Source organism: Phalacrocorax carbo, chromosome 1, assembly GCF_963921805.1.
Source record: "Phalacrocorax carbo chromosome 1, bPhaCar2.1, whole genome shotgun sequence".
NCBI lineage: Eukaryota > Metazoa > Chordata > Aves > Suliformes > Phalacrocoracidae > Phalacrocorax > Phalacrocorax carbo.
Window position 1 is genome coordinate 149,968,806 of NC_087513.1, and position 72,089 is coordinate 150,040,894.

At 40.1% G+C, this 72,089-nt stretch overlaps 1 protein-coding gene across 1 annotated transcript; it reads left to right on the top strand.

Moving 5' to 3' along the window:
• The first annotated feature begins 17,727 nt into the window (after positions 1-17,727).
• Positions 17,728-45,870, top strand: SLC5A7 (solute carrier family 5 member 7). The gene is made up of 9 exons (XM_064439614.1): positions 17,728-17,945; positions 19,006-19,228; positions 25,908-26,021; positions 28,922-29,077; positions 33,792-33,940; positions 36,948-37,091; positions 38,958-39,111; positions 40,285-40,502; positions 41,225-45,870. The coding sequence occupies exons 2-9, from the start codon at positions 19,051-19,053 to the stop codon at positions 41,846-41,848; spliced, it is 1,737 nt and encodes a 578-aa protein (XP_064295684.1). The 5' UTR covers positions 17,728-17,945; positions 19,006-19,050; the 3' UTR covers positions 41,849-45,870.
• Positions 45,871-72,089: the final 26,219 nt, after the last annotated feature.

Genomic DNA, 72,089 nt, shown 5'->3' on the forward strand with positions numbered 1-72,089 from the left:
ATGAGGCTACTCCTACTTCTTTTGACATCTGTAATACTTTCAAGGCTTAGAAAGTGTTTCTAGAATAACAATATCTAGCTACTAAATATAAATGAGTAGCTTTCTTTGAAATGTATGTATGTGCTACTAATAAACACCATTCTCAAGCATTTAGTAGAAAGTGCAGTAAAAAATATATATGGTATTTTATGGCTGCTAACAAATAGTTTAATTGGAAAAGAGCTTTAAATTTGTCTAGTTTCAAGATAGTGTTCTTATGATTAACACCTCTATTGGGCTATCTTGAAACAAATTCTAGGTTCCACTGAAAACAATGGCAAAATTGACACTGAACTCAGTAGAGAAGATATATCAATCTTTAATTTTTAGCTGTCTATACTTAGAAAAAAAAGAAAGAAAGGGAGAGAAAAAAGGAATTAAAAGTATAAACAAACTGCAAGTCATATAGATATTCAGTACAGCTGCCAAAGGACAAGACCCATTCTGACAAATATTAAGACAAGATTACAGACTCTGAACGTTGAAGTAATCCACCTGATATACTCAGCTCAGATAGTCAGCCTACTGAAAAAACTGCATTTTGCTTCAGCTACAAAATTTTGAGGAGGATAAGAACTCATCGAAGAGAGAAAAGCAGAGAATGACCAAAGGCCATACAACTTTACCTATAAGGAAAACAAGCATAAATTAAAATAATTATAAAAGAAGAATGAGATGACCAGATCACAGTATTTAAAAAGTAGTAAGAACCTCCTCTTCACTGGTAGGCAGCAATGCGCTTAAATAACAAAAATTAAGATATGGTTAGACATTAGAGAACAGATTCTAACAGTAGAGTCAATCCCTGGAATAGGTTGCATGGAGGCAATGTCAAATCATCGGCAGATCTTTGGGCAGACATTTTCCAGCGGAGATCTAGGTATAATTAATCCTACCTTGCAGAAAGGCATGGAAATTTTTTTTTAATTTTGGTCACATTTTCCTATGATTCTATGTTCTTAATTTGAAACATAATCTTAACATTTGATAGCTTCAGTGGGTCTTCAGTTTGTACTAAAATGGTTTCCTGAATTGAGAAAACCTTGAAAGGCTAAATTAATTTTTAAACCTATGGATGCCAGGCATTCATTATCGAAGAGCATTAGTGAAGATTTCTTAATCAATATAGTTTTCAGGTGGCACTAAAGGAATTAGGTGATCAGATGCTACTAAATTTGACCAGATCTGTGTATTGAACATCCTCTGAACAAAACGGATCTAAGAGGTACTTAAACACATCTGAAGATTTTTTTTTTTAAGATAAATTCCCACCAATCCAGAAGCTAAAGGCTAAACCAGAATGGAAAACAGACAAAATGGTCTTCTTGTAAACATACCTTTACAAATAAGAATACACTATAATCTTTATATGCTTGCTTCTACTGCTGGCTGCTTGTTCCTGATAACTTCAGGTGATGCAGGAAAATTTGCATTTCCCAGGCTGTGTTCGCATCTTGAACAGAGATAGGGCTTCATCTCCAAACTTTATTTTGATATCTTGGCCATCACTAAACTGTGTACAAAGAACCCAAACTTCAGGTAATGCATATCAACAAAGTACCACAAATCCTATGGAAGCATGGTAATTCAGAGCAGTGGAACTAAAACTGTAGTTGAACCGGGAAAAAGGGCTCTGCTAAGACTTACAAATCTTGCATAGAGGAATAGGATTACTATATTTGTTTAGTATTTTAGTGGTTTATAGGCAGAGATAATAGTCCTCCTATAGCAAACTTATTTGATAAGAGTAATCTCTTGATTAACATCTCCCCTAAAGATTTGCTTGCATCTCAGATTTTGAGAATGGCATGTACGTAACCATTCGTGTTACTGCCACAGCCTCCGTTCGCTCATTTGATTGCCTTGTTATTGTTTTTCTGTCTTCTCGTCTATACATGTGAAATCATCTTGCCCCTTTCTCCTTTCTGCCTGTTTTCTCAGCTCATTTAACAATGAGCCATGCTTTCCATGTAGCCCTTTCAAATGAGATGGAAAAGAGGAAAAGTATGGTGGAGGGACAGAAAACAGAAAAGTCAGCATCAGATCCATATGAAGTAATTTCCTTGCTGACAGTGATTTTGCTCAGTTCTTCCAAAAATCATTGTTTCTATGGGGTCATATTTCAGTGATTCATTACTACAGTTTAGCTTTATTTCAATCTGGAAATTCTGATATTGTATTTCTCTTAAAAAAAAAACACACAAAAAAAAAAACTAACAAAAAACCCTGTATTTTTATTGTACTTACCATTAATATGCAGTGAAAATTACAAAAGTGATGAAAACATTCAACTCCCATTTCTTTAACCTTTTTTTAAATACTATTTACAGTAATATTGCCACCTTATTCCTGAATAACCATAACTGTGTGCAATACAATGCAGTGAGCGCCTTCTTGAACTCTGCTACTGGGTCTGCTGGACTGTAGCCCAGACCACACGCCTGCTCAGGGGACACTCATAGTTTGGCATTACCTCCACATACCTCAAGGTTGGGGTGCCAGGGCCAGTAGTTGCTGATTACCCCTCCTACTGAGCAAGAAAATGGGTAAGGGATTGGCACGTACCTCACACCAACTATCCAGGCATGTTATTTCTGCTCTTTGTCCAGCCCAATAGCATACGGGAGCAAAGCCAGAGACAAAGTGGAAGGTTGCCTGTCTGAGGAGGGATTCCTTCCTCTCACTGTGCCCCTCAATGGCACCTGTGCGTCTGCCCTGACCCAAGGCAGCTTGCATGCTCACAGTCTGACGTGCCTGAGACATAACTGAGTTCCACAGGCTTAAACAAATGATAAGTATTCAGCACGCTAAGTGATAACATGTTAGTCTGTACATTATCTATGACACTAAACTGTAAATGATAACTGAACAGTGCATTGTGCTGTGGGTAGTATTTAGGGAAAGCATCAATAAACAGCTGAATTTTTTTTTAAATACATGTCACCTACATGGCGCATGGGTATAAGGCAGTGTAATACCATTTATTTCATCAAATTAGCTTCCAGTGTTGCAGGCCCTGGTACATAAAATAAGAATATTTCTGTGGTCTGTGACTCTTCCCTCTGTGCGAGTGAACTAGGAATAATAGAGTGAGCAGCAAAGTAAGAGGGGGAATGGCCCATCAGCATAGGCTGGCTGTTGAAGAGTGGGATGCAGTCTAGACATAAAATAAGATTGTCACAAACAATTTCCCCTGAAGCAATGTAGAAGCAGGGAACCACAATGTGGCCATTGCTTTTTCCTGATATGCTGTTATTACAGCACAGCTATGCCCTACTCTGTAATGAGAGGAAATAATATTGTTAGGAGGAGAATCACATAAAGAGGAGGAGAGGAGAGGAGAGGAGAGGAGAGGAGAGGAGAGGAGAGGAGAGGAGAGGAGAGGAGAGGAGAGGAGAGGAGAGGAGAGGAGAGGAGAGGAGAGGAGAGGAGAGGAGAGGAGAGGAGAGGAGAGGAGAGGAGAGGAGAGGAGAGGAGAGGAGAGGAGGGGAGAGGAGGGGAGGGGAGGGGAGGGGAGGGGAGGGGAGGGGAGGGGAGGGGATGAAACCTGCTCCATGATGTCCCCAGGTGGGTTTAAATTCTGTGGCAAGAATTGCAGAAGTGGTCTGGGTAACAGACCTGAAATGCCACAGGAAATTCCTTATGATACAGAAGTGATACTTTTCCAGTATTAAACATTAGATTTATGGACAGATCAAGTTAAACAGTAGGGTTTTTCCTTTTTAAAAAAAAATCAATATTTCTTGTACTTTGGGACATCATCAGATTTCCAGGTCTAAGTGTACCATAGATATTAGTAAAACGCCCAGCACTCTGGCACTATAAACAAGTGTTCCTGACTTTGGCAAATACGGCAAAACCTACTTAAGGCAACATATGATTCAATCCTTTCTACACCAAGAAATTTGCTTGTATTGGGTTTACACAGCAAGGTTTTGATAGCGGGTGGGCAATCATTACTTGATGGCATCAGAAAAGCTGATTGATGGCATCACTGAAATTGCCCTTGTGCTAGAGGAAAAGTGGAAAGTTATGGCAATTGCATGACCTCCTTTCTGGCATATAAGGAGTTTAGTCAACAGCTTTGACCTGTGGGATAAGCACCTCACCTTAGTCTACTGGGATAATTTTTAGTTCACTAATTTGAATGGAGAGTGGCAGAGAGAAGGGTGAAAAAGGGCGCATATCATATAACTTCTGGCAGTGAATGGCAGTGCATATAGAAAGAGCTTAATCATGTAAAATTTCCCAGAAAAGTGAGGGAGACAGAGAGATCTCAGTGGACACTCCAGTCCGTCTCGAGAGGAAATAATCTGTCTTCCTTAGTTGTATACATGGCCTAGGGAAAACTCAACTATTGGCTCAGGTAGTTCTATCAGACGCCTAAAATTGGGTAGCATATTTTCAGCCTTCACCTCCAGTCTTTATCATTCGTCCATTTCAATGGATGAGTTTAGAACATCCTTCCTATTCCCTGAGGCAGAACTGTTGCTTCATGCTGTCTGCAGACTCCGATACTGCATTAATTTTTTCTGCATTTGATTTTCATTAGACTAATAGGAAGAAGAGGTTTCATTCAAAGTATACCCTGAATCCAAAACAGGGAGTTTTAAACACTTTTCCTTTAATCACCTCTATCCTATAATGTAAATTTATCTGCCTTTTCACTCTATTTTTCTGTATCAATAATAAATACCAAAAAAAAGGTATTTGAATTGAGACATATTTTTCAGCTTCCAGTGTCTCTTGAGTCATTTCACTTGTTTTGGTTGAAGTTTTTAGTGGGAGAGAAGTTGAAAAATCAAATAAACTAGTGAAGTATAACCAGCATCCAAGATGGTGGGGGGAATGTGAAGCTAAATTAGTTATTGTCTCATATATAATACTCTTGTCAGAGGCTGATATTTGAAGTATAAAACGCATATAGAGGAAGTTTAATGTGCAGCCATTTGTGGACTTTTGTCATTGCTTGTGTTTCAGTATGACTGGAAGTATCTGAACAAGTCAGATGCTATCTGTCACTCGATGGCACATCCTCCAGTTGAGTGTGGGGTTGTGTGGGGTTTCCCAACAGCCTCCCCACCCCTTGAAACTTAATCCTCCCAAAGACATTGGCTATTCTGGATGCTTGCCCAGTTACTTGCATACTGCTTAGTGTCAGTGTTCAAGGAGTCTGTCTGGATAAAAACAGGCATCTGCAGTGGATGTATCTACTTCTGAAGCAGTTACCTCAGTGTCCATTTTTAACCAGTAGAAGGAATCAGAGTGCAGTTTGTCTTGTCCTTAACAGATGCCTTTAAAGATTCAGGTGACCTGCACCCTTTACTTCTGTTGAACACACACTTCACCGACCATACAGTCTGGACTTACTGGCTCACATGAAGATATCTATGATGTTTGGGTCTGAAGTTAGGTAGGAAGGCTTCTTTTTTCATTAAGATTGTCACAGATGAACCACAGACACTATCTACTGCCACCATAGTACCTGGTTTTGATACAGGTTTTCAATTCACCTAATGGAAAATGTAATTATTTCCCAAGTCATTCTTGGATCAGAATAATGAGAAATTAATGACATTGACAGGATTTTGTTGGGTGGGTTGGTTGGTTGGGTTTTTTTTTTAATAAATGCAGTGTCACATACCACATATGCTTCGATGTTTCTGTTGTGTGGGAATCTAGCCCACCTCCCAGTGAGACCGTCCAGTGTTGTTCTTCTCCATGGCAAGGGAGGAAGAGAACAAAATAGTCTGTTAATTTGACTAATATTGTTGTCTGATGTCGCTCAGAAAACTTCGCAGTTCAGTCACCTAGTAGCTATCCAGTCTGTAATAATTTAATGGTTGTTACTTAACAAGTGGGGGTGGGGGTGGGGATGGTGTCATAACTAGTATTACTTGCTCAGACAACTATTTTCAGAGATGGCTTGCTATCATATATCTAGAGTAACTGTTTTCTAAAAAATAAAGGAAAATACAGCGCTTACTTCAAAGTGTTAACAGTGTCCAAGTAGCTTATTTATCCAGTAAAGCATGATTTACTCCATTTTTCATTGCAGTGTATATTCTGAGGTCTTAGAACACGTGAGACCTTCATACGCAGTAATCATTCTCTCTTCACTCCCAACACACGGGTTATTTGGGTGACTGAAGCTGATCTATGATGCCAGCGATAGGCTGTTTATCGAACATGTATAAATTCATACAAGATTTGTTCAAGGCGGTCAGTCCTTCGGGAGGCTTGTGAGCGCCGCCCGGCACCGCCGTTTCTGTCCATGGTGCTGATCTCCCGCAAGCCCGCCTCGAACCGCTGCCCCAGGGAGCAACTAACCGGGGGAGGTGGGGAAGTGAAAATTGTACTTTTACCGGGAAGTCAGTGACATTATGAGGTTTTAAAATGTCTAAATTAATTTTAAAATAACTTATATTCGTTAGATTTTAAATATAGCAATTAATTTAGTTGCATAAATATTAACATAATTCCTCGTGTCAATTTATGTCTTGAAATTACAGCACAAACCCCACCTACAAATTACACAAAGAAGTTAACAAAATCAACAAAATTCATAACCAAATACAAATATACACCTTGCAGTTTTCTTCCCTACACTGTTATTTTTGATTACCCTAAGCAGAGAGGGAGAGATTGCCTTTTAAGTACCTATATGCAAATGCACTTTAAACCAGTGTATAACCATAAAGCACATATAATGAAGCACTAAGTCAGAGTCAGGAGGCAAGTGGGAAGGGACACTGGGTTTCAGAAGAACCTCTTATTTGCTGAGACAAGTTTAATGAGTTTTGGTTGTAAAAAACTTCCTTTTCTACTGTTTAAGCGTTACTTCAGGTTTCCTCTTTCCCAATAAAGCACACAAGGTCTTTTTCTTGTTCTCATTATGTCTAAGAGCTGCAGGATGGATAGCCTGTATACCACGGAGCATGTAATAAATAATGAATCACTTTGAAGCATTGCTTTCATGAAAAGTCACATACAAATATGATGTTTACTTGTAATTTGTTTAAGTTATAAAAACACTAGCTGAAAGGGTGACTTCACAATAAATCTGCTAGAGTACTGGGTAATGGAGCCTAGCTTCTTTTCTTTTCTTATTTTTTAATTTTTCACCTCAGTTAATTTACGAGCCCTTTCAAATATCATGCTCCAAAGCACATTTTTAGCAAATTCCCCAACTGAAATGCACCTGTGGAATTGTCACTAGGTTCACTTCATTTTTTAATAAAATTTTTCCCAGCTTCGAGTTCAGTGAACACCAAATCATAGAAAAATACTGGCTTTTCTGCTATTTGCATTTGACTCCCAGGTGTGTCAAAGCACTCATACCTTAAGGATTAGTTCTCAAACGTGAAGTCAGTTATTTCTATTTTTTAATAAATAAAGCAATAGAAATAATTATGCTAATTAAAAATTGACTTATCAGAACTGCCACAGAAGGTTGTTCTGACAGTGTCGGTTCCACCACTGCTTTAGTAACAATTACATATTTTAAACTAGATATGTAAGCTTCTTACAGATCCGCAAACAAATTTAGCAATGCTATGCAAGCTTCCTTCTTTCTTGTTCTGCTTATGACCAAGGTCTGCAGGAATCATAGATTTCTTTAAAGGTTACTTGTTCCTTTCCTTGAGTACATCAAAATTAGCAACTGACAGCAATCATGACTATGAAGTGTGTTTTTTGACACACAGAGAACCCAGAATGCCTTGCAAACAGCACCAAGAGCCCAAGAAGATAAGTAGCTCTAGGCACAAAGTTTTCTGGCCAACATAGGCCATTCCAGTCTCAAAGTCTTCTCCCCAAATCCTTGCTGTGATCAGATGCTCTTTTAGCAAGTATCTCTGTCTCACAGCTTGGGGTATTTTTTGTCATTTACACTCTGCTTTGCTGACCAAGACTCCTGTAATGAATCTATGGCATTTTGGGACTCAGTTTTATTTCCCTAATTCAACATTCTTTTATGTTCTGATCCAAATTTTACTGGAGTCAGTTACAGTATTTCTGCCAGGCACTGGAGCAGTCCCCTTAAATTGGGATTATGCACTTACTGATACATAGGAGCTACACTGAGACATTATCCAGAATTTTATCAATACGGATTTGTGTGTCAAATGCTTTCTGACTGCATTTAAAGTATTAACACATAGATCAGAGAAACACAGAAATAAACAGTGCTTTTTGGATGACAGCATTCTCACAACAAAGAGGAGCTCAGACATTTTTGTCCAGGGTTAAGAACTTTTTGCTGAAATTATTTTTAGCTTTGACTTATCAATTTAAAGATACATGCAGATACTGAGGTTCCGATTTAAAGAAGTTTGTAAACCCAGTAGTGGAACCACTGAAATCTACAGGATTAGTCTGATTAACAGTTAGCTGTCCATAGGAAGACCTGAATTGCTGAAAGCAGAACCCAGTTAATAAATAGTGGCAAAGGACATCAAAACACATAAATAATATTCTTCTTAAATAGATTTCATCATGGATACAATAAGGAAGATATTTGTATGTAACCAGGACTGACTGAAACAAATGACAAATTGATAAGCAAAAGAAAGAACCGTGTCTTGTGTCAAATACATCTGTGTACAAAGTCCTACACAATGCCTCGGCAGTGTCTAAATTTTACTGAAGCCCTTAAACTGAGATAACTATTTTCATATTGAACCTTTGAAAAAGGCAAGTTTATCTTGTTAATCCAGTTGTCTTCCCATTCTGTTCCAAAGCCTTTGAAATTACAGTATGATTTCAAAAGGAAGAGTTTTTACTTGAAGTTAGAGGTGCGTTTTTAGTTGCATCCATTTCAACCAACTTGTTCTAAAACAAGTAGAAATACTCCAGTCAACTTCAACCAAGAGTTGTGGTACTCTCTCAGACAACATTTATGAAGGCGCATTAGTAAACGAATGAAATGCAAACCAATGTACTTCTCTTGAGAAGCTTGAGGTCACTCAGCAGTCATAAAATAATAACTTGTGGCTAAAAAGCAGTGTCCTGGTGAAGCTACACAGTATTTCAGGCCAGAAGTATTGAGTTTGCGACCCTTGTCATTAAATGCCCAAGTATTTGACAAGTATTGACAATTCTACATAAATTCAGGACATTTTTAATGAGATTTAACTACTGTAGAGCTTGTAGTTACACAGCATCTCTATAAACTCCTATGTATTCTGTCTGAGATTATTGCTACCCAAAAGTCTCCACATTCATTTCCTTCACATTCCTCCAAGGATATCCTACTGTGATATTCTTTTCCCAAACTAATTAAGAACCCTGTTTACAAATTCCTGGTAGAATAAGATTTGCTTATAAAATCATCTCTTATCAGTTGAAGTTGATGAGAAAAATTACTTCAAAAGGGATAAAATCAGAATAATTTTATGTTTTGTTTTCATTTTGGCTGCAAATACTGTTTTAAATTCTCTGTCTCAACAGCAGTGAAATGATACATTTTCCATTTTTGTTTAGACAGATGATTTAATTTGAAAAGACCAAATTACATTTCTCATACATCACTTATAAATTAGATCACAGAATGCAGAAAATAGCTCTGAATTGTGCCCTGATGGCCGTATGCAGCTCGTTGGCCACTGAGACGCTGACACTTTGTTTTTTTAGTGTAAGTGGCTTTTTACAGTAAGGGTTACCTTTTTGGTTCTCCTCTGTTTGCCCATGCACTTTGTCTTATGTGTGCTTTTTAAGAGATCAGTAAGTCAGTACATACTTCAATCTTCCTGAAGCAATGGAGCGGTGGAGCAAGTGCACAGGTAAGGATGTTTGAAGAGATACTGTGTAACTTTAAAGACAGAATAAATTTCAAACCTCTGCAGAAGACAGGTCTCATGTTTACTGTGTTAGACTCAGTAGTGTGAACAGGCATGGAGATATCATGGTTTAATGGGTTACCACTGTCAATGACTGACCGCCTACATATGCCTCACTTTAATTGTGAAACAAAACATGCTAGCTTAAATCACATTTTATGTGACTTTCACAACAAGCTAAGCAGGTATAGACTTTAATTAGATTTCTGTAACTATTATACAGGAGATCCATAAATTGTTCTGGCAAGGGTTTCATTAAAAACTAATTTAAAGCTGATACATGTTTTTTCTCTCTCAATATTTTGAAATTGGCTGACACTAGTTTCAACTTTTTCATTATTACAGACCATGCACATAGCAACAGATGAAATCATTGCCCAGATAGGGTCATCTGACTTAGGCTGTGTAGATATTTCAGCTACACTACTCAAAAGCTACTGTTTTTTTTTAAAAAAAAAAAGGGGAGGGGCGTGAGTTGATTTATCTAATCCGAAAATCCTCACAGAATCCAATCAATATTTTCAGTTTTTCTCTCAAGAAATCATTGATTCTTTAGCCAAAATGTATGGACATGAGTCAAAAGAAAATTAGTCCAAACAGCACCAGTTTTTGATGTACTAGTCTAGCCAGTGGCATAGAGACAATGATTTTATACTGTTTAGGATAAGTTATGGGTAGTAATGCCTTCCCATGGTTAAATGTCAGTGGGATTTTTCTTCCGATTTTTTGGCGGTTCCTACTTGGTCAAAATTATGTGCTGAAAGTGATCAGAGGGTTTATTTAGACATGTCTAGTTTAAGAACATGAGCACCATGCCTACTAATAATAGTAGCATTTGAAGTAAAGTTTATACAGTATCTTTGGATCATAGTTAACAAAATATAATAGCTGTGTGGTTTCATTTAATGTTTAACATCTCCATTATATTTTTTTAATTCAGTTTTCCTTCTGATCTCTTAGTAGAAGGTGATATCCATGGATCTATAAAAGGCATATTCATGTGAAGTTCATAATGAGAAAGAACCAGTCAACAGAGACTTTACCAAAACTTTTCACAGATTTCCTCTAATTACTTAAGTCCTATCGGAACAAAGATTGAAGCTACATGAAGCTGGGTTGTTGTTCTTTTCAGTGAAGGTACAGAAGCGCTGTCTTCTAAATTCTCCTAAAACTGCTTTTGTAAAGATCCCCATGCTATCACCAAAAAAAAAAAAAAAAAAAAAATCCTTCCTGAAATGAAATGCAAAAGCTTAATGTTCTTAAAATCCTTTCTCAATTCCTACTTCTTTCTTCCAAGGCAGCAACAGAAAATTGGATAGTAAGTAATGGACATTTTGAATTCAGAGAGATTAACGTAAAGCCCTCATGACTGGCACTGTAGGACGAAGTAGCTTTTTTTTCTTGCATTGCTTGCAGTTCAAAGCCAACTTCGGGACTACAAGGCATCTGCAGTACGGGTTAAGAATATTCATATAGTCAGTCATAGCTCCAAAAGCGTTTCAGAAGCTGCTTTCCCTCCTTTGCTCCCTCTTTGCTCCAGGCTCTCTCTTCGCTGTGATATGGCATTTGATTGTCATCAAGGTTTGCAAACAGATCTGTGGCCCACTTCTGCATCAGTTCACACATGACTCTGTGACTTTATTCACCGGGGTAGAGCCCTTGCATCCCCCATTTACCATGCCCCTTTTTTCAGTTTCTGTTGGTTTTGGATTTCTGTTTCCCATGTGGATGTGAGGTACTAATGTATTTTCAAGATCATAATGCCCACACAGGCATGCTCCTCGCCTTCTTGGGTATGTGGTTGGTCACTGACACACTGTAAGTCATCACACAATGCAAATTATAAACGGCAGAGATGCTAACCTAGCTGAGGGTGTTCCTATGCCAACTGTCCACCAGTTCAACAGCCTTTTGCTGTAAGCTTGATAAACGGTGGGTCTCCATTCAGACACATTTATTGCTCAGGGATAGATTTCCCCAGAAATCCAATAAGCATTTCAGTCTGCTTGATCTTGTCTAGTTCAAGGCACGCCAAAGAGAGGTGGATCCTTGGTTTATCTATTTATCTATCCATCCCCTTTGCTGGTCCTAACTTGCCGTCTTTTTCAAAAATCAAAAGGAGAAAGACAAACATTATTTCCAAGTAGCTTGCCAAATAGCTATTTTGTGTTATGTCCTATATTAAGAATCACTAATTTGCATTATAAATTATTTTGTTACAGTTATTTTATTTTGCTTAACCCTCATGTTGTTCAGTGATGCTGCTCAGCAATGCAGAAAAGCCTAAAGGAAAAAATGTCACTTCTGCATCAGGGTCTTCACTTTACAATACATTTATATAGCACTTATTGCAACGGAGCTTTGATGTGACTGGCTTCTGGGAATGACTAGCAATATCAATATTAAATAATGATAATATGCTACTTCCTCGCTTGTTTCATTTTAGTCATATGCTCAGTACAGTTCAAGTATCACAGTTCACCATAAGGCAGCATATGTCTTGATCTGATTCACTCTTATTTACACTCAAGTACAACAGGAATAATGCAACACAGCTGGTGTAGGAGAATGGAAAAAACCAAACACGTTCTATTTTTTCTTTCAATCCTTTAATTTCAAACTTTTTATGACAGCTTTCTTACAACAGGTGTTGAAAAGCTAGCTCAGTTCAGGTTGCCTGAAATTTCTCACAATAAAAGCCTTACTTTTAATTGCATACAACTTTGCCAGGCATGAGGCTACCAGCTGAAATTTTTCACACCAGATGTCTGACTTAGATTGAATATTGATTTTCTTTTCTTCAGCATTTCAGCAAAAACAATATTAGTTTCTTCTGAGATTTGTGCAAACATTGAATAAAGCAGGAACACAAATTCTTTGGAGCTACACTTTAAGTATTTAAATCTGTACAAAAATGTTACCCATTTTCTAAGTGTGTTCTACACATAAAATTATCTGTATTTGTGAAGCACCAGTTTTGTTTTCATTGCAAACTTTGAATGAAGCGTAGTGTGCAAGGCCACGTGGTTAATGAGGAAGATAAATAGAAATAGCGAAGATTTACTCTTATTGAAAGAGACAGGCATCTCAGGGAACAAGTAGTACGTGATCATGCAGTTAAAGACTATCATAAAAAGTACACAGACAAGAGGACTGTATTAAGATCTCACACATGGTTTTAACTCTGCTTTTCTTATGTTTTCAAGTACTAAACTTTACAGTCTTATCATTCTTTACTGGGTTTTTTTTAAACTACAGACTGACAGAAACAATGCCACACAGTATTAAACAAAATGTCATGTGTAGCATTCGCCACAGTAGGAGAAAAGAGCTGTTTCCCTGACATTTTATCTGGTTTACTATCAAAAGTGTCACACCAGTGATCTACACTGTCTGGAATCCTGAGAGCTCAAAACCGCAGCTGTATGTGTATCTTCTCGCAAGGTAACCAGGGACTGTTAATGCCTTTCAAATATATCTTCCAAAATGGTTCTTGTCCAGGTGGTTTTTCTGAGCTGTTGAGCAAATGGATGCATAATTTCTTTGGGGACTCCATGGTTAATATAGAAACTGCAGAGGGAACCTAAGATGGATACTGCCCCAAAAACCACAAACCGATCAAGAGGCCCTTTTTTAGAATAATTCTACCATAAACATTTCTGTAGCATCTGTCTCAGGAAAGCCTTTATTACAGGCCTTAAACTAAGCTGTAGTAAAAGCTTTCTTACTAAGGGAAAGCTCATCAAAACCCTGTTGTTTGTTTTTTTTTTAAAGGAACTAGTGGTTTTTTAAGTAACTCTGTAATCCAATCTTATAAAATGCATAATTACACCATGCAAATTTTATACATAGAAGTCTATCAGAAAACAGAATTTTACCTCAAAAGTTATATTTGGCCAGATAGATATTAATTCCTTAGTGGTTTTATATCATGACTTAAACCTGTGGCTTCTCAAATATTGTGAGTTACAGTCCTTAACACAGATGTTCACTGGGGTTAGACTTCAGTTTCTGTCCCTCGCATTTCCTGTTGTTCAGACTCATCTGAAAGACCAACTAGCAGGGAGCATTAAGGAAAAGAAACTGGGTGGCAGTTTAGCCTGACTGGCTCTAAAGAAATGTTTTTGTTTTGATTAGATCCATGAGTTGCATCCTGGGCCACCTTTTCCTAAGCAAAGTCTCAGTGACAGACATAGGTTTAAAATGCAGAGTCTTTACTGTTACCAAGAGAGAATCCAAATAACTGCCTGTAGGCTTAAGAAATCTTTGGAAATATTGTAACATCTTTGCTTAAAAAATGACAGATGTTGTACATGAAAGCTGATTTCCATTGTTTCCACAAAACATTCCTCAATAGCTGTGTAAAGAAGTGAAGGAGGAAAGAGTAGCAAATACAGCTGGATAGCAAGAACTGGCTTGAAAAGTAAAAGCTCAAGTTATGACATCTAATTTGGGATGAGAAACTGTGTTCTGAAACAATCTGAGTAGAGACCTGTACCTTTAGCCTTCTGCTCCTTGATTGGCATCCTGCCTCTGCACAAACTCTCCACAAGAATATTCAAAGAACGTGACTGTCACTGAAGTAAACATTCATATTTGAAAAATTGCCACAAAAAAAAAAAAGTAAAAGGAGGACTTGAGGCCAGTTTCTATTAGTGGAGTAAATCTCAAGTGCATTCAGTAGCTTAGTTTGAATTCTTCCAGGTTTAGACTGTGGCTAATTAACGTGAAACGTGGCCCTTCATCAGTGTTTCATAAAGCCTGTATTTAGAATTTAGAGCTGGACAGCCCAGTGCAGGATGAGCCCTTGGAAGCTCGGAGCAGGCAGGCGTGAGGATTCAGGGTTATTTACCAAGGTACCAGCATTTATCAGATTACTCTTTAGTGCTTCATACCAATTCAGCTAACAACCTAAAGTGAAAGAGCCGTAAGGGATCTTCTGTCAACCCACCCTACCTGTCAACTTTGGACTGCCCCACTATGGGGTTATCAAGTCTACTACTGTCACTGTTCAGAGCAAGACTTCTACAAGGGTCACAGGCAGCCCATGGTGATGGGCAGCCATGAACCACCACCACCAAGGACAGAACATCTTGAACGTGAGTCAAGGTGAGTAATTGCAGGCTTCTGTGCCATCTTTCTTAAATATGAAAACTAAGTTTTAAAATCTCTTTTTTGAACAGCGTGTTTTATAGTGATGTTCTTAAAAAAATAAAAAAAAAAAAAAAGAAAAGAAAATTATGTTCAAACAAAGAATAATTGGTTTAGAAGCCACAAACTGAAAATGGACTGCTTCTTTCTTGGAAAAGATGTCCTGTACTAAGTGTTTCAATAGAAGTAATTCTCTTTGGAAATGTGGTCAGGCCTAGTATGGAATCCACCTTGCAGTTGCAGTTAGTATCTCTGGCACCATAGCACATCTTTTCCCAAGAGCCATAATTACTGGTACTCATTTGTGCACACCCTCAGATATCATGAGAAAAGAGCTTTGTGTATGGCTGTGGTTGATGGATGCTGTTGGGGTGCAGCTGGCAGAATGCACACAGGGATCCAGTGTAGCAGCTTTCTCTTGGGTCCTTTCCCAAGAGAAAGCACCTGAAAATTACCTGAAATAGTTAATAGTGCATGAGCAAAAAAAGGATAATAAATTATTAAATCAACTAACATTTACACCTCATTAAAATTATCGTCTCAGTCTTTCCCAGCTACATCCAGGTGAAGGCAGCTTCAAACCCAAAGCTGTATCAGCTCAAGGAACCTATAGCTTAAATTAACATCTTGTGAGAGAATGTATGACTTAAATAACCTGTGGTTAAGTAACTACAGGAGTAGTTACACGTTAAGGTAAAACTTGGCCAATGTAATTGATTCATTGGGTGGAAGGTTGCAAGCCATTCCTGAGTATTGGAGACAAAACTTGTCAAAAGACTCTACATAAATAAAAAAAAATAGATGCTCAGGGTTCATTTTAATTACTTCATTAAAATATCATTAATTTAGAATTAATTAATTTCTAGAAATGAAAATAATCATTTCCCCACTCCAGTGCAATAAACAGGTGTTAATTAGGCCCATTAAGGACAACAGGAATTTCTTATAGTCTTCAGTGAAGACCGAAGTTGGGATTTAATCTAAGAAAGAATTTTTTTCCCTGTTGGTTAGCATTTTTTTTAGTTTGCCTAAGACAGACTTTGGTCAACACTTTTTTCCCAGAATTTTCCATACTTTGTGTTGTCATGACTTCTTTCTCTGCATTAGGCTGGAGAAAAACAGACTAAAATGTAAGTAAAACTTTCTGGGAATTTAATATGACATCCATTTTAGCTTCCAAGCATTTTCTATCACATTTTAATTGCTGGAACGTCTTTATTCATTCCTAATTGAGGCATCCTCAGCATTGTTTCCAAGGTCTCTGACTTCTATTTATTATTTATATTGTGTTTATTTATGACAGGATTTCTGTTTAGAGGGTGCCTTGATGCTCCCCTGTGTCTAAAATGTGTCTCCGTTGCCTTTTACTGGGAGGGGCTTTTTACTGCAGACTCCCAAAGCAAACATTGCATCACTAGCGTCGTTCAGCAACCCATGAGACTGGCTGACGAAAATAGTAACATCTATAACCTTTAATTTTTTGGCCACCTTTATTTGGACGTCTTCAACCGAGCCCAGGGACTGGAAAGCAGTATTATGCACACAATTTATGAGTATGCAATCATAATTTGTTGCATATAATGTACATAATAAATGGCTGGGCCTAACGTGCTGCTTGGCGTGACACACTCAGCAGTCCGTGAGCAGGCAGCTGAAGCCGCTCTGCTGGCCAGGCAGTTGGCAAACAGGTAGGAAGGTGCCAGCCCTTGGGTCATTCCTTGCAGTGGGCTGAACTTTGCTGATTTGCTGCCTTCATCCTCTCCGGTTTTACATCTTCCCACATTGCATTTTCCTCTTAAGTCTGGGATGATTTTGTATTTTCTGCTTTAAATTAGTTCTATTACCAATCTCAGTTCTGCACTCCTGTGGGCTTTTTATTTTTACTTTTCCATCCTGCACAATGGCCAATGGCCCACGTTACCTGCCTCTCAGGAGCTGACAATAACTGCTACAGCTCAGCACGATCTTCCTTTTGTAAAAACTGGGGCAAGGGCAGGTGTTGGTCATCTTTTCACATGTACCCTTATTCTCAACACTTGGAGGCTCGTTGACAAGCATCATTTGGAGACAGAGAGCAAAAGTCCTTTCACGGGAAAGCTGATACTACCATAGCCCTGTGGGTGAGGTTTATAAGTGGCATGGCAAAAAGGGATACCCCCAAGAATTAGCTGCCCTGCAGCTGGGAAACAGGGCTGCATGTTCAACCAGGTTTGGAAGGGAGCTGTGGGGAAAGATGGTCCTGACCAGCCCCACGCAGCCGTGCCTTGGCTTGCTGTTTGCCCAGTGTTAGGCCCAAGGGTAGCACAGGAAGGGTGCCAGGGAGGGCGACGAGAGCACAGAGCCCACCTTCCCTCTCCCTACCTCAGCTCTCTCCCCTCCCTCCAGCCCTCCTTTCAGCACGTCTCTTTTGATCAGCTCTTTCTTCATTTCCTTTCTCTTTCCCGTTGGTATGGCATGAACCTGTTCCTTCCCTTCTCCCCCTCGTTCCCTTTTGTTTTCTCACCCCAGTTTTACTTCCCAACCCCGTTTCCCTGCCATGACACGACAATCACTCCCCCTTGAGTCATCCTTACTTCCCCCCAACGTCCCCTAGCACTCTGACGTCTTTCCCCCTTCCTCCCCCCAGCTCTGACGGACACGGTCCTCTCACCCCACTCAACCCTCCTCCTTTATAAAGGGATTTTCCTCTTTTTAATCCACGAGCCCCCCGTCGCAGCCTCAGCACTCGCGCACCGCCGGCACCGCGGGGGAAGAGAGGATCCTGCCTTTGAGCCTTCGCCCCCCTCCGCCCACCCCCGCAAAAGCGGGAAAACCCCCGCCGGGGGCAAAGCCCCCCTCGGCTCAGCCCCGCCACCGCCCCGCGGGATGGGCGGCCGTGCCCCGCGGGCTGCGGGGCAGCGCGGCGGCGGAGCGCAGGTGGGGCGCCGGGCGGGGAGCCCCGCCGTGGGACCGGGACTGGGGCGGGGGTGCGCGGCCGCGCAGGGCGGCGCGGAGCCTCCGCGGAGCGCGGCCGTGCCGAGCCCCCCCCCCCCCCCCGCCCCCGCGGCGGAGCGCGGTAGGTCGGGCGGGCTCCGCGCAAGGATCCGCGCAGGGCTCCGCGCAAGGATCCGCGCAAGGATCCGCGCAGGGCTCCGCGCAAGGATCCGCGCAGGGGCTCCGCGCAAGGATCCGCGCAGGGCTCCGCGGAGCCGTCGGGAGCGCGGACGGGTCGTGCCGGCTCGGCCATCGCGGAGCGGCGGGGCGAGAGCTGGGAAGGGGCTCCGGGAACGGCTGGGTACGGGGCAGCCGCGGCTTATGTCGCCCGGGAGTTTCCCCACCACCACCGCCGCCCCGTAGTTCCTATACCTTAACTATTTCTACCCTTCTACAGCTTTTAAGCTTTCCGTTTGCTTCTCAGATGGCGAACGAGAATAGACTGAGACTTTAATGCTGGGCAATTAAATGATACAGAAAAGAAAGCGCAGATTTTTAAATACAGGGGAAAAGACGCCGCATTCCAACACAAAGACTCAAAAGATGTGTTTTGTTGTTGTAGCTAGTACTTATCAACAGTTCTTCTGTAACTTTAAATAGTTTTGTGGCTTGTCTTCTAACTAAATAGGGACTTTCATAATAGCCCACATGGCAAAGATCTTCTGTCTTATTCCATGCACCAAACTGTTTCTTGACTGAAGAGTTCCCAGACACTGGGGATGCTAAGATAACTCGGCGCTCAGTAACTGATTTCTAAGGATTGCGTAGCTTTCAGCCACAACATTTGTTTTCTATTGCAATCGCAGGTTGCAGTTGTTGGTTGTTGCTCCACAGGCATTTCAACTGGCGTGTAAACTTAAATTGAATGACATCTCAAATACTCATTTCATAAATTCACCAGAATAGTCTCTTTAATAACCATCTGAGTTTTCTTTGTACACTGATTCTAAAAAGCATCTTACCAGGTTTGTTAAAAGCAGATGTATTATTGCATTCTCTCCAGAGGTCTTAAGGAAATAGCGATCAAAGAAACAGTCGGGACTTCAGCATGGCTTTCCATGTGGAGGGGCTGGTGGCCATAGTTGTATTCTACCTGGCTATCCTGGCAGTTGGGATATGGGCTGCTTGGAAAACCAAGAACACCAGCAGCGAAGGAGACCGCAGCGAAGCTATTATAGTTGGTGGAAGAGACATTGGCTTGCTAGTTGGTGGATTTACAATGACCGGTACGTAAAAAAAAATCACCTTTTATTTTTTTTCCTAATCAGCATATAATTTGTCAGTTTTCTGGCTGAATAATGAAGTGTGATCTGCATGTTGAATAAAACAATTGCTGCTAACATTGTTTATTGAACAGCCAAATGTAGCATCTGTATAAAACCAAATATTTTAATATCATACATGAAGAATATCTTCTATTTCTTATTCATTGCTTTTATATTCATCTGTAGATCAGACATGTTTGGGACAGAAGTATAGAATTTATAGAGATTAATAAGAATTCTACTTTTAAAATAACAGTTGTTGTTGTTAAAGCCATCCAAATTGGTGAGTTATATTTTGTTTAATCTGAGTAAAGCAAAGTTTATATGCATAAAAGATACAGGGTGGGGTGTGCAGCATCAAAGCATCAGTTAAGAATAAGTTTCTAAAAGAAAAATGGCATAAATCCAAACTTGTAACTCCACTGATTTCAGCAAACGTATTTCGTGGATTCTTTTAGCGTCTTTTGCAACAGTTTGGCAGAATAATACACTACTGTTGGTAGCAATATCAGTAGGAAAAGCCTGGGTGAAGGAAGAGTTCTTCAGTAATTTTGTAAGCAGTGCTGTCTCCCAGAGCCAGTTGAACAAGGTGTCCTACCTGGGTAAACAAGGTATTCACAATATGATCCAAAATCTCAGGTCTTACAGCCAACATATGGGATCGGAACAAAAGGGCATTATAAGAAGAGTGAATTGGCCCACCATTTTTATTTAAGCAATTTATTTTTTAAGCATGCTTCATTTTAAAAAAAATATTTATTTATTCTAAATCCTATTCAGGCAAAGCCCTTTCAACTGCCAAATTGGATTTATCAGGTTATATTTATCTTTTGCTGTTTTGCCCTGTTCTGATTTCATAATTCTCTAATAAGGAAGAGACACATAAAAACTTGGGCCAAAATTCTGTGTTTTTTAATCAAGAGAAATTCCTATCACCTTTCAGGGGTATTTTGCTCATTCAAAGATTGACTATTTGGATATTGCATAAAGAATGTTTATAAAAGTCAGTAAAATTTGAATACAGGCAGTTATTCTACTTTTCACACTTTGCTATCACTTACTGTATCACGTATCCATTGGCCACTGACGCATCAGCTATGATAAGATTCTGCTCATAGCAAGAGCTGGTTTGACTGCATTCTGCTGAAGGAAATGTTTTCAAGAACACTGAAAACAGAATATTCTGCAGAGCTATTGCTTGCCACAAAACTGTAATCATTAGATTGGGGGAGTGGAGACAAAACAAGACATCCCCCGCACAAGTGGTTATGATGAATAGCTTTGCCTGTGGAAGAAGACACAAATTCTGGTCTCCTTAATCCTGTTTTACAGAATATTTTTCATAACAGCTGAAGCAGAGATAAGACTTGAACTGGGGCATCCTATATTGCAGGCAATCTCTATAACCGCCACAATTCACACCCACGTATGCTCATCGCGTTTCATGCAAGCTATAGAGATGGTGTAGTATATCATTGCTGAGGTAGAATATCAAGCTGACCCTAAAGCCTTTGCGCAGCTAAAATCATCATGGATTTTATACTATCAGGGTTCACATGCTTTCTCACCTCTGCCTTCCATAAATACAGCAATTAAAGCTTGAGATGGCAAGTAAATTACACTTTCCGTTTTGGGGTACCATGCCTGGCACACAGAGTTAGGCGTGGGCACAAGTCTATTGAATCAGGGGTTAGTCCAAGTTTTTTTCTCAGTGAGGGGGACTGGGGCACTTAGTTGGTAAAACCATAACAAAATAATTCTGAAAGTAAGCTTATCAAAATCCACAATAGTTTTTACTAAACGGTCACACTTTTCAAGGGTGTATTTGCTCCTTTAAAAATGTTAGATGCAGATTTTGCACCTCATAACCATGACTCCAGAGATATATGGCTATTCCAATATAGTCTTTATGTTTTACAGCTTTAATATCTAAATATGAATTAAAAAGCAAAGCCTATCCCATAGAAGAAAAACACGACATTTTTTAAGATCTCCAGAAAGGATGTTAATACGGACATGAAGTACTTAGGGTTACGGGATAAGGCCTAATTCTGTCTTTCTTGCCTGAGACGAACACTACCATCTTCCATGGATATTGGCTAAAAAAAGGTAGCAGCTTTTATGGCTGCTTGGTAGGGAGGAGGTCGGAATTTATCCTATAAATCTAAAATCAGATTCAGAGCATAAGGATTGTGACTTAAGATTCCTGGTGGATGGAATGGGATGGACCCAAGATTCCTGAGTAATTATAATTGATTTTCTAAATGTAATTTAAAGGCCTTAAATCAAATGCACTACCTATGAATAATGGCTGTGGACATATTTGGTTGTATACTGTGATCCTGAAGAAACAGCTGTATGAACTAGCTACCGAAACGCCTAAACACAAAGCCTGTTGAAGGCTGAGTGTGCCTGCGGTTATCAAACTAGAAAGAGTGAGAACTGGGGATGGATCACAGCAGCTCATATTAAAATGAGCTAACATTGTACCGTAGTAGACACGGCTTTAATTTGTGTATCATTCTTATGTAATTATAGGTAAAATGTTGCATTAGATATTAGCGTTCCCTAATTTGTGGGTGAAATTCTTAAGAAGTGGTACCTGCAACAAACTTGAGTCTATTTTGATTTCGGTGATTGAGTTTAAACCCTAAAGGAAATATTTGAGATGATATAATCAAATGCTTACAAACGTGTTGAAAAAGTTAATAATCTATTGATGTCATTTTTTTTCATTTTAGTTGGATCGAGCTATGTATCTTTCCACAAGAAAAAAAGAAATATTACAAAGCTCTATTTTTTTTTTTTTTTCATCCTTAGGTCAGGATTTTAATTTTACAGAACCTGATGAGCTGATTCAATAATTTGAGTGGTCAGACAAGGGATAGTTCACAAAGAAGTGCCAAAAAATCTGATTTTCTAATATGTATAAATGTATACAAAGATTAATTTCTGTGTTCCTCGTATGATGTAGAGGCAGAACTGCTCTCTGTATCCTCAGTATTTGTCTGATTATTTTTTAGGGTGCATGGTTTAAATGGATATTGGTATTTGCTGCATTTTTTGGTCCTTCAGATGGCAGGCAAAGAGAGGATTAAAATAGATTACTACGCGAGTGTTTCCGTAGAGTATTAAATTTTATATTCCTTTTGTCTGATTTAGGGGAAAAAAAAGAATTTCACCAAAAAAAGGTATTAAACTAACTTTAAAATTATGGCTTAGCAAACTGAGAATCAGAAAATTAATATCTAGGGTTGAAATCCCGTCCTATCATATCCCATTATTAAGAAGTATATTTACTCATGTCATTGTACGTGCTGACTACACATTCACCCCCTCAGAAAAAGCCATAAAGCACCTTCCTAGAGCTCTGGGGCCCTTGGCAGATGTTCCAGAACAGTCGCGTGCACAGAAAAAATGATCAGCAGCTATTTTTCAATCCCCAATACAGAAATCAAGAAATAAAATTGAAAGTAAGTGCGAAATTCTCCATGCCACCCTACCCAGCAATACCTGCCCATAGGGCACTGCTCCTGTCCCCAGCCAGGGAAGGGAAATGGCCCCTGCAACATCACACAGGAGGGAAGTGACTTGCCCCTCTCCAGAAGAAAATAAGGCAGCTAGGCATAGCGTCCAAGGGTCCCTTGGGGAACACCCACCACCTCAGTAGCAACCCCAGGCAAACTGGTGCTTGATGTTGAAGCTTCCTTGCACAACAGCTACAATGCTAGATGTCTGTCCTCGAATATGGGATATTATTCTCCATCTGGAAGCGGGTATCGTTCATGCAGAATCCATGCTCATGCTTTTTACAGGGAAGGAGACAAATACAATTCCCTTTCTAAATATTTGCTTTTGTTAATTGCATGCAGGTGCTTACAACCTATTCCATAAGTCTATGCTGCTTGAGACACAATAGGCAACATACATCCCACGTAGTCATGGACTCAGCGGTCAATGGCTCAATGTCTGGGAGAGATCGGTGATGAGGTGTCCTTCAGGGGTCCATATTGGGACCAGTATTATTTAACATCTTTGTCAGGGACATAGACAGTGGGGTTGAGTGGATCCTCAGCAAGTTTGCAGATGACAGCAAGCTGAGTGTTGTGGTTGATACTCTAGAGGGAAAGGGTGCCATCCAGAAGGACCTTGACAGGCTAGAGAGGTGGGCCGCTGTGAATCTTATGAAGTTCAAAAAGACCTAGTGCAAGGTCCTGCACCTGGGTCAGGGCAATCCTAAACATGGATACAGGCTGGGCAGTGAGTAGATTGAGAGCAGCCCTGTGGAGAAGGACTTGAGGGTAGAGGTGGATGAAAAATTGAAAATGAGCCAGCAACATGCGCTAGAAGCCCAGAAAGACAATCGCATCCTAGGCTGCATGAAAATAAATGTGGGATGTGATGCTCACCCTCTACCCCACTTTTTTGAGACCCCACCTGGAGTACTGTGTCCAGCTCTGTGGCCCCCAGCGTAATACAGACATGGACCTGCTCAGGCAGGTCCAGAGGAGGGCCACGAAAGTGATCAGGGGGCTGGAGTACGTCCCCTACGAGGACAGGCTGAGAGAGCTGGAGTTGTTTCGCCCAGAGAAGAGAAGGCTCCAGGGAGATCTTACAGCTGCCTTCCAGTACTTAAAGGGGGCCTACAGGAAAGATGGGGAGGGACTCTTTATCAGGGAGTGCAGTGAAAGATCAAGAGGTAATGGTTTTAAACTGAAAGAGGGTAGATTGAGATTACATATTAGGAAGAAATCCTTTACTGTGAGGACAGCGAGACACAGAAACAGGTTGCCCAGAGAAATTGTGGAATTGTTTAAGGACAGGTTGGATGAGACTTTGAACAACCTGGTCTAGTGGAAGGTGCCTCTGCATGAGCAGGGCGCTTGGAACTAGATGGTCTTTAAGGTCCCCTCTAATCCAAACCATTCCATGATTCTATGATTCTAGGACTCTGGTAACCAAAGTATCATACTTCTACCCACATTAATTCACACTGTCAAGAAGCACAAAATCCCAAATATCTGACAACTTTTTATCTAGATTCTGTATCCCTGCCCTTCCCATCAAGGATCAGTGCTCACCCATCTTCTCCACGTGGTCCCACACGGGCATCACTCGCCCAAAAGTCTATCAATAACAGGGCTCCTTGGGTCACTTTTGTTGCAGAGTTTCTCTGTGTGCACATTACTCATACAAGCCCATTATACTATTTCCAACATCAGAATTGTCCATTCCTGTGCTTCAAAATGCTAAAAGGGGGACAACTGTAATGCTCTGATTGCTGAAGATCTTTGATTCTAAATCTGTGGTGTAATTTGGCACTGAGTTTAAAAAAATACCCACAGGTAGTATTTGCAAGACATCACATTTAAGCAGAAAAGAGTGGTCATATAGATTTTAATTAGATTTCTTTAGGAATTTTAATGACATTTTCTTCATTTGTGTTTATCTCCAATTGTTTGTCCTAAACACAAAATCGAGTTTGCTTGTAAGATAGTGGATGCTGGGAAAATTCTGAAGAAGGCTTAAGGAAAAGGAATTTCTTACAGTTGTGGATTTTTACACAGAAAGCCTGAACTACTCTTTTATGAGAATGCAAAAGCTGCTAAGGCAAATCAAAATAGCATTACAAAAATCTAGTACTTATAATGATCTGCCTACCCTTCCTCAAACTACAGACCCAGATTCATAAAACTTACTCATTATACATTAGATAAAATCAAGAACTTTTTGCATGGAATCTGCAAATAAGAAGAGATAAACTTTATTACATAATTTGTTATGAATTATTTTTGCAGATGTGATCACAATACATTTCTGTGCTGGAGATTTTCTTTCATACATACTAAAAGTCCCAAGTTCTCAAATGTAGAAACTTCCCTTCAAGGCAAAGAATCAATTCATTAAGGGTCTGAGGTTGGTATATTAAAAATACTGCTGGTTTTTAGAGAGATAAAAACAGAAATATTATGGATAGCACAATTCACTTCTAGAATATGTCTTCAGGAAGCACAAAAATAAATGAGTCCAAGTTTAGAACTTAAATAGCAACACAAAACCACGGCGGTCCTGTATGGAAATAGAGTATTTAGAGAAGTCAGAGTTTACTCAATATTCTTTGTGTAGCCACAAGTTAAAATTTAGCAAGGTTTTAAGGGCAATTTTTTTCATGAAGGCCCTATTAAAAGATGCATTCACTAAACTCTTGTCTAATTTAAATGCTTTGAGTTTTCCCAGCTGGAACGACTTTATAACTGTATGTTTATTGTTCTTCTTCAGATCCCCCCCTACATCTCTCCTTCATTTGGACTAACACAAAGAAAGTGGTAATGATTAATGAGTTGATGTGCTTCATTCATTGTAAACAAGTTGTGGGGGACTCAGCTCTCACATCTTCACTGACTATACAGATGCTTAGACACCTTGAAGATTGTGTCAGTCCATCTGATTTATTTTTCATATGCTGAGGTTGTGAGTTTTTCAAATTAGGACATCCTTGTATAGAAGGATGTCATGCCTGGCACTTCTCTACATATAGTAAAAAATAACAATATTGTAAGTGATGACAATTTCATTCCATAACATGGGAGGTTTTCTTTCTCTGTACATTTCTCTGACTTTTCCACCTCTTCTTTTTCAGCCACATGGGTTGGAGGAGGTTACATCAACGGGACAGCAGAAGCTGTGTATGTCCCAGGCTATGGTTTAGCTTGGGCTCAGGCACCTATTGGATATTCCCTTAGTCTGGTTTTAGGTAAGCAAAGAACTAAAGTTAATAGTCTGTCATTTTAAACAGTTCTGATAACAAGTCCATCATCTGAAATGAAACAACTAGGGTCTGATAAAAGGATACTGGGGTAAACTGGATCCCTTCTGCTGATAGGTTTGGCTATTAAAAAGAAAAACAGAAAACCACTATTAATAGTTTGATACCTTAAGTCTCCTGGCATGCCTTGGCAAGACCTATTTGATTATTACAACCATAGTGATCTATGGAGGTCACAACAAGAAAGGCTTTGTTGTGGTTTTTTTTTTTAATTATATATACTAAGTTTTATATATTCAGGTTTTCTTTAAGTGCCTATATGACCTGGAACATGATAGTATCAGGGTACTTATAAATCCTGGAGTTCAAGAATGGCAAACAACCTTTCAAGTCAGGGAATTGCTTATACCTTACAGATCTTCACCAAGAATCTAAGTAACTTGTCTACTTTTGTGTAGGACGTCTGTAGTAGAACCAATCTATTTCCTTAAAATTGGACCAAGCATCTTCTTAGATGCTGTACAAAACTCCAAATCACACGTCAAAATGCAAATACACAGTCCTGCTATATGCAGGGTCAGGGTGTATAATACAGACAGTATTATACTTTTGAATGCTGTGGCCTCTAATTCCTGAAATGTAATCTCAGAACTTCCTTACTTTTCTTAAAAATAATAGCAATTAAAAATTTCTCTCCATGTCTGAACCACGTGGAGCAGCTCGCAACAAAAGTATTGCCTTGTGAGCCATGTTGGAGACACCACAAGGTTGTCAACTGCGTCCTCTCAGTTTATGAATAGATCGTGTCCCTATCGCAACAAAAAAGATACCGTGTTTTTAATCTTTTATTGTGACTGGTGTATTAGCCTTTCTAATGATACTTGACCTCTCAGCCAGTTTTGAGTCTTTTCTCATCATCCTCCCACCTAGTCTGTCCCTTTGTTTCCTTGGCTGATTATCCAGGTTTTCTTGTCCCTTTTATTTCTTCCTGCACAACTCGGTTTCCCTCCTGACTCTTTTTTTTCCCTTGGAAATGTTTTCCTATGACCTGTCCTGGTTCTCCTCTCTTCCCAGGCAGAAACCTTCCCCATCATAGATGCTCCTCTCTGGAATGTGTAGGCCATCTCCAGTTCCATTAGTAGTTCCCATCCCTGAAAGCATCTCTATTTCTTGTAAGGAAAACAATAACAGCAGATGTCTGCTTGGAGATCTGGAGACACAAGTTAATAATAGCCCAGCACAGGTTGACCTACCCTCTCCTCTCATTTCCAGCTGTTTTTAGATATCCAGGATTTTTTTCCTGGGAATTATAATGGGCACTGCAGAGAAAGAAAGTCTGTATCATGTGACCATATATCTCTCTGCAGAGCACAGAGAGGAAAGCATTTCTGTAGGCGTATCTGTATATGCGGGTTTGGGGGGAGGGGTTGTTTATCCTTCTTTTTTTTTAAAAAAATCAAAATTATAAATACGAGTCTAGGACAAATATTATTGCTTTTAGGCTGGAAGGATTTAATATCAATATAATCTCCCTGTTAGTTCAATGTTGTGCTGCATACCACTTCTCCTAATTTTTCATGCAGTTTAGTTTTAAAGGTTAGAATATGTCCTATTTCCTTTGACAGACATTTGAACATACTAATGACTCTTTTTTAATTCTTTTATTTGTCTTTTGTAATGATGTAAGGATGTAATGATGACATAATAAGTAGAATAGGAACAAGATCCATGACTAATACAAGAATAATAAGAAAATGCTGGAGGGTTTCTGCATCCAAACAACGTGCCTAAAGACAGGATTAACAAAAATAGTATAAATAAATTGTGATTGGTAAGCCAGTATCTTCTGTTTAGGTAACTTAATGAAATGAAGAAATAAGGCAATACATAGAAACGTGGAAAATCTCCTGTACAATATGATGCATGCATTACATATCTTGTGATGAAGAACTTAACTAAGGGATGCCAAATACTGTACAGTAGATTTTATTGGGAACTGACTGGTTTTCCAGTTTTTTTATTGTACCCTATAAATTTCATTTGAGCAATTTTACCATGGTAGGTGTCTACTCAGTTATAGTCATGTGCAGGTCTCAACTACACAGGTTTCCATAAAAAGCCTCTTTCAGCTTTCCTGAGATATGTCCTGTTTTTTCCCCAGCCAGAAAGAATTTGACTGTACATTAGAAAGGTGAGGCCTTTGCACATTTATGTACATATCCAGCCCATATCCCAGTCAAGCAGAGCAGAATTATAATATATCAAAATTCCTGACCAAACATAAGTGAAATATGTGTATGACAAACGTCTGGGGGGCCTGACACCTGCAGAGCTAAGAAGGCATCTGATCTACCCCACAGGTGTAGTAAGGTTGATTTAAGCATACATAATAAATCTGAATTGTCCTGAAAGACTCATATTTGCGGTGTGTGCACTACACCATGTGTGAACTCAAATTTCTGATCCAGGAATCCCAGACAGCTTTATTTTTAGAACAGAACCAAGTGATAATTCATGCTGGATCCTGCTCTAAGAATGAACAGGATTAGGCAGAAAAGCCTTTCCTTTAGACTGATCCAAAATAAGACAAAACTCTGATAAACTTCATAATGCCAGATTAAGTAAACTGAACCAGACAAAATGAGACAAACTTATTTTGCGTTATCAGACCATAGATATTAATGGTGTGGATATGTTTAGGTAATTCTGTGGACAGATGTAAGGTAAGAGTTCTTAGAGGATATTTCAACTGTACTTATTTCTTTAAAAAGAAAAAAACCCAGTAATACTGATATTTTTGTTCCCATAACTGTCAATCAATATTTTACTCCTTGATGGCAATGCATTCCTCCACTGCAGCTGGTATCTTATGCTACTTTTCTTTGTAGGTGGCCTTTTTTTTGCAAAACCCATGCGATCCAAAGGCTACGTGACAATGCTAGACCCTTTTCAGCAGCTTTATGGAAAAAGGATGGGAGGACTACTGTTTATTCCAGCTTTAATGGGAGAAATGTTTTGGGCTGCTGCCATCTTCTCTGCCTTAGGTAAGGAATAAGCAGTAGAAAGAAAATAATTTTCTTTAATATAATATAAAATTAATATAAAGAATTAAGAAAATCAGAAATGCATGAAAACTCTGGCCTCAACTGCTAACTATCCTAGCCAAATGATTCAGAGTATGACAGGTCTCAGAGCCGTTCTAACTAGTAATTAAACCTGGTAATGGTACCTCCTTAATTATTTTAGTAACGGAAAAACACACAAGGTATCTATTAATTTTCAGGTACCTTTAAGTCGTCCCTTTTCAAAGAGCATGAAAAGATTTAGCAACAAATTTCCTTTCATTTTGAGGGTGCCGTGAGCGATTGCAAGCGTCCCTTTTGTGTTAAGGCTGACCCAGCTTCTCTTTTATGCCACTGAGATCACAGAAGTGAATCAAAATTTCCCTTGAAGTTATGAAAGATTATCGTCAATGCATCTAAACAAAATAACCCTTTGCATATAGGAGACCTACGAATACAGAACTTGCCATAGCACAAATAATAAAACAGATGCCGACCAATAGGTTGAAGTATTATTCAATTCTAAATGGGTTTCTACTCAACAAAATGAAGAAAATACTTAGGAATCAAGAAAGGATTCAGAGAATTAGTGGAACTATGACTCAATAGAAAAATCACCCAACTACTCATCCAGTCCTGAAAAAAAAAAAGTTTCTAGGGTTTTTAATTATATTTCAGGCCTGAATTTAGCAATCCCTTCAAGAATTAAGAAAGCACTTGAGTTGAAGCACCAGTAGTTGACTTTTACCAGCTAATCATACTCATAGTGCACATGCATGTGGTAATGCTTTCTAGCACAAGCTATTTTAAACAGAAAATAAACTTTGAAGGCACTCTCCAACTGTGCTCTGATGAACTGCAAAGCAATGGGGAGCTTGTTTACCACCATTTCATCACAAAATCCTTAAAGGACTAAGTATAAACTACATGCTGAGGTGATAGGAGTTGAGTAACTTGAAGAACACTCTGAGTATTTGGAATATACTTTCTTTTTGATTGAGGACAAACTAATCTGTGATATTTCAAAGCAAGCAGTGTGAATAGCTTTCTAATAGGTTTATATTAACAGCTGACAGTTAAAGACTGTCAATAACTATAAAGGTCATTGAGGGTTTTTATTTTAACTATTCTGTGAATTCTCTGGTTATATTTTACCTCCTAATTTGCACACTTGTCCTCACTGATGAATATTTAATCCCAGTACTCTTCAATTCTTGATCTTCCTAATGATTTCTTGCTTGGCAGGGTTACAGAAGGGAAAGACAGGCTTCCAGCCTGTGAAAGTGGTCTGAGCTTGTAATCCTTAAGCACGTGAACTTTAAAGGCTCACTGCCCAACAAAAAGCCACCTGGCAGCTCCCAGCAGCTCTTGTATACCACACACTATGTTGTGTTCTACTGCCAGAACATTTTCACCTGTGTGGTCAAGAATTACGCATCTACAGACCTGCAAGCGCTAAAGGTTATTGCACCATGCTTCATTTCAATTATCCTAATTAGAAGGAGAGGAATTTAAAAAGAAAAGACAAAAAAAAAGACAAACCATGGTTTTAAAAAACTGCAATCACTTTAAATAGCTAATACATCTAAGGGAAATGTGCAACCATCCTGATAGCTGCTGGAAGAGCAGTGCAGGAGGCACAAGCAATTCAGGAGGTTTATTGAGTTCACTGACAACAACTTCCTGAAACAAATGATCCAGGAGTTGATGGAGGGAGGTGCTCTGTTGAACCTGTTAGTTACAAGCAAGGAAGAACTAGTTAGGGATGTGAAGGCTGGAGGCAGGCTTGGCTGCAGTGTTCATGAGATGGTGGAGTTCAGGGTTGTGAGAGGAGGGAACAAGACAAAAATCAAGACCACAGCAATGGACTTCAGGAGAGTAGAGTTTGGCTTCTCCAGGGATCTGCTTGGAGGAATCCCATGGGAGACAGCCCTGGAGAGGAGTCCAGGAGATCTGGTTGATATTCAGGAATCACCTCCTCCAGGTTCAAGAACAGTCTACTGTGACAACTAGGAAAACCAGCAAAGCTGGCAGTAGACCTGCATGGATGAAAAAGGGGCTCCTGACTAGGCTCAGACATAAAAATGAAGTATTCAAGAGGTGGAAGCAGGGACAGGTGACCTGGAAGGAATACAGAGACACTGGCCAAGCATGCAGAGAAGGGTTTAGAAAAACCAAAGTCCATCTGGATTTGAATCTGGCCATGAAGAGCAGCAAGAAAGGCTTCTATGAGTACATAAACTAGGGAAAATGTGGACTGCTGTTGAATGGGACAGGGGACCTGGTAAGAAAGTGTATGGAAAAGGCTGAGGTACTCAGTGCCTTCTCTGCTTCATTCTTTGCTGGTGGGACCAGCCTTCAGGAATCCCAGGACCTTGAGAACCCTAGGAAAGTCCACAACAAGGAAGGCTTGCTAGAGGAGGATCAGGTTAGGAAACATTTAAACAGACTGGAGAATCACAATTTCATGGGACCTCATAGGATGCATCCTGTGAGTGCTGTGGGAGCTGGCTGATAACATTACAAAAACACTCTCAAGTAATCTTCTGAAGGCTGTGGTGATCAGGGATGTTCCTGAAGACTGGAAGAAAAAAAATGTCACTCCCATCTTCAAGAAGGGCAAGTAGGAGGATACCAGGAACTAAAGGCTGGTCTGCCTCACCTCAGTCCCTGGGAAGGCGACACAGCAAATACTCCTGGAAACTATTTCCAAATAAAGAAAGGTCAAGAAGGGGATTAGGAGGAGTCACCATGGATTTATTGAGAGGAAATGATTCCTGAACAACCTGACATCTTCCATGACTGACTTGGTTCACAAAGGGAGAGCAGGTCATGTTGTGGATTTCAGAAAGGGTTTTTTACACCTTTTCCCATAACACTCTCGCAGACAAACAGATAAAATATAGACTAGATAAGTGGACAGTGAGAAGGATTGAAAACTGTCTAAACTTCTCGGCTCAGAGGGCTGTGATCAGTAGCATGGAAGCCACCAGGTGGCCAGTCACTGGCTGTGTACCCCTGGAGTCAATACTGAGCCCTATATTGTGTAACGTCTTAATTAATGACCTGGCTGACGGGACCAAGTGCACCTTCAGCTAGTTTGAAGAAAATAAAAACTGTGAGGAGTTGCTGATAGACCAGATGGTTGTATTGCCATTCAGAAGGACCTCAACAAGTTGCAGAAATGAACCGACAGGAAATTCATGAAGTTCAACAAAGGGAAATGCCAAACCCTGCACCGGGGTGGGTGGGGGTGGTGTATAATCTGATGTCCCAGTACAGGCTGGGGCATAACCAGCTAGAAAGCAACTTTGCAGAAAAGAACCTGGGAGTATTAGAAGGCAATGAAGTGACTATGATCCAGCACTGTGCCTTTGTGGCAAAGAAAGCCCATTGGCTTTCTTATCCTGGACTGCATTAGAAGAACCACTGCCAGCAAGTCAAAGGAGGGGACCCTCTACTCAGCACTGGTGAGACACATTTGGAGTGCTGGATCCAGTGCTCCCCAATGCAAGAGACATGGACACGCTGGAGAGAGTCCAGTGAAAAGCCACAAAGACAAGTAAGGGACTGGGGTATCTGGAGAGGCGAGATAGTTGGGACTGTTCAGCCTGGAGAAGACAAGGCTCAGGAGGTTCTTATCCATGTGCATAAATACCTGATTTGGCAGTGGGGCGAGCACAATAAAGAAGGCAGGGCCAGACTCATCTCTGTGCTACCCAGTGACAGGACGAGAGGCAATGGGCACAAGCAGAACTACAGAAAAACCCATTTAAACTCAGGAAAAAACTTTTTTTTTTTCACAGTGGGAGAGGTCAAACACTGGCACAGGTTGTCCAGAGAAGTTGTGGAGTCTCCACCGCTGCAGATATATAAGACCTGACTGAACGTGATCCTGAGCAACCTGCTCCAGCTGACACTGCTTGAGCTGGGGCTTGGGCTAGACAATCTCTAGAGATACCTGTCAGTCTCAGCAACTCTGATTCTATGAGCTGTTTTGTGGAGACTGACTGGTCAGCTCAACATCGTGGTTTGTTTTCTACAAATGAAACCTGATTGATGGTGCTCGGAAAAGTTCTTGGTTTCTAGGTTAACAATGGAGGATGGATTCTCCAGTTTGCAAAGAAACCCACTTTTGTCCCATGTAAAAAATTCAAGGGCACTTTAGAAGGCTCAGTGGACAATCGTCTCTATCGCTGATGCCTCCTCTACTGTTCTGTCCTTGGTCAAAAGGGGCTTATGCAGAACATAAGTGATACGAAAGGGTGTGATGTGTTGCAGCAGACCTCGCTGAAGCACAGCCATTTCTGCAATGATACGCTTGCTCCCATGTGGCTGCAACTCACCCAGGGAGGCTTCAGCTGTCTGTGCGTGGCTGCTTGTCCCCAGACAGAACAAGAGAATGTAGTCCTTCCAGAGCTTGAGCAATGTACGGAAAGGCAGTTGGGACACTTCCCTCCTCCATTTCGTAAGAACCTGCGAAATGACACATGTTAAGCTTAGACCAACAGGAGCCTTTATTCTCCCACTCTCTCAAAGGTACAGAAGGGGTTTGCAGAAGATACAGGGGGGAATATTTTCATGCTGTTGCTAAGTGTCAGACCAGCACCTGTACATGCAACTTAATGAAGGTGAGCCTTCTTATCAGACAAACTGGAACATACACTAACACAGAGTGTTTTGTTTTTCCCCCTAGGTGCCACTATAAGTGTGATCATTGACATCAACGTCAATATTTCAGTCATTATTTCTGCCCTGATTGCAACTTTGTACACACTTGTGGGTGGACTTTATTCTGTGGCCTACACCGATGTAGTTCAGCTCTTCTGCATCTTCCTGGGACTGGTAAGTTTGGCTTTTCTTCCCTTCTTTGTTGAGGATTTTGTCCTGAGCATTTTGATGATGTCACAGATCCCTGACTCTTTAGAGTCTGCATTTACATCCATGTATAGCCTGGACTTTGACAATAATGCTGACCAAGAGGCCCAATTCTTTGGCTTTTTTCCATCCAGTCTGATAGTGCGAACACTCTTGCAATTTTCTTGCTGAGTATGTATCTAACTCAGGATAGGACTGGAGCTGACTCTTTCTCTATCTGTCCATAGGACTGTGACATAGGCACTGGAAGGAGGCATCAGACGTAGGAAAGAGTCAGTAGAGCAGTCCAGAAACACTGCATTGGACCTGCAGAATGGATGCTCTCCTAATTCTCCTGTAGCTGTCACCTACTCACGCAGCTTAGTTAAACCTCCTGTTTTAAATTACCTTCTTGGGTTTTCCCTCATTTCCCTCCATTGTGCTTGGAGACCATAGCATAAGAAGTCTCACCAGATAACCTTGCTGTTTGAATATGGTGGTATGAATACCCCTTCACCAGCTCTCAATGACATGCTAGTGGGTAGCCTTTTCTTTTATTTACTGCTGTTCTTTAAGCCCTACTCTGAAAAGCATCAGTGCAACAGGGCTCAGATCACAGGGGTGCAATCAAAGAAGCTGCTGTCTTCGTTTGCCAGTGGCAGTAATAGATGGTCACAGGTGTGCAGAGATCTGAGACGGGCTGAAATAAATGGGGTGGCTCAAGGTGAAGGAACTGAATGGTACATTGGGGACCCAAAGTTGTTTCCCTGCTTTTACCGGCATTCTTGTGCAGCTCTAAGGAAATTGCTTCAGCCAGAGCTTACACAGGTGGTCACTAACCAACCCTGTGTGTGTCCTCCCTTCTGTGGCATCATGCTGTGAGGCCTATGGCCTTAATTGCAGAAGTGCTTAGCATTCCCTGTTGTAACAGACTTCATGGGAATGGTGGTAATTACCTTGAAAAAGCAAATCCAAGTTCCAGCTGACCACCTCAAATGAAGTTATTCCAGATCTTCTCTCATAATTTTGTTCTTCACCTGCACAGTGGGGAAAATACTGTCTACTTCCCTAACATGCATGTTAATATTTGTGAACGATTCAGTTTCTACAGATGGTGTGCATTAAAGAAATTCCCCAAATTGTAGATAAATCCAAATACAGAAATGCTTTTCCAATAAGAACAACTCATGCACCGCTAAAGACCCTGATCCTATAGGAATAACAACCTGTGATCCAGTATTAAAGGCAGCATGAGCCTGACAGGGAGGGGAAAGCAAATGAAGGTTGTATAGCAGTCTTCTAAATGGTTGCATCCGTAGCTTTAATAGTGTTCCTTTAACTCAGAGTAGGCTTTTTATGTAATTTCCCATTTAAAATAAACAGCAATAATGTCATTTAGAAGGAACCATATTCATAACCTCAAGAGTCATCAGTGGGCCTGGAATCCTCAGAGAGCATCTAAATGGTCATGCTCTAGGTGAGGCAGTTTTAGGTGAGATGGGACACGTTCACAGTAGGTGTCACAGCAGAAGGCGTCACAAGCTCAGGTATCCCAGCTTCCCCTCCAGGAGCTGGAGCAGTTTGTGTTCCCACTGGCACAGAGCTTTACTGCTCATTCCTCTAATGTCTGTTCCTCTCCTGCCCCTTACCCAAGAGGAGGTGCTTCTTGTAATCACTTCTGTTCCCTATCACAGCTCCTCATTTCAGCCACAGCTCCTTCCTTAGGCTTCCATAACCTCTACCCCAGCCAATCCACGTACTTCCCTGGTTTTCCCCTCACAATCCCATGTAGTCTCTGTCCTTCCCTCCTCACTCACCTGTATTCATATCTGGAATTCTCATCTCCTTGTCGCTATTTTGCCCGGTGAGTCATTCCCTGATCCTACACTGTATCCCCCCTATTTACTGACTCTTCATCTCAGCTGTATTATTATTTCCCCATCATAAACTCTTTGTCACCACGTAGAAGTTCTTTTTTTCTGCTTTCCAATCCCATGAGGTCCAGGTCCTTTTAGCTACCTGCTAGTTCCACCCACAAGCTTCAATTCCCAACATAAAGTCACAGTTTGTGCTTCACTTCCACAAGCCTTGGTTTTATTTGCCCTCCATTCAAAACAGTGAATTTCCTACTCCGGTTAGAAAGGGCTCAATAAAGAAAGTCCGTCTATGTTTATATTAAGCAAGTTAAACAGTATCAAGGTGAAAACACAGGATCATCTGTAGTGCAAAACAGTCCTGGCACTGTTTTGGCCCGCACCAACTAGTACTTTCCCAGATAGTTCCCAGGAACACTGAGAGCTGTCCTTTTAGGCAGGGAAAGGAGTCTAGATGTATGGATGTAAACCATGACATGTCAGTGAACTGCAAGGCCAGAGAAAGTGTCTTGACTTGTTTTATTTACTAATATAGAGGTAATCTTCCTCTGGCATAACTTGAGGCCATTTCTTCTTGTCCTATCACTTGTTACTTGGGAGAAGAGGTGGACACCCACCTCGCTACAACCTCCTTTCAGGCAGTTGTAGAGAGCGACAAGGTCTCCCCTCAGCCTCCTCTTCTCCAGGCTAAACAACCCCAGCTCCCTCAGCCACTCCTCATTATTACTGTTAGGACCAAATATTTCTCTACAGCGTGGTCCAGGAAAGTATATAAAGAATATATGTGGAGTTTAGGGAAAATAAAATGAAGATATATCATTCCTGTGTGTAGACACAGGAAACGTGTCTTTCCTGCTGATTTTGTGATTTACACTGGTTAATTCTCTGCTTATACTCACACTCTCCCGAATAGAGGTAAGCTATCCACTACTAAGCTCTCTGGATTTCGGAGATGCTCCACCAGCACATAACCTGACTTTTCTGCAAGTCAGCTCAGCAACTTGGCTTTTGATCTGTAGCATGTGAGAAGAAAAAAAAAACAGACCAATATTAATATTAAAATTTCCTGGGTTTAGAATGCCTTCTTTAGACCTGAACAAAGTGCTACTCTTTGGTTTCAGTGGATCAGCGTACCTTTTGCGATGTCCCATCCTGCAGTGACAGACATTGGGCTCACGGCTGTGCACCAGGTGCACCAAGCACCATGGCTTGGATCTATCAACTCACTTGACATTTACACATGGCTGGACAATTTCCTTTTACTGGTAAGTGACAGCTTGTATGAAGGAATGAAACATTTAGGCACTCACACCGTTACTGTGACAGCTGCAAATAATAGAGAGTCTAGTTAAGAGTTTCCAGCAAACTGAAAACTTTTACCCTCTTGACTTCTGTTCAATATTTCTGCACATTTGAATGATTGCAATGAAATATCAGTAGAATATTGTAGCACAGCTGTCAAAGTCAGCATTGCCAGGAATGCAGTTTAAATATCATCAGGCTAAAAGAGTTGACTTATGCTAAAATTAATTAAACTTATGCAGCTAATACTTAACTGATGTCATTCTTGGCAAAGGAATTTATATATTGCAGAAGGCAATAAATATGTTGTACAAATGATTAAATATGCCTTAGGTATAGGTGATGTAGAAAAAGCTTCGCAGAGATGGATGGATGGATGGATGAATTCGTACATGCACACATGCCAGAATGAACTGGGGGCTTTCGTTATTTAATACCCATGTATTACACCTGGGATTGGTGGTTATTAAGTACTTTCCATTAGAAGATCTAGCAACACATGCTAACATTTTCCATTCTCAGTGTCCCTGAGCAACTCTACACTGTTTTTATTATCATATTGTACTTTGGGATTCCTTTCTCTGAATGGTTGGTCTTTTTTTTTTTTTTAATAATCTAAACCAAATATCTTCAGAGTTTTCTGATAATTTGGCTATTAAAATATATTGATTTATCCAGTTTAAATCATTCAGAGATTCTCAGAAAGCCAAAGTATGACATTAGCTCAAGTGCCTGTATTCTGTGTAAGCCTGAAGGTTTCGTCTCTGATGATGACCAAAGGAAAGCTCTGATGCTGCCAAAATGTGACACATTTTCTTTTCATCTTGTTTTTTTCATTATCACTCAAGAAATTTATACATGCTTGGAAAGCTTTGTTAAAGGAACATTATCAAGGCTGCAAAGGAGAACAGTCATAAAGAGCAAGTCAAAATCGGAGTTGCCTGTGAAACATTCGTTTGGTCCCTGTGTGTGTATGAAACATATATGAAACACCTGTATACACACTATTTGGTCCAAATTCCTCCTGCCTCATTTAGTGTGTAGAACTGGCCTGTGCACATTCAGTGAGCAATTTGCTTTGTTTTCTTTCCACACTGTCTAGTCATAGGCACTTACTTACTTAGTGGAGGCTATTCAAACCCTGCTCTCAAGACAGAATTTTTAGCACTTGGTTTTTCAGCCTTTGATAATACTCTTTTGTGTCATATTTTGCAGATATAATTTAAGTCTAATCAGGATCTTCATTGTTATATACCCAAAAACAGAGAAGCGTTGCCACCATAAAAGAAAATTTTCGTCTGCTGCTTTATCTGTAATTTCTATTGGTGTCATATTTGCTCAAGGCAGTGTGAGCATAACTTTTCGGATTCTTGAGTTCAGTGTATACAGAACATGTTGCCTTGTTTTGATGACCACACGCATTCATAAAGGAAGATAAAATCTTGCTTTCGAATTCTGTAAGAGTTTAATCTCATTTTGGCTGCAGGAGGGTACTGGAGGCCAAGTTCTTAAAATATGAAATATGACAATAGTATTTTATAACCTTTCATATGGCTTTATCAAGTATTTATACAGCTCAATATCTGGGGATCAGAGAGACTATGTAAGCGTGAAGTGTTGTTGCTAATTGTACAGAGGAATAACTTGTCTAAAAGAACGGGATTTAAGTGGATTTACAACAGTGACATTACTTGTGAGAATGAAAGTTACAGCTGTTACTGACTGACTGATATTCAATAAATAAAGAGCAGCAACATGCTCCCTCTACTGTGATAGCAAAAGAAAATCCAGAGTTAGCCCCCAATGACCGGATGCCATTGTGTTTGCAGACATTGGGAGGAATTCCATGGCAAGCATATTTCCAGCGAGTTCTTTCCTCATCTTCTGCCACATATGCTCAAGTTCTGTCATTTCTGGCTGCTTTTGGCTGTCTTGTGATGGCTCTTCCTGCAGTACTCATTGGTGCAATTGGAGCATCTACAGGTAAATGATTAAAAATGAATAGTACAAAAAAAGTAAAGTTAATAGTACAATAAATGTATGAAAACCCTACAAAGCTTATGCTAGATATAATCTAGGCTGGTGACATCATTAATCAATTCATGACTTCAACAGGAGACTACACTGAAAAATAATACTGTAGAATATTTCTCCCAGGGGGAATTGCTCCTACCCCAGAGGTGGAGACTAATTCATTTTGCACATTCTAGGTACCTACAGATGTAATATTTCTATTTAACGTTTGAGTTAGATTCTGGTACTTTTATTTGGTCCTAACAGTAATAATGAGGAGCAGCTGAGGGAACTGGGGTTGTTTAGCCTGGAGAAAACGAGGCGGAGGGGAGACCTTATCGCTCTCTACAGCTGCCTCAAAGGAGGTTGTAGCGAGGTGGGTGTCCGCCTCTTCTTCCAAGTAACAAGTGATAGGACAAGAAGAAATGGCCTCAAGTTGTGCCAGAGGAGGTTTAGGTTGGATATTAGGAAAAATTTCTTCACCAAAAGGGTTGTCAAGCATTAGAACAGGCTGCCCAGGGAAGTCTGGTTGAGTCATCATCCCTGGAGGTATTTAAAAGACATGTAGATGTGGCACTTAGGGGCATGGTTTAGTGGTGGACTTGGTAGTGTTAGGTTAACGGTTGGACTCAATGATCTCAAAGGTCTTGTTCAACCTAAATGATTCTAAAAGATTTTACGATAGATCAGGAATTTCTTATCTTGACCAAAACATCCTTGTCAAGGCCTTTGCCACAGTGAGACAAATGCTTTATTAGAAATTTTTAACGTGTGGCTTGGATTACAGACTCAAAGCTCATTTGTCATAAACAAACATGGATCCCAGACTTGTTTTACTGAGGAAAATGAAATTTATGAGCAATGCAAAGTTTTAATATTAAACTTCCTACTGGTTAAGCACAGGCTGTGGTCAGACTTAGCTTAGAGACAAGTTAAAATGCCGAGCAGAATTAAATCTGCCTAAGAGAAACTAGTGGGACACTGCCTCTCTGAAATGCCATTGCTCTGGCCCTAAAAACAGTTTGGTCATTGAACGTGAATGAAAATGTGGCAATATGAATAGCTCACTACACATGAAGTCAAGAGATGCCATAGCTGATGACTACTAATGTTACTAATAACATACTGGTGTCCATATTGCAGCCTGGAACGAGACTGAGTATGGTGTCCCTGACCCCATGACTAAAAAAGAAGCAGATATGATTTTACCCATTGTGCTCCAGTACCTTTGCCCAGTCTATATCTCATTCTTTGGCCTTGGCGCTGTATCTGCTGCTGTGATGTCGTCAGCTGACTCTTCAATTTTATCAGCAAGTTCTATGTTTGCTCGGAACATTTACCAGCTTTCCTTCCGGCAAAATGTGAGATTACATTTTTACTCTTACTTTTACAGAAAATTTTAGGTGAGACCTTAACTAGGTGATGCATAGACTGTAATGTCATAATGAAACACCCCTTTACACCCCTTTCACATTCCTGCCTATGACTAGAAAAAGTATAGCATTTCATTCCTAACAGAATATTGAATAAACTGAAAGTAATAAAAATATTTATGGTTGTGACTGACAACAGAGATGAAAAAGCTAGCTCAGGGGAGGTGGTATCAAGAGTTCTCGTGGCACTGCAGTTTATCCAAGCAGCTCCTAACTATCGCTGCAACCATAAGTTTTACTTAAATCCTTAACAAAATGGGACATCTTTCTGAATGATGGATTTATCAGGAAATCGTTTGACAACAGAATTGGCTAGTGAGTCAGAGATTTTCTTAAGGAATGGAGAAGAAATTCTGATGCTGACAGTTTTTTCAGGTTGAGCCATATTGTGCTTATATTTAAAAGTTACTTCTAACACTACTGTTTTATTCGTTGATGCTTTGTCAAACTTTTCTTTATGCTCAAAGATTAATGACTTTGGGAATGGCAACCATAACCCTTGGGTTTTTTTCACTGCACTTGAGACAGAGATGTTTGTTTGTAAATATTATTGAATATGTCATGCAGTATTTTATATTGACTATGTGTATAAATGTCGGCATACATCTATTGCCTTGAAGAAAACACCTAACACTGCCCCTTTTTTGCAGGCTTCAGACAGGGAAATCGTGTGGGTCATGAGAATCACTGTTTTTCTGTTTGGAGCATCAGCAACAGCAATGGCACTGTTGGCTTCGTCAGTGTACGGCCTGTGGTACCTCAGCTCTGACCTTGTTTATATCATCATATTCCCCCAGCTCCTGTGTGTGTTGTTTATTAAAGGAACCAACACCTACGGTGCCATTGCAGGATACTTATTTGGCCTTGTTCTCAGAATAACCGGAGGAGAACCGTACCTCTACCTTCAGCCCTTGATCTACTATCCTGGCTGCTATCCAGATGAAAATAACATCTATATCCAGCGATTCCCATTTAAAACACTTGCTATGCTTACCTCCTTCTTTACTAACATTATAGTCTCCTACTTAGCCAAATACTTATTTGAGAGTGGGACTTTGCCACCAAAGCTGGACTTCCTTGATGCTGTTGTTGCCAGGTACAGTAGAGAACACATGGACAAAGCAACTCTTGTAAAAAGTGACAATATTGTATTAAATGAACTTGCACCGGTGAATCCACGGCACAGTCTAACTTTGAGCTCAACTTTTACAAACAAGGAAGCCTTCAATTATGTTGATTCAAGTCCAGAGCTATCCAACACTGAAGATAATTAAAAAATCTGGTAGCCACAGGCAAAGCAATGTGAAGCAGGATATTCTACAGAGAATAGTAAGAGGCATTTTATCAGAAAAAAAAAAAAAGCAAGAACTGGGAATAAAATGCCGCTGCACAATTCTTTAAGTTGTTTCCAGGAGCGGGAGCATCCTATGGGAGGAACTCTTTTCTGTTATTATCTAACATGTTGCATTAGATCATAGAGTGTTTACCAAAAGATACACTCAGATCCCATTCTTTCCACCCAGAACTATATACTGTGTAATTAAAGAAATATTTACAATTGAAAATATACATAACAGAAAAAGTACAATGGTTATTTAGCTAGGACATCGTACGAAGAGATTGTAATGCAGTCACTCTGAAATACTATCAGTCAACATTTTATTGGCATTAAGTGAAAATATATTGTCACAGCTATAAGTGATTTATTACTAAAGAGCTAGTTGCTTGAGCAAAGACAGATACATAACTTACCTGGGTTTTTGGTCTCATTGGTTTTTTCCTCATAAAGAAATTGAAATAATACAAATCTAGTATTTTATTATTTGTATAAGACAGCAAAATGTACAAATAGTAATAATTCCTTATAGGAGTCCTGAACACCATATATTAATTAAAAAACTTATAACGAAGTCACCAGTGTAAAATTACATTATACCCAATGCAAGATGACCTTAAGCCAAATATGTTACCATAGGTATTCTTTTTTTCCTGTGGTTAGTGGATGTCACCAATGGAGGATAACAAAATTTTTAAAGCAATAATTGGAGTTGAAACTCAGCTTGTGAGAAATGACAGAACTCTTATAAACTAAATAGAACTTTTCAATGTTGAGAAAAGAAGCCTTATCTTGACTTAGCATCAAAATGAACACTTAGCAAAGCAGTCTGACACCAAGCAACTTCATCAATGGAACAAATATTAACAAATAGGGAGAGTCAGGAAGGCTTGGAAAAAAACAGATGAGAGGGTTTTCCATGAGGAAAATTCCCATTTTTCACATAATAAAAAAAGTATTGTCAAAGTCTTTCAGGTTGGACTCATTGAGATTACTCTGGAAAGTGTAGCATTTCCATGGGAAATCACATTTTCTCAAAAATCTGATTTCCCATGGGAAAAACAGGTTTGCTGGGCAGCTTTCCATGTCTGTAAGTGTCTACCTCTGAAAGCAGCAGCAGCTTGGAGGGGAACTGAAAGGCAAGATGAACCCACAAACATAGAGAAAGGCACAACGGTGTCTTCTGCTAAATTCTGGAGTCCTTCGTTAACAGCCATCCTCCTGGGCCATCACGGTGACTCTGCAGGGCACCAGCAGCAGCCAGGCACAGGGGAGACTTCACTCATGAATGGAATGCTGGCCAGAAGCAGCAAAGCAGGGAGGTGAGGCTTCTTCTGACTTGCCCTGGCCAGGAAGGAACACACAATGTCGTTTCCATCTGCCCATGGCTGAGACAATTGTGTCTGTCCCCGTTGGTACGTGCCTTTCACAGTGGGAGATCTAATAGCTAGATTTCTGTACAATTAAGAGTTATGCTCAGTAATTCTTTTTGATATCTACACATGACACAAAATGTTCAGCTGAAATCCAGATCTCCTCCTGTTGCTGGTCACTGGTGAAAATTCTTTAATGTTCAAACAGGAGAAGCTATACTGGAAGACGGGAGAGGTAAGAATAGGTTTTGCTGCTAAAGGAAGAAGCCATCAACTTGTGCATTCAATGTTGACATAAACTTTCACAAGGTTGAATCCTTAGATATGTTTTTGCTCCTTTTGTGGAGTTTTAACAACATATATATATATTTTATACATAGAGAAAATTAATTTTAGAGATGTTGATTTTTTTCTCCATATACTACATTTAAAAATAACACTGCATCTCAGTTCTGAATATGCATTGTGAACTGCGGTACTACTGTGCTAACAGATATGGAGTGTGCTATGGATCTGTGGGATCAAAATCAGGATCTGCACTAAAAACCCAGAAAAGCCAATATAGCAAAGCAGTGAAAAGTTCCTGCAGGGTGAGTGAATGAGCCACCACTGAAATTCCAGGTGCTGAGGCTCTCGCAAACCAGGTGCGAGCCCAGCAGTATTCATTACCCCATGAACCATGGAAAAGAATAGAGGAAAGAGATCATACAGAATAGAGAGGGGACAACAGAGCTACTGCTGAATTATTATCCATTTCTGGCCCAAATCCACTGCCCGATTCCCTTCTTACAAGAAAATATCAAACAAGCTTTTTGCCTGCTTACATAGCCAAGGCCAACTGCCAATGCTGCAGTTCCAAAGTAAGTCAGAGGATCCCATTTTACAGCCACCTGTAGGTCTTCCTGAAAATTTTCAGATTTGTGTAGGAATTGCTAGAATTTCACTATGAGAGGCTGCATAGTGGCCAGATGCTTTGAATACAGCAGCATTTCTGTATCTTTTATTTCAAAATTCCCAATAGTGGGAGGAGAAGGAAAGGAGAAGGGATTCAGCTGGAATCATTTAAGAAACCATGACTGAAAAATAAAAATCTTTCCTTTTCCCTTGTATTCCCTTGTTGCCATAAAAGCATAAAGGCTTTTAAAATGCTCAAAATGAAAAAGTTACGTGAAAAATTAAAATGCATTAGTCCAAAAATTTGAAGCCAGATGCTTTCAACATTATCAGAGTATTTTATACTGTTTATCCTATTGAATATTTTTGTGAAATCACTGTGATTTCACAAAGTATTCCTGTTTAGATGGAACTATGCATTCTCTGGTGGAAAATGGTTCCAACAAAGCTGTCCTGTGCTCTCTGTGGAAGCTGAAATGTTATTGCACTTTTACAACTAGCACACCATGGAAGCTTCATCATGCAAAGCAGAGAAGTGGCACTGAAGACTGTTCATCGTGTGACCATAACTCTGCTTTCCACATACCAAGTCTCTATGTGTGTCATTGTGTGAGTCAAACAACAGCTGCAGTGGTTGCAGTGGTGGGCTGCGTTGTGGAAAGGACAACTCCAAAAGCCAAACTAAACAACCCTGTGCAAAGTCTGTTTACAAGTTTTCTTGCCTTAGTTCAGCTGTCCTACCATTAAATTTCTACAAAGATATTCATACAACCAAAGGCCATATGTATAATTGATAGCTGGGGCGGGAGGAGGGGGGGAGCAAAAACAAAAACAACACCCCCCAAAAAAATATAACAAAGTACAAACAAGTTACTTCCACAAGTAAAATGCCAACAGGATGTGATTCTTCAAGTAGACCTTATTTTCGTGGGAATCATCAGATGCTCCTTCTCCACTTTCAAAATTTGTAGACAGTAGTACAGTGCACTGAATTGTGTCTATAATCAGTGAAGCAAACAGTTCATTTTCAGACACTGAGGTTATTGTTTCTGAGCCTACAATTTCTAGATAAAATATTCATATCAAGATCATACATTTTACTTTCATGTAAATCACATTTGTGAATAGCACTTATTTGACAGGGTTTTTTACCTCCTTTGCATGAGACGTGTTCATAAAATCAAGGTTAATAACATAGCAGAGATGTCAAAAACAGTTATTATTTCATCTATATTTGTCCAATTGGGATGGTATATGTATTATAAATAAAACATACTTTTGTGAACCTGAACTGAATGTAAGCATTAAGTGGATCAAATAAAGTAAAAGATTTAGTCTTTTATTTTCATATAGTAGAATGATTTAGGATTTCAAGTATAAATATAATAGGAAAAAAACTGTTAATCATTTTTTCCTTCTGCCCTTCATGTGTATTTGATCAAGTCCCATGTGCAGTTAGACTGTAAGTTATTGTAAGTCTGCTATTAATCAGGGCAGTATTTGTGGCTGTTGTTAAAAAAAAAGTATATTTTTGTCTGTGTCAGAAATCCTATATTAAGACTATACCTAATGAAGCAGATAGGAAGCATAATATAGATATCTATGTTTTAACTTCATTTGTATTGTATTCAATGTGCCCATGCAATCAGGAAAATACTGTCTGGTTTTGGGTCTGGTTTGTCCATCTATTAAAAATAAAGACATTTATTTTATTATCACTCGGCATCACCTGAAGTTTTGTGTGGCAGGCACAGGCCTGCAGCGGTGAGGTGGCCCTGGCAGAGCGGGAGCTGCCCCTCACCCGGTGGGTGAGAGGGGCCATTGTGGCTACAGCCCTGCCCCAAAACCTGGCTCCCATGGTGGAAACAGAGCTCTCATTTCAGTCATCTCCTTCTTGTCCTCACAGCCACAGAGAAAAGCAGAGGACCCTGAGCTCCAGGGGAATCTACACCTACTGGGAGTCCCGCCTGCAGATCCCTTGGCAAGGTGTTGTACTGGGACAAGGGCTGCGGTTCTTGCTGCAGAGTTGTCAAGGAGCACAAAATGTGCTACAGGAGCAGGAATCCACGTGCCTAGAGATTGCAGCTGGGTTCCGCCTTTCATGTGAGCAGTCTGGAGCAAGGGTTTGATTGTTTTTCCCTTTACAGTGGGACATAAAGTCATCCTTGGTATTGCATGTGTTATAAATACAAAGATTTAGAAATCAGAATTTTAGCTGACCGAAAACTAATTCTGTGCTTTCATACTCCTATTAAGAGTTTGATCCATTGAAGTCAAAGGAAAGACACAACTGGGTGTCTATCCAAATGCTACTAAAATGACACATGCCAAATATACAGTGCATTTACCCCCCAGATGCTTTGCAAAAATATCTAGGCAATACTGTCTCCTCATGGATGGGGGAACCAAGGCACACTGGCTTGTTTTCCAGGGCACTAAGGTACTCACTCATGGAGTGAGGCACAAGATGGGATTTTCAAACAATGTCACATAGCATAGACATTTCCTTGAGGCTGTAATGCTCCAGTGTCCCTTGCAATTCAGGAGTTTGATCCCCACTCACATCTTTGGAAAAATGAAGGATGTTTTAAGGCAAGAGACCTCATATCTTGTATCTCAGGATGAAAGCGAGAAAAAGCACAAGGGTGCGCTGATGATTGCCTTGGAAGCATGAAATGAACTGTTTTGCCACATGACATCACAGGTAAAATGCCACGTGCAGGCCAGCTGTGGCCAATTCCACAGCAAAACCCTACTGAGGAGACTCTATTTAGGAAGCAGTAGAAACTTTTTAAAAAAAAACAAACAACAAAACAAAACAATAATAGCTTAGGGGTTTGTAAAGAATAATTTAGGGAAATATTTCCATATTTTTCTGTCAAATTCACAAAAGGGACAGTGGGCATAAATTCAAACAGTGGAGAAGTAAATGGGTAGAGAAAGAAGTTAAGGTCCCTGATGTAAGCATTGTCAATTAATATTGAATATTGAACAAATCACTTTCCACCACAGCCACACAAGGACTGATGGCAGGTGAATACCAAGCGATTACATGAAAATATGAAGTCTCTCTCTCTTTAAATTACATTTGGTTGCCAAGTGCAGTTTCAGATCCACAAAAAGGACTGAAAAGACCACAAATACTGAGTAGTTTTCCACTTGAAAAGAATGAACCTGGGTAGACCCAAATGGTATAAAATTATCCCAGCTGGGACAGTATCAGACTTCTCCCAAAAGGTTGGAGAACCATTACACCAAGCTTGGGAGACACTTCAAAGAAGTTTAAAGAAAGCAATGTTAATACATGAAACAATGCACAGAATTGTTCCCAGGCCATTAAGGTGGTCTCCAGCCTGCTTTTGCCTCAAGCCAAGTGTCAATCTCCCAAACAGGTGCTCAGGCACAGCTTGGGGACTGGACTGCTCCAAGGGCTGCAGAGGGCCTTTCCCAAAATAAGCTTTGCAAGTAGCTTGCCCTTTGCAAGGCTGGCAGAGACTGCAAGTATAGCCTCATGCCGTATGAGTCCAGTGCCCAGAAACATGCCTGAGCACCTTCAGTTTAGTGGTGAGGATACAGCCTCAGAGATAAACCAAGCAGTTCTCCACTCCTGACCTGGCCTTTTGGCTTCTTTTGGCATCAAAAGAGAGAAGATGACACTTCTCAAACATGACTAATCTTATCCTAATGCATGCATTACTGTGAGATGGGTCACACCATAGAAATGCCCGTACAGGTGTTTAAACATTGGTGAGACGTGGCCCACTCCTTCCTCTTTCTCCTTGAGAAGGAGGTTGAAGCCATGCATATGATGACACCAAACAGCTGAGGAATTAGTCATAGAAGGGGGGCTTTGGGGTGGTTAACCTTTAGGAAGCTTTCACAGAAAAAGCATAGTTCTTAGGGAAGGCTTTGTACCTGACTGACTGGGACACCGACCTTCTGTGACCTAGACTACAAAAACAGACAAAGGAAATCATCAATCTAGGTTGCAAGGGATGTGTTGTGACTGGGAAAGACACACGCTATCTCCACAATTGGTGTTAAAAAATAACAGGTGAAAACAATGTGAGGCTGTAGTCTCTACGCTAGAGGTAGTGGACAGCAGGGGAAAAAAAAATAGAAAGTACTTCTATGGATGAAAGAATTTATCAGGTTGGCTGTATTTAATTGATTTAGGAAACATTGTGAGGTCAGAAGGGAATAATGAAGTTGTTTGTGGACTAATGCAGGAAACCTGAGTAATGAGGTGGAAGAACTAGAACTACCGAAGCAAGATGTGAAAAGCTCCCATACAGATTCAGGGAAAGATGATAGAATAGCTCTCAAGATGGAAAAGGATTTGAAAAGAGCATTTGATGATGTTACATGCTGAGTTATATAGGCCTAAAGAATTTAACTTGAATGTGGACAGACACACTTTTAATATTATTAGTGAAATAATATTAAATATGAATTTATTAAATATTAAATTAATACACACTATACTATTAAAATTAAGCATAGTGAAAGAAATACTACTTCAAACTGCATGATCATGTAAGTGTTTGAAATTTGGTAGACATTGGGGAAAAAAGGTGGTTGTATTAGCAGAAAATTAGTAGTTTTAGTCCTGTGGGTAATAGATTACTTCCCCAAACAGACAATGCATAGACAAAAAGGGGTGCTATTTCAACTTTGAACCTAGTGCATAAATACAGTATTAGAAAGTATCTGGTGACAGAAAATAACCTTATATTGGAAGCTGAGAGTGAATAGATTTTCTTCATATACAAAAAGCAGTAAGAGGAGATATTTAAGCTGAAAATATATTAAATTCAAAGACAAATGGGTCTACACCACCATAGAAAAGATTTGGAATGGGAATGACAGACAAATTCCTCACCACATGATTGAATTTCTGAAATATTGTAGAGAAAAAGCAGAAGTAGTGCTAAAATAGATACTGTGAACGACAGAGCAATGATGGTCAGGTCCTGGGTGTGTTGTAGTCCTACATTCCATTATTGCTCCTGATCCTGATATGCATCATCCTAGGAGTCTAAGCACACCTGAAGTAAATTTAAGTGGCGGTGTTCAATGTAAAATGGCAGTAGTAAATCAGCTCTTAGCCACTTGTTAATTCTTCCAAGTAAGATTTTCCTGTGGCTATGACTGAAGCACTAAAATTCATTTACTGATTTGGAAATGGACGAGGACATTTTTTTTGCCAAGCTACTAATGAATTTCACTGCAAGCAAAAGGAATTGAATATATTCTGCCAATTCACTAATGGCATGTAATTACTATCTGCACATTAATAACAGAGATCCGAGTGCTGCACTGCACCTTGTGTTACTCAGCAGTTCACATCCATTAAAGCGTTGGACACAATTTTCAGAAGGACTTAAAGGGAAAGATGATGCCAAAAATGATGGGTCACTGAGAGCATGCCATTCAAGGAATGGGGTGGCTCCAGATATCTGGCTTCTTGTGATTTCAGCTTGATTAGGTAAGACACAGATTTTCTTTGATAAAATTTTGACAACAGAGGTGTCCACTTTATGTTAGCTATACCAATAACCACTGCAGAGCCATGACTGTGAAAGGCTTGTCCTCCTTTGAGGTTGGGCAGGAGCATGGCCATGGTAAGAGCAATGAAATGGTGCCTGCTGCCCACCAGCCTCTAGGTCTTGCCTCTGTCTCTCACTCCTTTGGTGACTGTGTTGTTCTGGTCCATGGTCAGCCATAGTGATTAAGTCTGTCCTCAGCACCACAGTGGGTTGTCTGGGTATGAACTTGCATATAGCCTAAATACCAATGGTCAGTCAATAATGGGAGAGAGCCATCTTTAAAAGATTATATCATCCCACAGAATCACAAAAAAAGCAGTGAAGGTCTGCTGGGTTTAATTGCATGCTATACTGAGCGGTTCCACAAGCTATTCTTTTAACAAATTTTAAGGTTTATTTTAAGGTTTTCTTTTCTTCTGTCCTATATACCAGCACCTTTCAGTTCCAGGGTACCTTAATTTGCCTTCCTTCACAATGAGGTTCTCCCACTCCAGTAATGATCAACGGCTACTGTTGTCACCGCACGAAGTGCAAGCCTAGTTGCTCAGCATGTAAGAAGTATACATATGGTTAGCAATAAAAATGATTTCTAGCCTCTACAGTATGTTTCTTACACACAAAGATGAGGTGACAGAAATATGACAAAGAAATAAACTGAATACCAGGAGTAATATAATTGTTCAGGGCTAGTATACTAGAGAGCTATGCAAACTTTATTATTCTGTGTGACTGTGAAAAAATATTATGCAGCAGCAAAGCAGTGAACTAGTAAGTTCTTCTGCTTCATTCTTGTTTCCTGCACATCAGGAAAGTAATATTTCAAGAAATTATGTTCTTCAATATGAGTTAGCTGTTCTGCAGGATATTGTTAACTGTACACTTTAATTATACCCTCAAAACCATATACTAATTGCAGATTAGTGATAAACATCAGTAACTATATGTAAGTCAGCCAGCCTAGACAGGACAACTTCTGCTTTTTAAATTTTAAGGTAGGCAATTAAAATTAATTATTCCATCCATATAAAGCTTCACAGAACACCCGGTTCTGGCTTATGGTAAGAGGAAAGAAAAATAACTATGAATCCTAGTTCAGATGGGAGACTTTTTTTTACTCCAAATATTGTCAAGGCAACTGCCAATAAAAATGTAGATGTCTGGAAAGTCATCTTACACAGCCTCTGGAGTGCAGCCATGCAACCATGAACATCCTTCCTGGTATCTGTCTGTGGAGGCAGAAACACTTACGTCCTATGCTGTATGTAGAAACACTTACGTCAGGGGAAAATGTAAGAAAGATTTGGAGAAAATGGAAGAAAGGTTTGGACTCAGTGAGTTAAAACTCCAGTCATCCAGAGATGTTGTAGTGGTTACTGCCAAAGGCTGATTGGTATTCCTCTACTGCATAAATTAGTGTGATATTTGCACAGTCTCTGATATTTGTTTCTGCACTCACTGCAGCAGCTATCAACTTAATGAGTCCATGTTGAGAAGCAAGGGCAGTTACCCAATTTCAGGTTTGAAAAACATTTTTATATTTTCCATCAGTCTAAAATTAATTTTTGTAATTCTGGTGAAGTGTCCTCAAGGATTTCACTTGATGAAAATTGCTCATTATATAATGGAAATGTCTTTTTAGCAGCATAATATAATATTTGAATAAGAAATAAAATAAGGTATATTTTCATAAGGAGTTTATTTCCCTTCTAAAAAGGAAAGATGGAGCCTTCGTTCCTGAACAGGACCTCTCACAGGATTTCAATGCTAACATTTCAAGGGGACCCCATTTTTAAAAAGAGTTGAACTCTAGCTCCTTGTACACTGAATCTGCTTAAGCTACTTCAAAGCAGAAATACAAACTTAAGAAAATCTAGGCTGTACAAACAGTTCAGTCCCATGCCCAGTGAACTGACTACAATGTATGCTTATCTCATCTTGCATGAGTGCTTGCATCAAAACTTGTGATACTTGGCACTGCCTTCTTGTAAAATATTGTCATTCATTAGCACTTTCTATTCAGATACACTATGAGAAAAATACATGCACCATTGGCGAGGCAAAACCAAAAGTGAGTTAAGTCTTATAGCCCATATGTTCAGAAAGAAAGGCTTTGTCTGAGGGATTTCTCATGTCATTCCCTTTTACCTAACCTAGTAAAGCATTTACAGTTGCACCGCTCACCCATTTCCCTCTCAACATGTCATCTCCTGTAGATTTATGTTGTTTTCTAACAACCTAAGGAATACGGAAAAGGTTTTTAATGAGACTAGAGAAACTGTCAGTAAACAGATTTATTTCACAACATTGTCATTTAAAAATAAACACACAAAAAATGCAGAGGTCTCATAGCAATTACAGTATCTGCAGTTACAAGCAGAAATGTCAGAGAAAACAGGCATTTGGCAATATGACACTGAATGGCAATATCAGGACAACGCTGAGTAGTTCCATTACTCAGTTTAGTAATGAAGGCTAATGGTCCTGCCTGTGCTGTCACCGTATGCCAGAGCAGTCCTGAAAACAAATAGTGGGGATGCAATTAAAGAGGTACAAACTGCAATTGAATATTCAAAACTAAAAGTCACATGAGTAATAGATTCTTGTTAATCACACAATGAGCCAATGTGACAGATCTTATCAGTGCAGAACGTCTGATTTACCAACCCATTTGAAATTCATGGTCTGGGATGGTTTTCAGTCATGCAGAACATTGTAGGGTAACAAATACCTGTACCAAGAACAAACAGAAAGTATTGTGCCTTACTAAACAATATGTACCTGGAGACCTTGAGCAAGGAGGGAAGAATGATAGCCACTAATAACAAGCTAACTTTCATTTCTAAATCAAGGCACTTCCAACAAATGAAGACAGGAACATACACATTAGATGTGCTCATCCTGCACTCCATCTCACCCATGCAGTAGTCAGCAGAGCCTGTATATAAATATTTTGTATGGATAGGTACTCAGCTTCTAGACAGGTAGCTGAGACCTTGTAACTGACAGTCATTAAAGCATCAGGAAATTGGTTTTCTAAATGCAGGTCCACCAGGTCACATATACGTAGCTGCAACTGAGGGTCTGTGGCAAGGAAGAGAAGAGTAGGACTCACATAGCCAGTGTCATTTGGATTGCACTAGGAGATGCATTACAGTGGGCTGCAGCAGGCCTTGGAAGTGTACGACTTCTTTCAAGGCTTCACACAGCCTCTGTCCAATATTTGTCCTCCCAAGCTGTCAGTAAGAACGGGAGATAATGAAAGGGTTTGGATCACATATTTATTTGTTCTACCATAATGAAGATTTGTTCTAGTGATTTTGTCTCATTTCTATAGTTTATATAATTCCTCTTTATGCTTTTATGTTGATTCTTACAATTATTGCAAGTGCCAAATGGATGCAGTTTCACTGTGCTGAAGAACAACACAGATATATATGTAGGGAGACAAAGTCCCCGTTCTGGAGAGTTATTCACATACACCCTAATAAGAGAATATATGCAAAGCTAAAAGAGATAAATTGGCAGGACAAAGACAAACATTCATACAAACTAGCTAAGCACACAACTTCTGAGGTTCAGCCTATATTTTTGCTTTTAAAAATAAAATAACAGATGCCAACTTAGGCTACGTGCCTCTTAAGTGTCCTGTCTTATAGACCTAACAGGAGCAGTGGGACCAGGAAGGAATTGTTATTGTCTGCAATACCAGGGAACAGGGCAGGTGGCAGATCCATCCAAAATTGTCTTCTTTGGTGTCTTAGACCATCTTGGACACTTGTACAAAATAGGTGTTTGATGCTACTGTTCTAGTTCAGGCCAGCTGGGCAAGCAGCTAGAGCAGGAGCAGGTGAAGGTGGGGGAACACAGGAGGAACATACCTGACCTTTCCTCCTATCAGTCACTTGTTGCTGGGCCAGAAGTCAACGCATCTCTCTTTGCTTTCACTTTTCCTCATCTTGTCTATTTTGTTTTGGTTTAAGCTCTCTAACACATTAGCTCTTCCTCTGTGTCTGCAATATGCCTAAGGAGGCCTATATTTGTCTAGAACACCTACATACTTTTGTAATAAAAAATAAAAATAGAAAGAAGAAATACATCCCTAGCCTTCTGCTTGGACAGCCATTTCCCCAGTACAATACTATAAGCAATATTAATATGAAAGCTGGCTGTTCTTTGGCTCTCGTTTGTTCTGAGTAATGTCTGGCAGGTTTTATATAACCTTGTGAATGTAATGTGGTGTTAACAATTCAATGTGCAGAAGAATTTCCTGCAGTAAAGGATTTATAAAACTGTCATGTTGCTGCACAAAGACACCTCCTTCCAGTCAAATACTGTATTTGGCATGATATTCACCACTAAATTAGCAATTGCTAATTGGTTATGATAATAGTTTTGTTTAAAGAGGCATTTCATTTCACATGAGCTGCCTACCCTTTTCCAACATTTCTGTATTTGATAGGGAAATTAGAAACATCTTAGAGGCTTATAGATTCAGTGCTCTGTATCAATGCCTGAGACGATCCCCTCTTTAATGAAATGTGAATCCTGCAGGATTAGCAGGTAATGAACTTTGTAGTTGTTCATTTCCCCAGCCTGTTTTTAAGGTCTGCGTTATTGCTTTTATAAATTATCTGTGGTATCATTATCTAAGATGCAGGGTTGCGCTGTGTGCACCTGATCTGGTAGATATTTGAGTTCCATTGCTGGCACTTTCAGAATAAAGAACTGTTCTCTCTTTCAAATACTGAAATGTCTCTTTGAAGCCAACTGTTGAAGAAACCTGGAGTAACAGCACACGTCCTAGGCAGCCTGTCAAACATATGCTGACAATATCATACATTAATACTAATCCTGTGTTAGAAAGCAACCTTTCCTTGGATTTCATAGTGCGTAACTTTGATGTTAATTGGATTTTTCGTATGCATGTAAGCAATTTTCTGAAGGCCTTTAAACTGTAAGCTTTAAACCAGGACTTACGTTTATACTTGTCTCCCATTCTTGGCCAAGTATTTAAAAAAAAAAACAAACCCCAAACTAAAACAAAACCTAAAGACAATAGCATTTTTCACATGGTTCCCAGATTAGGTACCAACTGGCTAAGACTTAATGTCGTCTCATTGTAGACCATGGCTTGAGTTTTGCAGATGGATGGCAAGATAATGTCTAGAGCACCGAAGCAATTCTAAGAGCTGTGCAGAGACAGTGGAAAATTAATTTTATACATACATGTAAGCTTGTAAGTATGTATACAGAGAAAGAACTTAGAACAATTAGAACTTACATATATTTTATCTCATTTTTAAAAGGCTTGAATCATGGAATCTTTGAAATATATTGACTTATAATAACAGAACAAAAATATTTCATTCATAACCTTCTCACACCATGGTTCTGTGTCTTGTAGATTCTTAAAATTATTTAACAAGCAATAAGTGTAAGTAAGTGAAATGTCAGAGGAGCCTTCACAACAACCATCAGGAATTCCATAGTTAATGTACTGTGTGTAAATATGTACACAATTAAAACATTTCATTTCATTATTGCAATATCCTCTTCCTCCAAAATTAGATGGATGATAAACATGATATTCTTCTTAGAGAGAAAGTTCTTGGAGCAAAAGCTCTCAGAGGGTCATTAGTCTTTACTCTCCAAGACCCAACTGAAGAAGAAATACTTTGCAAGTCAATCATTTTGTATGGATATCAAACTGAAATCAAGAGGGAGAGTGAAGTGTAAATCACCACTATCAATTCTGATCTTGTTGCAGCCAAAACCTCCAATGCAAGGTCAATGCAGGGGGAAATGAAAAACTTTAGATGTTGAAGGTCTTGCTTCCAATAAATAAAACTCCCAGGTGCATATTGGTCCCTTTCCACTGTTACTTGAAACGCTTGGCATATTACATTACTCCCACCATGAAAGGTTCATGAAGGGTTTTGAGGAAGGTTAGTTTAGTCTCTGCAGTGCTTTTGTCTGACCATGTTAATATTAACCATCTCTGCCAAACCATAACATCTCAGGCGTGCCTAAGATAAGCTTGTTTCTGCAAAACAATCCCAAAAGAATTCTGAGCAAATCAGTGGCACTTGAAATAGATCAGAAGGAGATTAAAACAATTCAGCAATCTTTTGTTTAATGAAGATGGGAATGTCTGAATAAAGCATTGAGGAAAGGTGAAGCTATGCTACTGCTCTGGAGCTGCCCTGCAGTAAATGGATAAAGAGGGTGGAGGCTTTCAGAGTTAAGGCCTGGCATGACACAGGTATCACATCACCCTGCACCCTTATGGGTCCTAGATTACAAAAGTACTGTAATGTCAGTATTTATGTAAGACAACAAAAGATCTAAGATCACATCACATTCATATAACAAAGAAGTAATAAATCATGAGAGAACAAAACACAGTTGCCATAGCCACTTGAGCTTTTCCCAGCCCACAGCTTCCAGTATATTTTAAAGTTCTTTTTCTTGTTTTATTAAAAAAAAAAAATAAATTCAATGCTGCTACAATCTTGCCATTTGCCAGGCTGGTTGATCCAAGATACACTAAGCTATGACAGCTTCTCAGCAACTTGTTAGCTCAGGTTGGAAGCATATTTAATATCTGTGGTTTTTTAAGGCACTAGCAAGACCCTGAGCATTGCTGAGGCAAGGCCCAGGCACCCGTACACAGACTAAATAAAGCAATTTATAGGTCCATGCTACTTTACATACTCTGCCATTTAGATAGCTCGCACATAGATTAATCACAGATCTGAAAAAAAGGCTTCTGAAAGAGTCACTAAAATTAGACAGAGAGCAATATGAACAGTCATGCAAAATGGGATGGAATGATTTCATCATCTCACCATAGGCAGAGCTGCAAAAGCGAGTTGTTAGAAAGATTGGTGAAGAAGATGCTCTGAAGCACATCTGCAGAACTGCAAAACATGGTATTGAGAATGCATGGTATCGGGAATCCAGTTCTTAGATGTGGGTTGTCATGTTGCATAAAAAAATTTATTATTTGTGGCACATACTTGAGGCCTTTGTTGTCTGCACAGGTAAACGCTGCATCTTACATTTCCTCATCAATGTGTGTCTCCAGAGGTACTTTTCTACAGGCCGGTCCTGTAGGGAGCAAAGGCAAGCTGCATAAAACCTTAGGATGGCCATTTTAATGCTAGCGAAGTGTTTCATTCACATCCAGGGAAAAGTTACGCTCTCACAACCTTGTTTATTATAGGTCCCTATATCTACACCCTCTGGTACTCTACAAGCCTGGATATATTGCTCTCTTTAAACAGCTGCTCTGTTCCAAGTCTGTGGTGGGATGCTTTCAAATCCTTTGTGCTTTCAAATCCCTTAACATAAGAAGTCCTGTGCATGTACTGTGTTATTAATACTAGGAAGATGGAATGCTCCTTGTATAAAGTTGGCTTTTCTTAAGTTACCTTTCTGTCTATGTTTCTTAGGAAAACATATATTCTCTAGCTGAAAATGTCATCTGATACAGGAGACTGCACTAATCAGGGAGTTAAATTATCAAAATGTAATACCATGAGACAGATATACTTGGCATTTATGTCTTGTGCACTAGTTTAAAATGATGGCAGAATTATGCCCAGAACTTCTATTGCAGCCAAAAGCTATTGTGGTTTTCTCCTAAAAAATTTCTTGCTGAACACTTGTGTTGAACAATTTTTGAAGATGGTTTCTGATTTTGGTGATTTTATTTTCATTGGTCCAATTTTATAAGACACTCTCCATCCCTCCTTACAACTGCTATTCATGAGTGATCTGCAAGTGCAAACACTGGACTCAGCACGCCCTTGGCTTGCAATTAAATTTCACAAATGGACAACTTAAAGAGCAATTTTGTTAAAGCAAAAAAAACTGTCATGCAACAAAACGTTATTATATTGTTAAAAAATCTGTAATTATTTGTTTGATTTCCAAAGCTGATTCATTAACCAACATTAACCATCCATGGGAAGATGTGCACTTTATAAACCCAAGCTATTGACACTATGCTGATAGCTGAATGAGGACATTGCAACAATATTTGCAGTTACAGACTTTAAATACAGAACGGCAAACAGACAAATGTCTCCCTGCGGGGCTTTTAAGAAGCAGAAATCTTAACAAGCTCATCACTTACAAAACCTGAATACCTGCCTGGGGACAGACAATGTGAATGGTAGAGGAATCACACGGTTACGTTTCCCTTTAAGCTTAGCATCCAGCTAAGCTCGACTGATGTTTGCTGTCGCACAATGCAACGTGCACCAAAGCAAGACTGAGCAAGACAGAGGTTATATTAACCCAAAGTGACATTTTGTTTTCTAGTCATTCCTACAAAGGAGAAGACTGCAAACTCCTCAGACAAAGTAGGTTTTCTTCTCCTTTGCAGTTGTTTATCCTCTTTAGTCTTTAACTGCAAATATGGCTTTTTGAAATCTTGGGTGCTTCTGCAGGACCGAAGAAAGTGGGTAGCTTCGTTCATAAAATTTAATCATGACTGGTCAGAAGTACAATATCCACTAAACCACTGACTTTTATCACCTCTCAAACCCTATAAATGCCCAATATTAACATTTTGGAGCTTGATTTTTCCTGTGGAAGAAAACATAACACAGATTTATTTTTTTCGTATTGGCTTCTGGGAAGTATTTATAAGCACTTAAACACATAAAAGTAAAAACCTGCATGTGTGTCTCTCTGTTAGACAACATCTATGACAAAAGCTGTTTTAACCTGAAATACTTCCAGTGTCCTCAAGTTCTCCATACAAATCCAGTTATCCTCGCAAATGAGATATGTTTTAAAGCTTGTTCTGTGAGCATCCTGCTAAACATCTTTCAAGGACCTGGACAGAAGTTCCTCCAAGGGCCATTTTAGCCTGTCTGATGTGAGTTGTTTTTGTGTTCTTTTTAATTTCTGCTCAGCAATTCAGGGGCTCAGTGAGTCACTTGCTCCATGAGTATTCAAGATGGTGCATTAAGCCTGGGTAATTGTTAAACTGAGGTGTGGGGGAAGGATTCTTTTTTTCCTAGTAACTGGCTTGGGAAAGGGAAGACTGTCTCCTACAGAAAACAGGGTACGGCCTTGGTGCTTCAATGCAAAATCCCAGCTGTGTGTAGCCTTTAGGCCGGGCAAGAAAGGGGGCTTGTCTTTCCCCAAGCTGCTGTACATTAAGGAAAGAAATGTGACTGCACAGAATATGTCTTTGATGACAATTCTTCTGGCTGGCAGCAAGGTAAATATACAGCCTAACTGTACGCCTGGCTTTTTTTCTTCTTCAGCATCACTTACCTGTGGGTAACACAGCAATGACAGGACACACGCCCAGATTCAGCGACCAGAATCTTTTTCCTTTTATTTTCATGCTACACATTCTCCTGCCGTCTACTGGCCTTTTATCATAGTAAAGCCCCAGTTAGGCATCTCACCACTGCCCAGCCTCACTGTGTGATACCTACCCTCCCTGGGGGCTGACATCAGCCAAAAAAGCAGGTGTCTCATCTCTTCACTAACTCACCATACAGTCAGCATCCCACAGGCACTTCAGGCATCTAGAAGTAAGCAGATGGTCACTGGCTCCCCACCTTCATGCTAGGTGATGGAGGAGCACTGTAGAGATGGCCGGTCTGTAGATGTGATCAGGTGTCCTGCAGAGAGCTAAAACAGACTGGTTTTCATAATATTGCTGTAGTTGTATGGTATAATTTCAAACTAGGCTGTCTACAAAGAGAACTAAGCCAGATTATTAAAAAAAAAAAGAAGAAAAAAAAATACATGGGAGGGGGCAATCTACCAAACGAGCACATGAACAACACTGTAGGCAGAAACATGCAGAAAGAAAAAATACCAAGAGAATAAATGTTGTTTTACAGTAGCATTGTTGTCTCTGTTTCTCCAGCCAATTTCTTTGTGACTTCTTGGGTTTCCAGCAATATTGCATGTAAACCCGTTTTGTTTTACACCAGCCTTTCCTACTCTTTTAGCTTTCGAACTGCTTTTTATGACCATTTTAACTATATGCTCCAGCTAGGGACCTGAGCTGTCAATGACTAACAACTGCAGGAGCTGATTTCACATAAACCAGGCAAAATCCAGCATGTGACTTAGAAGTAGTCTTTCGGCCAGAATTCATGACCTGGAGGAGTTCACTATGGCTCTGCTACTTGTACCTATAGCTCTTTGGTCATTACAGGGCTGAAGGCTATACTCTAGTACAGGGCAAATCGGCTGCAGCTTGTCTCCCTTCATCCTACTTAGAGCTAAATGGAATAAACCAGCACAACAGGAGTAAATGAGCCATGGCAAAACTGATCTTAACCTCCACACCCCTGATTTGGCAGGCAGGCACTAGGGCAGGAGCCAAGATAATTTCTGTCAGCTCCAGCAGGCTCTGTAATGCAATTTGACAAATTGAATAGATAGCTCTTATTAACGTAACTAAATGAATTATTGCAAATGGGAGAGGTGGACATTGATCTGTCTTCATGTATACATTCTGCTTTGGAGGAGGGGAGACTGGCTTTCAATTCAAACTGCTGCTGCCTGAGGTGGGAAGTCACTGTAATGAATCAGTTCTGCAGTGCCGATGTCCCCACGCCACCCATTTAACACCAATATCAATAAAGATAAAAGGGAAATACAGAAGAGCAGTATGGATACAGAGATATCACTGTTCATAATTGGACATTCAAGTGAATATTCAGGGCCAGACTTCCCTAAATACGCATGCCTGCTTTGCTTTTCTGGTGATGGAACGGGACTAACAAAGATATGTACACGTTGTCTATTTTGTTGAATGTTATTATCCCAATGAAAGAGAAGGATACCCTGATTACATTCCTCAGTAATAGCACTTCCTACATAAAGTGCTTAAATAATATATTTCACAGCACATATGGTGCAAATACACAGATAGCTTCCCCAGTGAAAGCATCCAAGTCCAGATCTCTAAAACCAGGCACATAAATTCAGAGTGTAAAGAAACATTAATATTCTTGACACATTATCAGGGCTGTGACACAGGAATATCCAAGTGTCAAAGATGGATATTTGATTTGAAAATTTACTTTCTTATATCTCCATATTCTCCCAAGTCAGGTCTGAGGAAGCTACAAGGTAGCTCGTGGCTCCCTCTCCCCTCTTGTCTGTACACAGAACCAAAAATCACACCGTGCAGATGTCAAGCATACCTATGCTGGCTGAAGCATAGCATGTGCTGTGGTTTTAGCCGGCAGGCAGCTAAACGCCACGCAGCCATTTGCTCACTCCGCTACCCCAGAGAATTGGGTAAAAAAGTAAAATTTGTGGGTTGAGGTAAAGACAGTTTAATAGGACAGAAAAAGAAGGGAAAAGTATAATAATGATAAAAGAATGTACAAAATAAGTGATGCACGACGCAGTTGCTCACCACCTGCTGACCAATGCCCAGCCTGTTCCCGAGCAGCAGCGTGTGTCCCTGGCCAACTCCCACCAGTTTATACACTGAGCATGATGTCACATGGTAGGGAATATCCCCTCGGCCAGTTTGGATCAGCTGTCCCAGCTGTGCCCCCTCCCAGCTCCTTGTGCACCTGGCAGAGCATGGGAAGCTGGAAACGTCCTTGACTTAGTGTAAACACAACTTAGCAACAACTAAAACATCAGTGTGTTATCAACATTATTCTCATACTAAATCCAAAACACAGCACTGTACCAGCCACTAGGAAGAAAATTAACTCTTCCCCAGCCCAAACCAGGACACTATGGAAGACGTTCCAGTGATGGAAAAATTAAGCAAAATAGTACAAGCAGAATAAAGACTTATTTAGCATGCAGTAAAGGAAGTCTTCTTGGAACCATGTAACGTGATGGACTTCTGGGAAAGGAGATTAAGCAACTCTTGGCTTTATATACCTATCACTTTCAAGATAGGACTAGCAACGTATCTTGCTGAGCCATTGTGCTGAACTCGTGAGATTCTCTCAAGTGGTTCAGCTAGGATGGTTCAGCTTTCTGCATCCTGCAAAGTGGTGATGTATTTTCTTTTGTCTCCATCCAATAAAACACTTTCCCTGTTCAGCTGTGCAAAAATTTTGGGTTATTTTTTTTATTCTTACCAAAACAGAGTTCTAGTTTTTATTTCTTTTGATTTAGTCATTTTAGCTAACAGTGAGTAGCTGATTTAAAGTACTTCTGACAATTTTTATAGTTTTTATTCAAGGGTTTTTTTTTAAATCATTCTTCTAACATCACAGTGGAAGACTGTTAGTGCAGACTTCAAGTATGCCAGGTAGGAACAAAATCCATGCTTCACAAGTATAAGTGAAAAAAATGTGACTGGGAGTGCAATATTAGCTTAGATTCCTTGAAGGTATCTTGTGCATCAGCTCACTGTTATGAGGAAGACTGTCTATACACCAGAACAGAAACCCAACCTTTCACCAGTTTTGAAAGTTATGAACAATAAGAGTGCATCTAAAGATCTTCCCCAGCTTTTTGCCAAATTGCCCCTTTAAAGACATAAGTCCTGGCTGCAGAGACAGGGGGCATCACAGCTGTCACAAAAGCACGTCCTCTTAGTGCAAAAAGACCTCTGCTACTACTGACAATCTCCATTAATCTGAAGGTTTCAGGTAATTTCAGTAGGAAGTTGTTCAAGAAGCGTAAGCAGCAGAAAACTCTCTGAGAATAAAGCATTAGTTTCCCTCTGTCTTCTTCTGCCTTCCTGTGGAAGGATATTACAATCAACACTGAAATAAAGACATTCTCAGGATTATAGAGGGAGAAAAATCCCAGCATCTCAAAGTGGATCCATGAAATGAACCTTAGGGTTGTCCTGCTTCCTTCTTGTTTTGCATTTCTGATCCAGGGATAACAGTTCTGTTATACTGGCAAAGGTACATATCCCTCTCCCAATTTGAGAAAGACATGGCCATTGCCTTTGCAATCACAGAATCACAGAATGGCAGGGGTTGGAAGGGATGTCTGGAGATCACCTTGTCCAACCCCCCTACTTGAGCAGGGACACCCAGAGCAGGGGGCACAGGGACGTGTCCAGGTGGGGTTTGAATGTCTCCAGGGAAGGAGACTCCACACCCTCCCTGGGCAGCCTGTGCCACTGCGCTGGCACCCGCACAGGAAAGAAGTGTCTTTTGCAGAATGAGTTACTGATATCTGTTTGCTGATCCAATATGCCGTGCTGTAATACACCAGGGACCTTGGATTACTTCTGACTTCATCTCTGCTTTATGTTCTATAAAGATGCCTGTTCCCTCAACAACCACTGCTAAAAGATCTTCCTAAAGTATTGCTGGGCAAATTGCATGGCCTCCCAAATTTAATTAACTGTTCAAGTCAACATATCTCAGATTAGTTTCTAAAATGGGCCTGGGGCAAATACTGAAGCAGATGAATGACAGTGTTGCTTACTGGAGTTAAGTCATCAGTGTGTACAGCTTAAACGATCTCTGCTCAGGCTGATGGTAAGGTAGAAATTCACTATCCCTAGGGAGGGTGTGAAGGGAAAATAAGAAAAAAGAAATCTGAATGTAGCTTCCATTTCAGAAAGTCCTTACACCACTAATCATGGTATAGACAGGCTATAGCAGGGGAAGGATCTCTATGCCTTCTTCATATCAACATGTATCAGTCTGCTGCTCACCACTGTCAGAAGCAGATCTGCCTTTAAGTACTCTGCATGTATGTGTATATGTGCATGCAAATATACATGTACATATATGTATCTGTATATATTTTAGTCTGGAAGAAAAGAACCTAATGGGTCTGACTTGGGTTAAGAAACACTGTTGAAAAAGAAAAGGTCTACAATGGAAGAAGCTCCAGAGGGCTTGGAACAAGTACTGAAGACAAAAATCTCCTTCCTCTTAGAGATGACAGGTCAGCTGAGAGAGCAGTCCCCACACCTATACTGGAGGAGGTCAAAAATGGCAATTATTATCTCCCCTCATAAATTAAACCCTCAGAACTCAAATGGGACCCAGTCTCTTGCCCTGCATAATTTCCTTGTGTTTTCTGCTTCTTTTCTTTGGGTGACAGGATAAGTGAATTTTTCCAAATATGCCATCTTTCAGTTTTAAATAAATTGAAATATATATTGTCCATCATTTCTTCACCTGGCAACCCTGCAATTTTCAAATCACCTGGGAGAGTGAGATCCTGTCATGGCAGCTGCAAACCAATGAGAAGACAGACACATACGAGCCCTTCTGTTTCTGCTTATCAGTTTTTGTTGCTCCTTGAGCAATTAACTATGGTGTGAAAGTAGGACACAGTAAACTTTCAGTTCAGGCACAGTTAGACTACAAAGCCTGGTGCTTTTATCTTCTTGCTGGCCTTGTCTCAGAGTTTGCTCAAATGTTTATTTTTCCTAAAACTTCAATAAATCATGGTGTCTTCTCTCCATACAGACTAACATCATCCAGAGTTTTTTCTTCTCTTTTCTGAATTTGTAAACCAAGCCCCTAAAGAAAGGACATGGCCAGTTCTCAATGATTGGTAAGTCCTAGATATCTTGGCCTCCTATTTTTGTCACTCTCTTGCATTCTTCAGCTGGTATCCCCTCTCACTTTGTCCATCCCTCCTGTGATTTCACCACATGTGATCATTTCACCAGTGCTTTTGTATATGGGCTTTGCACTTCAAAGACTGTGCTAAAAAAAAAAACAACCACGTTTCCAAAGCTGAGTCCACTTCATCCTTTCCTTCTAACCTCTTTCTATACCAAATGCTCCACAAATTACCTATTTTAGACTATGTGTATTTGAGATGTCCCCTAATCCTGAGAGCTGAATTCTCTGAGGCTTTATAATAAAGTAGGAATTAAGCTTTGATGTGAAGGGTCTACCCTGGGTGGCCTAAGATGTTTCTGTTTGTCTTCTACTAATGGAGTCACTAGGAAGAGTGAAATCTTGCCAGAGGTATAATGTGATACCTCAACCGCTATTACTGTTCACTGTGGAAAGAGGAATAAAACTATGGATTCACCCTCTTCCATCATGATCTGCCTTTGGAGAGCTGCCATTTTAGGCACAGAGGCCAGGATCCTGGAGGAGCTTCATGTCCCAGAAGGAGGCTGAGCAGCCATTGAGCAAGTCCAAAGAAAGAGGAGGACCCAGCAGTATTTCTTCTAAAAAATAAGTGATGGAGTTTGCTAGAGCTGGTTTTGACTAAGGAATCCAACAGGACAGTAACAGTATAGAGATTCTTCACATTCCCAAGTGCTGGAAGATCAAGCAGGCCGTAAAACTTTGTCCTAATTGGTGATCGTGTCTAAGTAAAAAGAGTCAGGTGCCATCTGCTTTGACCTTTCACAGAATCACAGAATCACAGAATCCCAGGTTGGAAGGGACCTCAGGGATCATCCAGTCCGACCTTTCTAGGAAGAGCACAGGCTAGACAAGATGGCCCAGCACCCTGTCCAGACAACTCCAGAAAGTGTCCAACATGGCTGAGTCAACCACTTCCCTGGGGAGATTATTCCAATGGTGACTGTCCTCACTGTGAAAAATTTCCCTCCCGTGTCCAATCGGAATCTCCCCAAGAGCAGCTTGTGTCCATTCCCCCTTGTCCTCTCCATGGGACTCCTTGTAAAATGGGAGTCTCCATCTTCTTTGTAGCTGCCCCTTAAGTACTGCTACATGGGGATGAGATCCCCTCTGAGCCTCCTTTTCTCAAGGCTGAACAAACCCAGCTCTCCCAGCCTATCCTCCTATGGCAGGCTTCCCTGTCCTCTGATCATCTTGGTGGCCCTTCTCTGGACCCCTTCCAGCCTGTCCACATCCTTTTTGTAGAGCGGGGACCAGAACTGTACACAGTACTCCAGGTGTGGCCTGACAAGCGCTGAGTAGAGTGGGGTAATGACTTCTTTTTCTCTGCTGGCGATGCCCTTTTTGATGCAACCCAGCATCCTGTAGACCTTTGGCTAATACAAGAGCATGAAAGAGGGAAAGCAGAGATAAACTGGATCTGCAAGACTTTAGATACCTCTCTGATCTGTGGAGACAGAAAATTACTTCCTGATACATTTACAGTGTATTGTGGCAGTGAATCACTTGAGTTCTTTGTGCTACTGAGTTAAATAATGGAGGTCTGATCTTACGTTGCATAGTCTGGATGGGTTTTTTTTTTCCTTGACAGCAAAAACATTATTTCAGCAGTAAATTGCATAGGGGACAGTAGTTTTAATGATTTGCTTACTTGGAATAAAAATGCAAAAGCTAGCACATAAAATTTTACTGCCTTTCAATGCCAAGGTCAGACTGAAAGAGCCAAAGAAACAGCACTGGCTTTATTAGCAATCTTTATTGTTCAAAGCACTAGATATTGGGAGAGGAGAGAAGTAATAATCTGTATTTTCATTGGTTTAAAGGCTCCCTTGGGATGAAAGTATGCATGTGTATTTTCAATAAAAATCCAGCACTGAGCTCACTGCAGTGCCTAGGGACACAGCATCTGGATAGCATTATTCCACCGTATGCATTCCTCTTACTTATTTCTTTCCACCTGCAAACAGTATTCACCATAAAAGGTTATATCTTTCATTTGTCCTTTTGTTTTATGTTTTACTATGTATAACTAATAGTTTAATAAGCCATTAAAGCATATTATTCTTATTATTTAAGCTTCTGGTCCCGTTGTCTGTGTCTCACCTGATAGGCTTGGGAATGCTTCCAAGCATCTGTGCTCTGCTGCCTGTACCCTTATTGACTCCTGCATATCTATAAGAGCAAGACTCAGGCACAGAGCCTTCTTCCCCTTCACCAAGCACAGTTGCCACACAGAGAAAAGCAAATTACTCAGGATAGGCAGGTGCCATGGCATACTCTTGTCCGAGTCCCCTTCCAGACAGCTGAGGACCCTGTACCCTGGGATGTACTTCAGTGCATAGCCACCACTCAGTCGTGGTGAGAAAAAGGATGTGCTCATTGGCTTTAAGGCCTGTTAAAGGATGTTCTTAAACAATATGTCCTTTAAAGGCTGGGGGATTTGGTCTCTGTAAGAACCTGTAGCCATTTTACAGCTGCCCAAAGCTTTTGGAGAGCCAGCTGGTGATGTGCCAGGCCTTCCATCTTCTTTGAATCATTCCTTCTTACTGAACTGAAAGGGCCAAGTATCTCTAGTAAATTTTAGTCTCTTAGGTCTTAGCAAAAGCCCTCTCAGCAAAATAAGGGATAAATGAACATTGCACTTGTTTGGCTTGTCCCCCTGCCAGCCATGGTTCCTTGACCATTGCAGCCATGAGTCCATACCAGAACTATCCTAGAGCTTTCCAACTAGTCAGGCAGTGTGGTGAGCAGCAAATCACTGGCATATTGCGGTCCAAGATAGTGGGATACAGCTGCCCAGCAGCAGGAATCCAAAGTTGCCAATACAAAATCTGTTTTCTACCCAAAAAAACATAGTCTAATACATTCTACTGCGTGTTCACTAATTGCTTTCAGTTTATCTGTGCATTTCACACAGAAGTATATAAAACCTCACACATCTGCTGGGGCAAATATCTGTCTAGATATCTGGCACTCTGCCCACTTACAAGTATTTTCCTGGAAATTTGCAGGTGTGGTTTGGGTCTAGTGATGCTGAGGGGCTCTGGTTTCTGTCAGGCATGTCAAACCCGACAGGGACAGTATTTTACCACAGTACAGGACCTGTCAGCAGAAGCTGACAGTTTTTCTATGAGCTGTCATGTATAATTCTTGGAATTAAATAGGTCCCAGGCTGTTTTAGAAGTATATAGGCCTCTTCACAGGACACAGTCTGCTGTCTGCATTGCCTGTCCTGCAGAAGAGAAGACACCTGAGGGGAAGAGAGTGGCCAGAGACTTGGGTGTCTGTGGTACAGAGCCCCAGAGAGGTTCTGTACGCATGAAGAGAGCAGCTTAGAAAAGATGTTATTTTCCATTGTGAAGGGGAAACAGTTAAAGCGACAAGGCAGAGGCTTTTTCAATGTGAGAGAAACCAGCATAATTTCTGTACTATTATGACCTAAATGCTGCCCTGGGAGTCTTAGGGTGAGTGTGAGCTCATGTGGAAGCAGAAGCAGCGCCAGCAGAGAGAAGCATCCAATAATTCACCCTAGACAACCAGAAAAAGTGATGGATGTCGCACTGACCATAACAGGTTTCCAAAGAACAGCAGTGTCATTACAGCAGGCACATGTTATGCCTCAGAGTAACACAATTAGCTCTGAGGAAAGAAGGCACCCCTCAGTGCAACTCCATTAGGTGAGATACCTGAGGAAAATGAGGTACAGAAGTATTGCTCTCTCTTTTACTTGCATTTTTATCGATGGATTTATGCTTGTCAGGTAGTCACAAGCTAAGAGAGCCTTAAAACTTTTTCATGTCTGTCTTAAATAAACGAACAGAATTATATTCTTGGGCAAAATTTTTCCATTCATCTACATTCCAAACTGTTGGCATCATTCCCAAGGGGAAGTCTAGACATAGGTATGGCAATAGCTCTTCATTTGTACTATATTGTTGGGAACATGAGATCATCTTCATGCATTTAGAGCTCTAACAATCTTTCACCAGCACCTGTTGCTTTGAATAAGCCTATTCTGAACACTGTGATGATATGCAGAGATACTTCACATAGCCTAAACAAATGTGTATGGTAGCAGAAGCAATCTAGATGTACCTGCACAATCCACCACCCAAGCTAGTGAAACCTTATTGCTGGGGTAAGGTTGCTTTCAGAGGTCACACTACCTCTAAATTAAATCTCCCTCTGTTAACCCCAGAGCTAAAGCAAGGGCTGTTGCCCAAGAAGCAAGACTGTGGTTAGGCAGGGGACAAGGACCTGTGGCAGAAATAGTGAGATGAAGCAGCCAGATGGTTGGGAGCAGTAGACCTTGCACACATCCAGCAGGCAAAAACAACAACAAAAAAGAACCTCATGACAGCTCCAGGTGTCTCTCTGCAATATCGAGATGTAATACGGAGACATACCAGTCAGGTCATAGAATCATAGAATCACAGAATCACAGAATGGTTTGGGTTGGAAGGGACCTTTAGAGGCCATCTAGTCCAACCCCCCTACAGTGAGCAGGGACATCTTGAACTATATCAGGTTGCTCAGAGCCCCGTCCAGCCTGACCTTGAATGTTGCCAGGGACGGGGCCTCCACTACCTCTCTGGGCAACCTGTGCCAGTGTTTCATGATCCTCATTGTAAAAAATTTCTTCCTTTTATCTAGTCCCTTGAGTCTCTTTCAAGTCCAGCTGAGGGAGACGCTGATCCAGTAAGGTGAGGATTAACCTGAAGTCACAAAAGCTCATCTCCCAAAGGCTGGAACTCCGAGTGTTAATCTCTCTCTGATTCATTCTGTTGGACACAATACATTACTCATTACATAGACATAGTGCAACCTCCTCAGGATCATCAGCTCAGAGTAAAATCCCTGGAGGATGGAAAAGTTAAAGTGAAAAATCAGTCCTTACAAAGAGAACATTATGATAAAACTGAGCATTTAAAGTATAACAAACATATTTAAGAACATAGAAAGGTTGAACTGTGACCAATCAGTCAGTGGGAATATTTATACTGGAACAAGTGCACTTAGTTAGCAGACTATGGCTACTACCACCCTCACATGTGGTATCTGCAGTTCATCACACTAAATTCATTTACAGACCTAATGGGCAGCACCACTGCCACGGATACACATGGCTGAGTGAAAAAAATATGGATCTGAGAGGGTCCAATGAGTGCTTCAAGCAGATACTCTTCTTAAATGCATTAAACAGGGCACAGAAAGAGTGGAAGTAATCTTTGATTTGTGGCTTCTTCGACTGATTTCCTTTTGCTGGGTCCACTCTTGAATATGTATGAAAGGATGAAGAAAAGGAAAGGAAAAGGGGTTAGTTTATAAAGGCCATGTGTTAGCAATTGTTTTCCAGACTCCTTAATATAATGAGGTGCCAACTACCAGGCTTTCACTTCATCTTATCTTGTTACCCGCTAGTCTTAAGCCCCTGAAGCATTAAATAGCCTGCTTGTACCATTCACTTCAAAACAAGGAGATATTTCAAAATTCCTCTTAGCATGTGTGCTTCTCAGAATACTAGGATTAACTTCATTGTCAGTGTTCAAAAGTCAAATGCTTTTCCAAAAGCCTATCATGTGAGCCACCTTTACCGAAATGGGGTTTACAGGCATCCAAATCAAGCAGAAGATATTAGATACACTGATTCAATAGTATCTATCCAGCCAATATAATAATGCCATTTATCATGCTGTAATACAAAGCTTCTGAGTTCCTTCAGAATACACAGTCACAACCCACAAGGAAAAATGCATAAAAGCATTTTACCTTTAGCTTTTGCAATCTGGTTTCCATTTGTTTTACACAAAGGTTCAGACCCTCTTTTATAGAGAACTATGTACAATGTACCTTTGTAATAATCTAATCCAACCACAGGAATCAACATATGACACCATCATAATGTGGAGAGTCAAACATTTCGAAAGTCTTTCACGGTAAAATTCAGGTTGCTATGCAGTCATAATGGTGAAATTCTTTCATAAACAAATATGTGTCTCCCAAATAGTCATGAGGCTATTCTCACTTAGTATCAAATATATCTGAGAGATCCAGCTGGGAATGTTCCTTGAAAATAAAGACATCGAATATTTCTTGCATTCATCTTACAGGGGTATTTTTTATATTTAGTGATTTGCACCATTTCCTACCAGCAATTTGTCTCTCAAATAAGCTTATCTGAAGGTCAAACATTAAAAATAAAACTAATCCTTCATCCTGATAGCATTCAAATATTTGTAGAGAATTACCATATTTCTCCAAGTCCCAGCATTATTTTCCAAGCTACCGATATTTAACTCTCTGGCTTTCCCTCAAATTTAGTACTGCTTGTCTCCAAATGGAAACTTCATTTCCATTAAAATATTACTCTCTGCATTTCGATTCAAAATGGCACTGCTGACGTTAATATTAACACTAGTTATAGAAATAAGGAATTTCTTCATATTCCATTCATAAACAAAACACAGTTTTATATTATATCATATTCTCACTTGTCATAAAACAGTGGGGCTTCATCAATTCATACCCAGCAAGGACTGCTATAGTTCAATTTTCTGGCTAAAAGAAATGAGGCAACTCTTGCATATTCTAGATTGGAAAAGTGCAAGTTCTGTTTTCTGTGTCTAGTACCATTAACATGAGTGAATCTGATCAGAAGTAGAAAGTAAGCGACTGCAGTTTATTTCTTACCAGTAAAAAAAATCAATTATGTGGTTTCATATGTAGTTACGTATATATGCACACACATATATATGTATGATCGTAGTCCTGCAATTTTCTTCTGTGTGAATTCACTCATCACTGATCAGCAGGCTTTTGTGTTCCAGTAACAACAGCTCCTGTCATTAAGATTTAGGGTGCATGGGGCACTTGTATTGAAGTTATAAAATCTATTTCTAAAAGAACGATTGATTCAATTCATTACCAGATTTCAGCATAAAATAAAACCTTTCTGAACCATAGAAAAAAAAAGTCATGAAGCAAAGCCAAGTGATAAAAAAATCTCCTCTATAAATGTTAACAAAATGAACTCAAGATGCAAAATTCACCCTGCATTGCCCTGTTGAATACTCTATAAATAAAACATATTTTCTTTTTCACTAAGTAACAATTCAATGTGTTAAAATAATTCAATGTAGCTGAAAATGCTTAAAAGCTGGCTGCAGCAGAGTGCACAGTAAAGGTCCTTATTGACTGATTAGCAATTTGTTTCTACAAACACTGCACAGCAGTTGCCCTACTTTGCAGCAGGCTATTAGAGCCTAATGAAAAATGTGCATTTTCATTAGAGTTAATGGCCTTGAACAGAAGTCCTATGCTTCTATGAGGCCTTATTCTGTACTTAAATTCTGGATTCGTGTCTGTGATTATAGCTGTTGTCCCTTGCTTGTATAATAGATGCACATTGCAGAGTTTCGTATTACAGCGTGACTCCAGTGAACATGAGGAACAAAATTCGTCACTTTCAGATGGTGAAGGCGCTGTCCTCTGAGAGGAGGCAGCAGGTCCCCGTCAGCAGATGGACTAAGGCCCAAATGGCAAAAAGCAGAAACATCTTTTCTTTAGCTAGGTGTTTTCTGCTTTTGACATTTCAGGCTCTCACTGGACTTTAAAAACTTCAGTGCAGCTGTCTGCTGTACATGACAGCTGAAGTTAGGAAGTGACTTGATAAGGAATCACATGGTAGATGAAGTTCAGGATTAATTAGAGACCTCCGCGCAGGCTGGGGAGTGAGCTGCCTGGGCCAGCCCAGAGCTGTGCAAGGTGCAGGCACCAGGGAGGGGAGGGCAGGGCAGCACCACAGGGAAATCTCTCTG

Excerpts from the sequence above, each read along its gene's own strand:
- SLC5A7 (XM_064439614.1), top strand. The coding sequence starts at position 19,051 with ATGGCTTTCCATGTGGAGGGGCTGGTGGCCATAGTTGTATTCTACCTG. Across the intron at positions 33,941-36,947 it reads TCTGCATCTTCCTGGGACTG|TGGATCAGCGTACCTTTTGC; the intron begins GTAAGTTTGGCT and ends CTTTGGTTTCAG. Across the intron at positions 39,112-40,284 it reads TGCAATTGGAGCATCTACAG|CCTGGAACGAGACTGAGTAT; the intron begins GTAAATGATTAA and ends TCCATATTGCAG.